Below are 71,508 nucleotides of genomic sequence, written 5' to 3' on the forward strand. Positions count from 1 at the left end.
CAGTTGCTTCTATGACTTTTTAATGCTGAAAGTTCCTACAAAAAGCTGCTTTATGTTAAGTGAAGACAGAAAGTGGCAGGGAAGGTGACTACAGGTATCTTGAAGCCGTCTTGTGTGGGGCTTAGCCTTGGAGTTCCTTGCTGGCCTTGAGAGGCAGGATGTTTTCACAGCATCTTCTGGCTGTACCCACTGGGTCAAGAGTCTAGGGCTCTGGCACAGAAACTGCTCCCATGTTTCTTCTTATTTCATGGCCATATCTCCCTGACAGGATATCAGAACTAGGAAGTAAGAAAAATCTGAGCCCTGGAACTTGGCCGGGCACTTGAAGTATTCTGTGTTGCATTTAACCAGCATTTTTTAAAGCAGACTGGATATGATTATAAAGTCCAGGAAAAGGCCAAAAAGCTAATTGTGAGTAGATGTAACTGTGAGACTATTTATATTATTCTGTTCTGTTAGACAGAACACAGTTCTGTTCTATCAGAAGATAGTTATGCCTACAGTTCCACCAGCTGCTTATGGGAGCCTGTGGCAAATTCTAGCCTTTTGTGTGAAGTGCAGAGATGAAACTAATCTTACATTTTACACTCCTGTCACAAAGTCTGCCTTACCTCAAGGAGTGTTGTGATGAGATAGGTGAAGCTCTCCAGAAGCACTTGAAGGCGATTGTGTGGTAATGACTGCTTCAGAAAAATGTTCTTGCACAAATTTGCTTTAACTCTCTAGTCCCATAACATATAGTTGCTTCTTGACCTCTGAGAATGCAACAGTCACTAGAATAAATTAGGATTTTCTCATGTAAAAGATGTTTCCTTGATGTCTTGTAGCTGCTCTTCTGGCACCATCCACTCTACAGTCACTTGAATTAGATTGCTGTGAGACTACTGGATGAGAAGAAAGTAAATGTTTGAAGTACAAGCTGTAATGTTGCTTGGCTATGTGGACTTGCTCAAGACATCACCAGAGACTGCAAGGTTAAGGATGTTGATATCACCTACAGTCACATCTTTCTCTTGAGAAATTCTGGGCTTGATGTGCACAGTGCAACAAATGTCTGTTCAGTTACACAAGTTGGTGCAAGCTGTGCATACCTCAGTTCCTAGAGTAATTTAGCAACAGTGCCACATGTGCTGGAGAAAATGTGAACATATTATTATTCTCCTCCTTATGAGAACCCATGAGTTCATCTGCTTTGCTTGCAACATCTTCAGGATTCAGTAGTCAGTGTTTTACAGTTACATTTCCCTTTTTTGCTGTACAGTAGCTGAGGATTGCGGCGTTTCGTTATTTTTCCTGGTCCCGGGCAGCTCTGGAGAGCCCGGCTCAGGCGCTGTTTCTCGGCGGGATTGCTGCGGTTCCCGGGCGCTTCTGCTGCCGTGCACCGGGGCGGGCTGGCCGCGTTCTGCCGTCGGCACGAGGGGCGAGACAAAGAGGGAAGGAATTGTCCACTCTGTCCGCATGGTTGGCTGGAAAGCTTTAATTGCTGCAGGGAGCTGCGGTGGAGAAGCCGCTGCTCGCTCTCGGCGCCACATGGACAAAATGGCGCTGGGACCAGAGAGGCGCGGGATTTTATAGGGGGCGGGACAAGGAGAGCAGAAGCCCTCCTGCCCAATGGGAACAGGCGCCGTGGCAGTGACGTGGACCACGGCGACCAACGGGAACATGACAGGGGTGGACACGGGGCTCTGGGGCGTCCGCGGACGCGGGGATGGGGTAACTGACAGGGAAGTTTCAGGAATGAACAGGGGGTGGTTACTGGAGTGACGTGGAGAAGCTCCAATGGCAGGCAGCCTGGAGCGAACCATCGCAGGGGGAATGGGGGCGTACAAAGGGGTACACAGAACCGGCTAACTTACACATATCAGAGCCCCTAATCTGAACGCAACCCGGGATGCAACAGAGGATGAAGCCTCAGAATGAATGTAGCCCTTGAACTCTGGGTGTTGAATCTATCCTCTTGGAAACTTCTTCCTGCCTTGGCTTTGTGAACTGTTTCAGACCTGACTTGAACAAGTAGTGATCCTCAGATGTACCTGAACACCAGCCACAGGGGCCTGGCTACAGTCAATGGAAGATGTGAAGGATATCATCCAGTCAGAGTTCCTCCTCTCCTTCCTCCTCTCTCTTCTGTTTCACCTATCCCCTACCTCCCCAGCTTTTCCTTTCCCTTTCTTCTCCTTAACTGCAAGACCTGTTTTATCTTTATGTTCAGCTTCTCTCACTTCTGTGTAGAAAGAAATGAGAACTTATAAAATAACAAGTGAAATAAAGGCTCATGAAAGCTACTACACACCTTTGTAATTAAAGTTTGATTATTTTTTCAGTTGCACCCTCATTAACAGGTATGTAAACACAGATGGATGTGAAGACAAGCAGACACAGAGCTCCCATTATTGAAGATAAATATAAATAACAGGAATCCAGAGAGAGGCCTTGCTCTCTGGATCAGGTATCTCTGTGTAGGTTAGACTTCTTAGAAGTTGGAGTTACCCAAACAGACACAAAGGAAGCACTGAAACAAAAGAAGCACAAATTTCTTCATAATTGATATAAAGCTGTTGCTCAGCACAGCAGCCATCCCCAGAGAGTATTTCTGTCTTTCCATGCATTAGACATCACAAATGTGAACTAGTGAAGGGTAACAAGGCAGCTGTGCTCTTTATGAGGTTGAGGCAGAGCCTATTCAAAACCAGAGCAGCTACACGGTGTTTACATCTCTCAAAAGCTCAACAAACAGTGTTTGTTTGTGATTTGTATCTGCTTTTTGCTGGCAGCGCTCCTCCATTAACAAGGGCGTCCCTCCCTGGAGCAGGGGAGGACTGAGCTAGGGGATGCTGTGGAGAGCTGGGAGTATGCCTGCCCTTCAGCCAGGGGTGTGTTGGTAGCCTGTGTAGACATTCCCAGCTGAACTTTCAGCCAGCTAGATGAAGGTGTGGATAGCAGTTTAGCCACCGCAGCCTGGGGCACAGCAGAGGCACCCGGTGGGATTTTCCCTCTTCCCTGGCCGGTTTTGCATCCTGCTGTGAGCTCCAGGTTTGCTGCAGCAAGCAGACAATTAAATGATCTAATTTAAGGGCAACTAAAGAATAACCTGAGGGGATGAAGCAGTGCTGGGGCTGGTGGGGGGGAGAGCTCTGGATCTGGCTCTGTGGTGCTGTCCCCATCACTCCGCTAGCCTACCTTTGGCAGAGTCTTCTTGTGCTCTGAATCTGAGATTCTGTGCATGGGATTTTTCTTTTTTTTTCCCTAAATTCTATCAATCCAGATCAGCATTAGTGTGATGTTTCAAGAATTCTGCTATTTCACCGAAATTTCTGATGCCAGTAGCCATTTTAATCAAGGTTGCTTTATTTCAAAAAATGTTTTTAATTTAATAATTACTTGATAATTAGTTTAATAATGTGCACTAAGTGACCGGATTGCCACATAACGCGCATGTCATGAGTGTTTATTAAAACTGAGTTAGATCCTTGTTTGCAAGATTTTATAAACTCTCAGTTTTTCTTTTTCTATGTATTTTTCAAGAAGACAAGTTCCTCTGTGTATGGATTAGTTAGAGGGAATGTTCAGATCTACTTATAGAATCATCTTGAAAATACGTAATGACCTTCATTGGGAATTATGTTATTCTGAACATTGTGCCATACTGAAACCTCTAATGGTGTGGAGTTTTCAAGTCTGAAGTAGCTGGTGAAACAATACTTTGTTTGAAGTAAAGGCTATGAACTTCCTTTATTTATCTCCAATTTCAACTTTGGAAACTGATCAATTTAATTGGAGTTTATTTAGGGCATATCCTCACAAACCTTCCCTGATCTAAGTAGTCCTATTGATTTATGGCTTACTCTTGTGTTAAGAGCCTGAAATATCTTCCTTTATTGTTTTGTTACATTTTTCCAAATGAAGATGTTTTTGTTTGTTTGAGGTGTTCCCTTTTAATTTTTTTCAGGCTAATAATGACACTAGTACTTTCTGCAGGTCTAAGTTCTTTTCAGATTACTGAAGGAATTTACTCTCTCACCTGAAAAGATTTCAGCTTGAAGAACATGAGTTGCTCAGCACTGTTAGGAAATTCTTCTGTTCCTTGGCTGTGCACACATGCAAGAAATGCATGAGTTAAATATGGTGCTGTTTTTTTAGCTTTAGTCATCTGTACTGGCCTTATTCCTCTTTATGTGCAGCAAAGTCCAAATATAGAACCCCCAATGCATCATGGTGAGGAGTTCTAGTAAATATACTGCACATGGTCTGCCTATCCTATCATAAAAGTACCAAGAAATTATGATTAATCCATTCATTTACCAAATTCTGGGTCATTTATATGTTCTCTTCCATCACAAAACCAGACAATAGGAATCAGTGATTCCAGGTTATTGTGCAATGTGAGACTATTACTTTGGAAGAAAGACTCATAATTCAACTGTTATTAAAAAAATCATACATAATGCCTGTAGATAAATGGTTTTAAAGTTTTAATCTGTATTGTTCATCCATTTCAGACATCAGTGTTGATCAACATTAGAAACAGATTTAACTAAACAAAATTTTAAGCTCTTCTTGTGAAGAGCTGACTCATTGCCACAATATTAATGTATTAGCTGTTTACCCAAAGGTGGCATAAATGTTTGAAATTTCAGTTCGTTGTGCAGTATTTAGCATTGCTGATGTCTGTGGAGCTGATTCTTCAGTTACAAAAGTAATTTAAATAGTCATATAAATTTCATTTAAGCCTCTTTTTAGACAGTGCTGAATTTCAAAAGCACAAACCCCAAACCCTGCACAAATCTGAGCAGGTGGTTCTACAACAGCTAACTGACATAAAAGAAGAAACTGGAGTGTGTGTATTGTTAACGTATGTTCATAAATTAAATGAAAACAGAGGTATCTGGCTAGACAGCAAGTCTGTTCACTGCTGTTGCAGGCAGTCTGCAATATAATCTCATCATACTTCTGAGATTTGAGCTCCAACACAAAAGTATTTAAACTGTTCTCAAACACTAGGCAGGAAAAATCATAAGAAAGCTGTGTAAGGAGCAGAGCTGAGGTGGTACTGAAGGGAGAACTGATTCTTATCTGGAACTGAGGAGAGAGGCAAGAACTATAGGGAATGGGATGAGCACTGTGATACAGATGGTGAAAACAGTTTCCTAGAAATTCATTATCAGAGTTTCTCTGTTGTCCCATCAGCTGGTTTTTCTTTCTTTGCCTTTGTTTTCACTAACAGCTTTGAGCCAGCTTTAGAGTCCTCTGCAGTTAACAAAAGGGTTTTTTCCTTTATTTGCTAGTCTTTGTGTCTGAGTGCTAAGGGAGAGACTAGGTACATTTTGTGTTCTGCCTGCAGCATCTAACTTGCTCTTGTATAAACGAGTTTGATTCAGTGCCTGAGGGTCAGTTCAGTCTTCCTGCCAAAAAGCCCCCTGAAGCCAGAGGTGGGTGACCTTTTCTGATGAATGGGTTGCTTTGAGAAAGATACAGGCCTGGTCTTTCCAAAAGTATTTGTAATTCAGAGCTGAATTCAGTAAATAACAGCGATGAACTACAACATAAAGAAAATACTACAGAGGTGTTTCTCTCCAACATTTCCAAACCAAACAGCCTTAATTTTCTAATGCTAGATTGCTTAGAGTCCCTTAAGGGCAGTTTGTGGGCATTTGGCACCAGCCCTACCAGGGAACAGAGCAGCTCATCCCTGAACAGTGCTGCAGACAGGCTGTGTAAGGATCCCACTCACCAGGCTTTAAGGTGTGGGGGCACATATTGCTTCTTGACTCTCCCGTGGTTCCAGGTCTGTGCTCCAGATGATCCCATAAATGAGAGGTGACTATGGCCAGACATTCCCTCCAGTTAACTGCAGGTCAACAGAAAGTTATTTTCATGTAGTCCTGAGCCCGCAGAGGTTATTTTTGGTTTGATCCCTTACTCGGAAGCTGTGCATCCGAGGCTGAGGCATAGCCATTCCTTTTAGCAGGCTTTCAGCTCCTGCAAGGGGATGGATATTAATATCAGAAGCCAACCAGAGACATTAAATGAGGTCAAGGTGACCCTACATAAGCATTAGATAATACAATAATTTAAAATGATGAATGAAATAATTTAAAGAATGTTAATTATAATCTACAGTGCAGACACAGGATGACCCTTGTAGCGTGGGTTGTGCAAAGCTGTGTGAATATCTCTGGCAGCTGGGTGCAGGGGAGGTATGAGGGGGAGCAGCAGGTACACTGACAAAGCAGCTTTGTCACTCTCATTTCAAAGAGGTGAAATTCCTGCTGTCTTTGTACTAACCAGTGTGGGGTGGGTGGGGAAGGAATAAAAAAAAAAAAAAAAAGAGAAATAGATTGCTTTCACAAATCAAGTGGGAAAAGACAAAGCTAAAAAATAATAGAGTTACATATATTTTTTTAAAACCTAATGACAATTAACAGACAACAACTGGAAAGACTGGATTAAAATAATTTTCTTGAAAAGGTCCATTTGTGGTCAATACTTAAGAAGAAATTATTCAACCTAAAGGTAGAACCTATTCAACCTATAAAGGTAGAGAAGAGTAACTTGTATTTAAGACAGCACTTGTTTGGACATCAGAGGTAGGAAACCAGGACTCTGAAGTATTATGTGCTTGACTGTTTTTAACAGCTGTGAAGTCTGATTCTGCAAACACTAAAACCTGTGAGAGTGGAACTATTCTCCTGAACACAATATATATGAGTACAGCAATATAGATTTAACATATGTAATTATTGGAGTCTTTGTCTCTGCTATAATTTTAAATGATTGATCTCTGTTTTTAAATCTCTGTTTTAAACTGCAGGAATATATCAAGAAAATACATACTTATCTTGGAGCAGAAATGCTGATTGTGTTTTGTTGCAATAAAAAGTTATTTTGTCCTTTTATACTGCAGCTTCATGAACTTTCTTTTAAAAAATCAAAATCTTGTTTGTCAGAGATAGTTCTTAACTTTGCTTTTTAAAATTTATTCAGAAACCCCTATGACACATGAGATAGAACACATGAAAGAAAGTCTTTCTCTTTTCTTTTCCCTCCCTCTTTTTTTTTTTCTTTCAGAGAAGTAACATAAAATATGTGTGTGGTGTAAGAACGTGTGCTAAAGTTTCATGTTTCAGGTAATCTCCTTTAAAATAATGGGAGTCTTGATTGCATCAGTTAGTTTAAAAACTGCTATGCTATTGGTAGGAAGAAAATGGGATTTGAGCCAAAATTTGCCTGTATTACTGCCAAAGTCTGTATCAGATTTAAGACACATGCTTCTGCAAGCTTCCATGAAGGTTGTGAAAAAAGTTTTCATACAGAGTTGGATTACAGCTCTCGGCTCAAAACACTGGCCATTACACTACCATCTTAAAAGCCTGCTGTAACACCGAGCACAGAATCAAGCAGATTTCTTACATTTTCTGGACCACAGATGGATTTTGAATGTCTCCTTGTGTCTTGATGGAAGATATATTAACTTCATTAACTGGAATCCATACCCGATTGCTTGTGAGTGTGTATGTGTACACATACAGATATATATCTATTTAAAACCTTATCATGATTTTATTTCAAGTGTATCTAAGATCTGCTCTAAGAAATTACATTCTCTAGAGGAACTTACAATTGTTTTGAGTAGCAAAGAGACAGATATTTACTCTCAGATGTTGGAATCCTTTGTGAGTTTATGAGAGAAATTCTGGAAGCATTTCTGTGTTGGTGGTAGAGAAATGCCTTTTGAAACAGACACTTCCAGCTGTACAACAACGACTGCGTAGTAACCTGTGGATTTTAAACATCAGAATGTACAAACCGTGGGCAACTGTGAATATTTTTGTAATTTCTTTTCTACATCTGCTGCAAGGATCTGACTATGAGAATGGTTCTGTGAAGGTAAGTGAACTTTATTTACTATGATTCCTTATAATACAAATTTCCAGAATTAGCTACATTTAATGTGCAAGGTAGTAGGTTTCTTGCTGTTTTGGTAATGAATTGTTATTTTTTTTGTTTGGTGATGGTTTAGTTGCAGAGATGTTCAGCAGCCATAGAGGAAAATGAATCTATAAGGAATTTAAATCCATGTTCTCTGTTTAATATTTTATTACTTCTTTTAGTAGTTATTAAGTACTTATTGTATACTTTGTTCTTGAGTTAAAATTTTAGTTTCAGTCATGGAAAATAAAATAAAAATCTGAAAAAGAAGCACGAATCAGAGTATTTAGAATATTTGGTAAATGCACTTTTTTATTTCAGGTATTTATAATTGCAGGAATTAGTATGCTGGCATTGAAATTTTCCCTGTAAAAACACGTGTTCATCAGTTGTTCACTTGTTTGGCAGATATCAGAGAAACATTTTTCTTTTCCTTCCTTAGAAAAAGTTATACAGGATTTTAAAATAAACAGCAACTAGTAATAATAGAGCATATTGCCTAGAAATTAACTTTTCTTCTGAATATGGTACATGAAACAAAATTTAATCCTCACCATGAGAGTAGGATTTTTCAGATTTGGCTTTGAGACAATGTGAGAACATCCAAGGCAATCATTTAGAAAAATCAGAACAAAAACTGGAACAAGTCTCTACACATGCAGTCTGTCCAAAAATGATTAATTCAGTGTGTGGTCCAGAACAAATTATTTGTTTTTTGCTAGCAGAGCAAAACAAGCTAATATTTTTTTTCCCACTTCAGAAAACCTCCTGCTTGCAAGCAATGACCACACACTAGTCTGTGAGCCTGCTGCATGCTGACCTGTGCTTTAGGAAATAAATGCTAAGTTGTGTGCCTAACTGCAGACTGCTGTTGCCAGCCCAGTAAGTCAGCAGTGGGGAGCAGTGTGTGCCTCAGGAAGACTGATGCCTGCTGACTGTTCACAAGCTTTTAATTTACAACCTCAGCAATCAATTCTTTGAAGGCATTAGGACCAGAGTAATAAGCCTTGTTTAATACATTAACTTTGTGCACTGCATGACAAATCACTGGTTTTGTACTTGTAGGAATCACTTCATTTAAACCAGAACGTGCTTTATAATACAGAATAGTAACCATTTCATAATTGGCAGGGGTGATAATTCTGGCCACATGTGGGATGCAAGTTTAATTCAGCACAAAAGTAAAACCACTAGAAAGCCCTTTAATTGTAAACTTTGAATCCATATCCACTTTGCCTAGAGTAAATGCAAGAGCTCTTCTTGCTAGCTTATACTAGCTTATAGTTCATTCACTGTGGTAGGACTGTCCATCCAATATAAGGTGGTTATTTTCACTGGAACTTGGTTACCACTGTCAAGCAGCCAGCTTAGCCACAGGCTACTGTTCTTGAAACAACTCACAGAGAGTTTCCAAGACTATTTTAAAGGAATCTTATAGGTCACACTCAAAAGGTGTCACACTCAAAAGGTATCACACTCAAATGCTGTATTTCACTTGCATTGGCTGCTGATTGCCAAAAGGAAAAGACTGCTTGTTCTGGCTCTTTTGGTATAGACAGAGGTTTTTGGCTAAACTGTTTGGTTTTCTTTTAATGTTTTACACAGAGTGTTAGTTTTCTGGGTTGTTTTCTTCTGTATGACCTGTGGGCTTCTGTGTGTGTACACATGTGGAAATACACCACAAAATGTGCTTCATTTTACAGTGTTGGATGGCACACAAGGTTATGATTATTTTTACCATTTGCACCTCAAATTGAATTTGCAGTACACAGAAATGATGCATTGCATTCACTTACCTTATCTTGTTTTTTTAGAGTCCTTTAAGATCAACAGCAGCACTGTGTGGATAAAACCCACAAGGTCAGGATGCAGCTAATACACAACTGATAAGACCTAGGAAGGGTTAAGCACCAGCAACCTGCTCTGCCCGTGTTATATAAATCCAAATTAGGTGAGCTCTGCCCAGGACACCTGAAATTTTAAAACTGTTTATGCTTCAAACCATCAGGTGGTGTCAGTGTGGTATCATGCAAGAGTTTCAGGGGGCTAAGAGTTTAAATTTTCTCTTTTCCCCCTTCAAATATCCTGATTAAAGGCATGAATGTTAAAAAGCTTATTTACAAGCTGCTGTGATCCAGCATCTCCATGGCAGTTGGCTTTTCCTAACCCTTCAAAAACTCCATTGTCTTCTGAGCACATGAATCCCTTTTCCCCACCATGTACATGTATTCCTCTCCTGTCAGAGCTCTTCCTTCCTCTCGCCATTCCCTGTTCTACTTCCAGCATTTAACCTGTGTTCCCTCACCTCCAGGTCTCAGGAACTCAATTTTCCAATTGGTCTCTTTTTTGTGCTATCCAAATGTCACCCTCCTTCCCACTTGCTTCCTCCTGGATGGGAACATCCTTCTTCTGTCATAGACCCTCAGGAGTTTTGTCCAAGTTCCTCAGAGACAGCCCTAATGGACACTTTTGTTTTCCAGTGATCTCTGACCATGGTTTCCCCTTCCCTTCTCCATTCATAGCTTCCTTCTTTGTCCCTGTGGTTTTAACTGCCCCAGTTTTCCTTTTCCTGACCCATTTCTTGTTCTGATCTCCAAAGATGATCTCAGCCTCCTTGGCCAGGCCTTGCCCTCTTCCATGAGTACTCATTTCCTTCCCCTCCCACAGGCAAATCCAGCAGCTTCCTGGCCCTGGATGCCAGACCCCTGTGGCCTGAGGGGGAAGAAGGGCAGGTCCTGTGCTCTCAGCCCCATAGGCTGGACCTGCATCTATGGGTGTCCTGCACCCAGGTCCTGCTCTGCTCCCGAATGGACTGCAACCAGCACAGGGCCTGACTGCTGCAAAGCCCTGGGAGGGCTATGTGGACTTTTTTCAAAGATAGCAGTGTACACATCTGAGGCAAAGAAAAGGTTCCTCAGGTGTCAAAAATTCACATCTGTGATTCACAGTAGGGAAACAGAAAATTTTTTTGCACAGATAAAGGAGGAGCTTCATCCTCTACTGCGGTCAAACCATTTTGACAGAGAAAGCAGAAAAATTATTAAAATAATTTTGAGGCAGACATCTGGTATGGAAAGTTTCAGCCTGAACATCGAATGTCTGCCAGTCAGAAGCACAACTGGAGCACAGGCTCGTGGTGGGAAGCAGTGGGCAGCCTCAGCCTCAGCCACACAGGTGTCCAATGGGACTTGGCTCCAGAGCTGAACTGATGTCAAGGGTGGCCCTTGCCTTCCAGTGGCTTGGTTCAGGATGCCAACCTAATATATAAAGTCCTCATGGAAGAATTAGATTTCCACATGGGTTTTCTGAAGACAGAGAATTATTTTTAAAGGCTTCTTTTCATCAGGAAATGCTTTAAAAATTCCTTATTGAAGTTCTTATTCCGACAGTCTCTTACGTTTTGGAACCTCTCAGCTAGAAAACCGCAAATTTCACTGTCTCTCTTTCTGTCTCTCCCCCTCAAATTTTTCCTCTCCTAGAGCAGCAACAGACATAAACTACTATTTCCAGAATTTTAAAATTAGATATGAAGAGCTATGTCCTATATTCATCAGAGCTGAGGCAAATTTTTTGCCAAGAAAAGCCAATGATCCATCAGAGCTGCTTCTGCCTTCCAACACTAAACCTGCCTCTCTAATGAGGCAGCAAGATTTGATCTGGGAGAATTAAAATCTAACTGCTTTCCTCCTCAATTCTGCTGCTTCACATTATTGACAGAGTGTTGGAGGACATGCAAGAGAAAGGAACAACTGGTCACTTCCAAGTTAAACAGACTCAGAGCCTTTTCCTTTTGCAGAGATGTTCTCCCCATGTTGAACCCTCCTTTGGTTTTGTTCGAGAGAAAATGACAGTGGATAGGCCTGAGGAGTGTCCCTGAACTATAAAGCTGCTTTCTGATCAAAAGACCAAGGGTCAGGTGGGCTTAGCTGGGAGGTAAACATGGCTGCTCTCTGTTACATGCACTCCTTTTCCGCAGCTAAATCTTTTCTACTTCTGCACCAAACATTGTTAAAGCCTCCAGTGGTCGCTCTTGCTCAAACAGATCTTCTTAATCTCCTACTGTCCCTGTGAGCTGCACAGAGCGGGAAGCCACTTTCCAAACACAGCTGGTACATGGTCCTTGTCCACTGGTGAGAGTGAAGCAGCACTTCCCCACCCTCCTGAGGCCCTGGACCACCTAAGTGGAAAATGCTTTGCCCTTGGGAAGGCATGGAAATACTGGAGAGCTGTCACACCATGGGTGGAAGAAATCAGGAAGCTCTTTACATCCCCTTTCCGAGAGCCAGCTGCAGTCTGTCTGTCTGTACAACTGAAACAGAGCTCTGTGAGGAAACCTGAGCAGCAGAGCTGGCTGTAAGCTTTTGTCTCTGTAATTATAACTGACACTGTTTTTCAGATAGATCTACACAGCTTTCTAAAATCTGCTTGCAAATGTTATGCAGTTTCTAGAAAAGTTAAATTCTAAAAATCTTCTATGTCATGGGATCTCTTCCTCAAAGGCAACTCCTAAAATTCCAGTAAAGTGCTCAACTGCTAGAAAAAGCAACTTGAAATGTTACTGGGAACAATTTCACTGTTTTAACTAAGCTTTTCATCCTCAAATCCAGCTTCCTTTCAAAGTTAGGAAACACTTCTAAACAAATATTATGAGATTGTGGTTTTCAGAAGTATTTCATTCTCCCAGTTTTGTCTACTGCTTTTGATTCTCTGTGATTACCATCTCTGATAGGCTCGATGAGCCAAAAATGTGTGAAAATATACTTACAGCGTTCCTGCAGAAATGATTGTTTGTATTTTTCCTTCAGAAGTCAGAAGCTATCAGGGAAGCTGTGAGGAAAGCCAATTTGTTCTGACTTATCTGCTACTGTCTTGACAAGGTGCACTGAAGGCAAACAGAACAATCCTGTTTTGTTGTTATGCCACAGAGCATCCGTCCTTGGCTCTTATCAATTTGGAAAGGCAACTACTAACATGCTGCTACTTTATCAAGAACAGTTCTTGCTCATGAGAAAGAGCAAAAAAATCCCTCCCAGCTACTGATCCAATCCAGTCCATCCCAGCTAGGATTTTAATGTCTGAGGATAGAGCAGAGCTTGGAAAAGTACACCAGGCTGTGTAGATTATTCAGATGCAGCATTTGAGAAATCCACTTATCAGCTGTTTGAAATTAAGCACTAATTAAACTTTGCCATCAGTTGTAGCTCACATCTGAAAGCCTGTGAAACCAAGGGGAGGCAAGAAGGCAGGTTCAGAGGGCAGAGGGCCATCTTTTTTGATAATTAGTGGTCTGAAAGCAACCAAAACAAGCCATCAGCTCAGGCTCAGCAAATGTTGCTTGTTTCTGTTTTCTGCAGCCTACTGGTGCTTTCTCCGCACAGGCATTTGTGTTGTTTATAACCAATGGTGTGGTGGTATCAATGTAGGCTCCCACAGGAGGCAAGAAGAGAAAAGATCTGCCTGAAAACAGGAAAAAAACTGGTGCAAAGTCTGGCTTGTGAGACTTCTGCCCTGGTGTCTGCAGTTTTTGCTCTGATCAAAATTGCCACTATTGCAGACAAGGTTTACTTATGTCTTATCTCCTGGGGACACCATATTGGCATTTGGGAAAAATAAATAAGGTACAGTTGTTGTAGGTGATAACTCATTTATTCTTATTCTCACTAAAAACCCCTTGTACCATACTTTTTATAGTTATCACATAGTGGGATCTGTAATTCTTTTAGGCCTTTCTGTCAAGGCAAGTAAGTCCAGTTACAAAACTGGCTTTTACCCTTTCTTGGACTTGGCTTTGAGACCGTATTGCTGAGGGGGAAAAATGACCTGAGCTATGCTGCTGCAGGGAAATAAATCTGATATGGTAACTTTCCTACCAGAAACACTTATTCCTGAGAAATTTCTTATTCCTCTCACTATGTGCCATTCCCTTATCTACTTCTCCACCTGCTTCCTACCTCCCCAGCATGATTTGCAAATCATCTACATCTCTCTGGGATTTGAGGAATGCAAACAAAATGCTGAGTGCCCCCACTACAGCTGCACAGACCCACTTTGCCCATGGGAAGACCTAACAGAATTTTTTTTTAACATCCTGGCAAAAGAGTGATATATGGGCTTCTGTACCAATGAAACAGCAGAACAACTGCACAGGCTATTTTAGCTTTCTTACATTAATAAAAATTGAGCTTCCTTTCTTTATGAAGGATGGCTGAGTATTTTTTTATATTTTTCACCCAAATGTAATTTAAGGTGTGCTACCACTCAGCTGGTGGTAGGACGCCATCTAGGGTCCTTCTGCTTCCACAAAGTTGTACTGAGCACAAACAACGTGGGGTTGGACTCGTGGGATTTGGCAATCCAGTGTGGGCACCACATGAGTGGGTTTGGAAAGGGGTGACCACCTTCCTCACTCTCGGGATGCCAGGATGGGGTTGCCTGAGCCATGCTTTCAGGGGAAGCAGGCTGTGTTGGGTTTGACAATTCACGGTCACCGACTGCAGTGTGGTCACTGTGTGAGTGCAGCTGGGGAGGGAATTCTATTTGAGTCACGATGAACTGCAAAAAAGTTGCATCATGTTACCATATCATATGTCACTTTACACACAGAGAATGTGCCACAAAGACAGGCAAAACTTTTCACTTTAATTAGCAGCATGACTCAGAAACCATGTTAGGATACTTTTCTGAATTGCTAGGGAAATATTACTCAAGAAAAACTACAATTCCAGGAAAATGTGTGCGTGTGATTGGGGTAACATGAGTTCATTCAGTGTTGGCAATGGCTTTGCTTTGTGAGTGACATTTTGAAACCCAGCTGTCCAATTGGCTAGTCATACCTCCAAAACATTTATTAAAGAGTCTTGGGGAAGACCCAAAAACCATTGAAAGTGCTAACCGAAGAACCCTTCATCACATTAAAAAATATTTTCAAATATTAGAAGAATACATAGTCATCTGATTTCATGCAGGTCTCTCTTACTGAGCCATTCCAAACTCACTCTCCAAACCCCAGTGACTTCCAAAGAATGGACAAATATCAAAAGACAGTGACTACAGCCTGGACACGCTCTTTGTAAACACATTTAATATTCTATTTTTGATGTGTGCATCCTGTCATAGAGTTGGGCCAGCACCTAACCTGGTGTACAGTGAAGTGATAACGTTCTAGCTGAGCTCTGTCTTGAGCAGCACATCTGCCTCAACACATTGCAGCAATACAAGACCATATGAACAAGCTTATAAGCAGAAGCTCAGAAAATGTACTGTAAGACTCCCAAAGTTGTCAGTAGAATTTAGGATATAGCAGTGAGTTACCACACTGGACATTTATGACAAATCACCTGTGTTTTTTCACTTACCAAATGAATGTTCTTTGCATGATCACTGTAGGAGGGACCTAAAGGTAAACTCTCAATGTAGTTGACTAGGCCTGAACAGAAAGAAAATCCATACCTTAGCAGACCAGCTCTTTTCTTTCATATACCACTCCAGCTTTTCCATTACTACCAGCAAACTGATGCACAGTGGATGTTGTTACCTTCAAAATCACAATTGGAGGATGCTTCCGATGAGAGCCAAAAGACCTGGCTGTGGGAAGAAGCATTTGTTTCAAGAGAGTTGTAGCTGATACTCAAAATGTTTTCTGGCTGAAAAAAGTGCCTCATTTTGGTGTAAAGACCTAACTGGCTAGAAGTATATAGTTCTGAGAGGTATTTTGATAAAATATTATCGGTCTCTGCTTTGGACATAAAAAATTATATGAAATATTCTGACCAAACCATGTCCAATTCTGATATTTTCAGTTATTTGCTTTCAATATTTTGGTTTATTCAAGAGAAAATACAGCAACCAAAGTATCTAATCTCCAAGGATTTTTATAATGTAAGCATGCTACTAAAGTGCAAGAAGTCTGATTTGTTTGCTGTAGCACCACAAAAGATCTATTCTAGTTCAAAAGGCCATTCAAAATATAAAACAGCTGTTCTCTTGAAGCCCCAGAGAAGTTAATATAATTTACTTGTGAAAACACATCATCTTCAGCTAAAGTAGAAGCTGTTTTATCACCACCTTGACCACCAAGTTTAGAAAACGCGTAATTAGGAATCCTTCAGTGGAAAAAAGAGGAGACTAGAGACCAAGAAGACAGACTCTCAAGAAGGAGTGTCTGGAGGAAGCTTTTTACCACATTGAGCATGAGGTGGAGGCATCTAGAGCTTCCTCCTCCTCTGGTTTTATGAATCAGTCAGACGATGTACTGACACGGTTTTAGCAGAAGAGGCCTTCAAACATCACAAATGTATCAGTGAGAAATGTGACAGCCTCAGGTCAGTGTCCCCCTGTCAGCCCTCTGCCACCTCATACAACACCTGGCCAGACTATAAGTTTGACCATTTTTTGTTCCTTCCAAACCCACAAGTGACATATCTGTCAGTCCTTCTTTGTGTGCTCTGGCACAGTGTAGAGCTCTACACTGCTCTTCTTACAGGCCAGGGCTCTGTGCAGTTTCTCTTCCAGCAGCCATGGCACACAGGACTTCAGGATGGAGTGCTGGGATCACAGTCATCCTTTCCTGAGTGGCACAGCCAAGGCCAACACTCTCTAATTCTCAAGGCAGAGTGCAGAGAGGATTTGCACAGATTGTGGGTGAGGGAAGAAAATTTTTCCTGTGCCTGTTCTTCAGTGCTTGAGCTATTTCAGGGAAGAAGTTCCATCCCTTTGTGTATTTTTTTGCTATATATTTGGACAATATAGCTGTATGTTTTCAATACAACTCTCACTGGAGAAAAAACCCTTTTTTAAAAAGTGACAGCTGGAAATTTGTCTCACAGGGCCCAAACTTGTCCCCACTATAAACAGAATGCTCCTTCAGGTTATTAATGTTGTAACTGTGATGATCAAATGAATGTTCAGTCTGGACAAGACAGTGCACTGAGAGAGATGAAACATTTTTAGAAGAGATTTGAGTATGTTTACAATATTTTGAAGGTGAAGTACTGCATGCTCCTGAAATTTCATCCATGCTTCTGAGATGACAAAGATTGTAATAGGCACTTAAAAATCCCATGACAAGCCCATCATGTTTCAGAGAATAATTTTAGTAGGAAGTCAAAATATCTAATTGTTTTGTCTCTCTACGGTCATGTTCGCTATAATTAAAAATAGCTTATTTGTGCACTAATAATGTACAATGATGCTTCCAGAGGGAATATAGTCAGGGATGCAACTTCATATATTAGAAGTTCATAGCTGACAGAGAATCAAAAGTATGATTTTTCTGGAGCTGTTGAAAAGCAAACACTCTTTCTCTCCTCGGAAATGAAATACAAAGTGATGACAAAATTACTGTATGCTAATATGCGTCAGACATGTGGCAGAGTTAGATGCCTCATGATAGATATTTATGGGGTGCTGCAGTTGCTTGTTGATAGGGTAGTGCAGTAAGTCACTGCTCCAAGCCTCATGTTTGCAAACTGCAGAAGATTCTCTCACTGTTTTATTACCTGTTATGCAACATCCCAGGGATATAAGATGCTGTATTACAGACAATATTTGTTATAATAAAATTTGGCAATGGTTGAGCCCATGCTACCTAAAAATCATGGCTCATCACTCTGAGCAGTATCTTCTGTGTTTCCTTGGTACTCCCTTTGGATGAATGCTGCCTTCTCTTTCTCATATATTTTGCTTTGGCTATAGACACCAGGTTAGGGATCATCTCTTCATTTCACGTTTTAACATGACTCCAAACTGATAGAAAACACAATAATGCCAAAAATACTATGAATAATGATGAGAACCCTCAAAAGAGTTCTTCTTACTTCAAAAACTCCACACAAGCTTGTTATTTTTACCAGGAAAATGCAGTTCTTTGTGTTGCCGTCATAATGGCAGGAGCTGCTTCATTTTCTTGCCAAGAGAGAACCAAACTTTTCCACAGGAGCTCCCTTGTGGTTCCTTGGCCACATCAGCTCACAATCTGTGTGCTGGGAGCCACAGCATGGCTGGGCAACTGCACCGTGGCCTTGAGGCAGGGAATGGAGTGCTTTTTTCTGCCAGTGCTGGCCTTCAGCCAGTCCCAAGTCCTTCTGACCCTGGTGCAGTTGCACTTCCTGGATGGCTATATTTGTGTACCTCATAAATTGCTTGTGCTTTAGATTAGGAGAGGTTATTTAATCTCATTTGAATACTCTCAGCTGAGTGGGATTCAGGTCTCCTCACTACAGCTAAGCTGCTGATCTGCCAATTCATCCTTCAGCATCAGCGGAGAGGAAGAGGCATTTTGGAGGCACAGTTAGTTCAACAGGCCTTAGAATGGGATGAATGTTCACCCAGTGGCCCTATTTTTCTCCATTATCTATGAGAGGAGTCTCAGATAAATAGTTCATATTCATTTGGGCAAATAGAATCATAGAATCAGATTAATTTTTATTTTTTATAATTGTGGGGTGGCAGGGAGCTGTAAGCACTCTATCTCCACAAGATGAGCCTGCAACTGTAATCAGTTTATACACTATGGTAAAATCACCTTGGGGAATGCATTGTGGAAGAGAAAAGGAGGTTGTATTCAGATGTAGCATACATAGGAGCAAAATTCCTTTGTATTTTCTTGTGGTGATGAATTATCTGCCTAGTATTTAAGCTGGTTTGAATCTAGTTCTGAGATTAGCCTTCAGGCAGCACTGGAACAGGAGGAATTCACCTTCTAGTTGCATATAGTCTTTGTCTTCTACATAACGTCTCTTGAACTGAATGCAGTTGCAGCAGCTGCGTAAAGCACACGATGCTGGCATAAAGGTTCAAAATGTCCTCACATGCTGCCAGTATTCTTTGTGTTCAGGTGCCCTCATTTAGAGACAAAACTTCCACCCTGCAGATTGGTTAATTTTGAAAGCTTTAGTCTGACCTTATCTAAAGCCTGTTTGGCCAAGTTTGAGATACAATGGCATTAAGAGAATCATCACTGTGCTATGCAGCTACAATCTGCTTTCACTGGCAAGATAAATCTGTTACCTTCTTTCTATTGCTTAGCTGCTGAGAGGATGGATCACAAAATAGTGCAAGGTTATCGAGAGGTCCCTTATCATTTGTCCTGGCCCCAGGCACAGTGGTAATGCTGAAAATTTCCATTGGTATTTATGCAGCACTTGCCATGACAGTGTCTGTGACCCTAACTCAGAAAAACATTCCTTATCAGAAGAATTCTTACACATGTCTAGCTTTAAGCAGAGGTTTATGTCCTACTGTGGAGAAAGACTGTGAGGCTGGAGCTTAAGGAATATAATCATGTGTAAAGCTTTCAGGATGTATTTCCTAAGTCTGTGAGCATGCTTGAGTACAGAGTGAAATGCAGGCAGATTGAGCAAGATATAGATTTCTATCAATTTTTATTTTTGCCTTCCCATGCACACAAAGTATTATTCATCTGCATCAATGCAGATCATTCATGCATCTGTTTTCTTAAATACAACCTCATATGTTTTTATGCTATAGGTCCTCAAATAAATTTAGGACCTTATCAGGCCTTTTTTTTTACTGTTGTACTCCACATCTTTCTTCTGTTGTTCAAAATACCTCCAGGAGGTCTTGAAACACATCATTAATACTGCTGAAAAGAGCAGCACATGCCAAGAAAAAAAAAAAAAAGGAGTTCTGCAAAGGTGGGCTCTGCTGGCTTTCTTAGACATAATTTTGATTTATTTTTCCTAAGCAGGAAATCTAGGAGCTTGTCAAAGGTGGAGAAGAGGTGCAAACTGCAGAGCTGCAGCCCCTGATAGGATATGGTCAATACTCAAGAAAGAGCACAGTTTGAACAGTGCAGGCTGGCTGTGGGATTGTGCATCTGTATGACATAAGCCAAATATTAGACTAGCATAAATCAGTGGGAAAATGAACTCAGTGGCTGATTTTAGTTATTGTCCAAGGTGGGAAAGGCCACTGAATGTATCACTGCTTTTTCTCTTGTTCCTTTCCAATGCTGACTACTTTTAGGGTTTTCCTGGCATCTGAGATTACTAGGAAGAAGACAGATAGCCCATTATGGTTTCTTTTGGAAGGACAAGAGTTGTAATTATCCAAAAATCACAATGCTAACTCGTGTTATCATTTCCTGACGATTGTTCATAGCCAAAATAGAGGAAAACAGATATTCCTCTTTGAATTGAAGAATAATTTTGGAACATATGAGAGGTCAGTGTTTTGAAAAACATGTGACTTCAGTTAATTATGAATCTGGTTTTTATCTCGGGGTATGGGATCTGTTTTTAGATAAGGTCCTTAGAAAAATTACATTAATAGCAGCAGCAAGCTGAGGAGATAAGAATGAACTACTTAAACCTGCTACTTTGATATTTGTTATCAATAAATTCTACTCAAACATTTCTCACAGGGAATAGCATTATGTCTTTGGTGGACTATGGGATGTACATTGATGAGTAATGGAAATTTAGGACATTTGGAGCTTTCCAGTGATATGGCTCCACAGGTAATTTTTTAATATTGTGAGCGTGGAAATGACATTGCCATGGTCCTTTCCCAAATACCCCTTGTCTAATTTGTTTTTCTATTAACTCTTAATGCATATTCTAAGGTTGCTGGGGCCGGAGTTCATGATTTTGCTCCCTATGTGTACCATGCCAAGTGCAGTTTTAAGTTCTGTTCCACATCTTGGTTGCAACCATTACAACCAACAACTTCCACAATGGTGACAGCTCACTTCAGATGACTACTAAAATCTGTGTCAGTGGGAAGGAAAGTTGGATGAGGGCATGGAATGGAAAAAAAATTGATGTTTTTCTGGACTAGGAGGCTGAGCAGCTCAGACTGAGATAGGTTTCACTAGACTCCCACCTAGCAGAATATGGGGAAAGCAGTGAAAATAAACAACATAAAAACACAGTGGGATCCAAGCAGTTCAAGATGTTGAGAGCAGAGTGGAGAATGGGAAGGGAACATGGAAGGAAGGAATGTAGTCATCAGAGAAAGACTGAAAAAGGGAGGTAGGTATATCTGAAAAGTGAGGAACAGCATGTGCAGATGGCTACAGTCAGGGAAAGCAGTCAGTGGTTCTGTTCCTCTTTTGCTTTTTGTGAGGAGCTGGATCTCCCAGAAATGTCAGTGAAATGTCAGTCTGACATCTATGCATCTTTCCTCTGCTCTGTGGCTGGGTGAAGAGCTCCCCTCCTGTTCAAATGCTAGTTTTAAGAGCTTTCCACTTGCTATCAAGGTGAGAGGCCATAAAGTCCTAAATCAAATGACAGGAAAATTTGGGACTATTGAATCTAACACCCTCCTCCAGTTTCACATTTTGAAAGATTTATTCACATTTCTGTCCAAAGCTTCATTCTTCTAAGTAGGTCTTTTCAGTCAGCCAGAGTATGTCTCTATCTAAACAGAGCTTGAATTTAAACAGCAGTATATGAAAGAAGTCTCCAGACCTGTGTGGTGCCCTATGGCACTTCATCCATGGTATTATCTGAGATTGTAAGAGGTTCTGTGTTTTTATTTGGTGCTGTTCTTTCAAAATAGTATGACCAGAAATGAATGCTTTGGAAATATTTCATGACAATGATCTATTTGGTGCAGCTGTGCTGTAGGAAGAGGGTGGCCAGCAGAAGCAGTTCAGGCTGTAGGGCTTTGTCCTGCTTATGGAGCTGATGCACCTTCTAGACTTTGCATTTTTTAAGCTTTTACTTTTGAATGCTTTTAAGTTGTGGGCAGCCACCTCTGTGGTCAAAGTGAGGATGAGGATGTCCTTCTGGTGGCTCAACTGTCTGCTGTGTGCTCTAGCAAGCATTTAGAACAAGGTTTTAGATAAGAGCATTGTGGTAGTCTCAAATAAATCAAGGGGCTTTTCACTGTTCCTGTTTTGACACTTAGCAAGATTGGAACAAAATTCAGTCCTTCTCTTCAGATGTTTTATACCCCAGATAGCTGTGTTGAGATATGTTTGACCAAAGATCTACCATACCTCTTGTGATCTGGTGAGCCTGGCCCTTCTGGTCACTCAGAAAAAAGACTTTCAGTGTGATTTCAAATGAATCATGCTCTGAAAGTGTCTATATTTCTCTGTCTTTGCTACAGAAGGAGCTCAGGGCAACCAGCTCACAAACAAAATAGATGTCCCCACTGTAAAATCCTATAACTACTTGAGATTCAGACCTCCCTTGGACACCAGCAGTGCCTTCAGCTCACCATCTTGCCTAGTGTCAGCAACGCTCAGAGGCAAAGACCATACTTTACCTCAGTGCTGTTGTTATGGGAAAGGGCACCAGGAAATTCTGTACTGGATAGGGAATCCTGTGAAGAAGTTAAAAAGTCAGCTGTGAAATGTGTTCCCTCTGGGAAGAAGTCAAATATAAGAAGCAGGAATACAATTATCCTTGTGTTATCATGGTAGGCAACAGGCAATCCCATCAAGCTGCAGAGCTTGGATAGGTGTTAGGACACATGATGAGAGAAGGGGCTGAAGTGAATCAGATTCACTTCAGGGCAATGTTGAGCCGAGTTGGATCTGACAGAGAAGTGCTAACTCTGTGTGAGTTTTGGACAATCATGGTTAGGTTTATTAGGATACATTTCTGATGACAAATCTACAATGAGCACTGCTCCTTCCATTTCCTTTGACCATGCACTCCAATTTCCAAAATATGAAAAGCAGTAAGAGAAGAAACAACCTGAATACATAGGCAGGTTTTGTTACTACCACTATTATGCATCAATATCAGAGGTGTTTTTTTTTTTTTTTTTAATTGCCAGAATTCAAATCCTATTGGAGGTGCTTTTTTGGTATAGAAATGACCTCAACTAAAGACCCTTCTACACATTAGTACTTGTGATGGCATAGTTTGTTAATTTCAGTGTATTGTGTTCACATTATGGAATTTGTATATCTTTAAAAACTAAAAAGTCCTTAAAACAGTAAAAAATCTTGCTTTAGATAAAATCAGTGATCTTTGCTTACCATGAGGAGGCATTACTACTTTTTTTGTACTCTTTCATCTTAGGTTTAAACATTATTTTGCTCATATAATAATCAGGGCTTGTTTTAGTGGTAAACACAGTGATGGTGTTTGGTTGATGGTTGGACTTGATGATTTTAGAGGTCTTTTCCAACCTTAACAATTCTATGATTCCATGATTAAGAAAACCTCTTGATATAGGAGTAAGAGAAATTGAGAAACTAGTCATCCCAAACTGCTGACTCTTACAAGAAGTGCAGGGATATATCTTCCAAGTTCCAGAATGCTATAATCTCATTTTACAGGTTCTCTGTAAATTAAGTCTAGTTTAGAAGTCTTGGATGCTGATTCAGCTCGAACATTCTTTTGTACCACAAAGAGAGAGGAAAGAAGTTAGCAGAGTTCAGTTTTGATGTCTTTGGTCCCATTACCATGCCAAGTCTGGTCCTACACTCACATGTTTTGCAAGACCAAGGAGACAGTTTGTGAATGGGAGTGAATATAAGCTGTGGTTATTAGAACAAGTAAGTCTTGACGCATTGACCTCAAGCTGAATTTCAGCTTTCCTGGATCAGCAAAATTCTGGGTATCTTGTTTGTAAAACTGTCTAGAAATTCAGTTACTGGTGCTAAGTATTCACATTCCTTCTGAGCTATTTGTCCATAAGTATTGAGATGGGGTTTCTAGTTTTTACCACATGTGAAATGCATGAGAAATCATTCACCTATGAAGCAGACATCTCTATAATGAAATATGGCAACTTGCTAGAGCACAATATAATGTTCTGAAGGCATAAAAGGAGAGCAAACAACTTTTTCTGAGTTAACTACTTAAGGAATTTTAGGTCAATGGAAGGTAATTACCCAAAAATTAACTTGGCCCATGTGTACAGGCTAACATCTGAATTGTTGCACAGTAAATGCCACAGATGTCTTATAAAAAGTAACAGATGCACTCAGTGCTTGGATTTCAGATCTCACCTAAAAATCTTCCTGTTATAGGTGGTCCTTTCCCTCACACCTTCCCCAGCCCTACACAGAGCACTCACTTGCTACTGGTTCAGAGTGCTGTCTGCTACACAGCTCATTGACAGCCTCTTGTACTACAGCTTTGCTTGAAGGAGCTGGAGTTTAATTTATGACAGCTGGCACTGCAGCCTTTTGTTTGCAAGTCAAAAAATACAGTTCACTGTACAACCAAAGAGTACAACTGAGAGAGACCAGCCCAGTGCAACACAGACATTTACAAAGATAACCTCTTACTTGTGCTGGAGACAATGTTTTCAGCAGATCTGGTGAGTCAGTGGAAATAAATACTCAGTGCCTTGATAAAGGCACAAACACAGATGTCAGAAAGCAGCAGCCAAAGAAAGCAGTATTGTTATGGGATGCTGTACAATATTAAGTGTTAAATGGCTATTTTTAAAGTGAATATTAACTTCAAAGTGATGGTAGAGGTCTTTCTAGGGAGCTTTCTCCAATGGAAGCAGAGTGGTCATAAGCATCACACAGGTGGAAAATGCAATGACTGTGCCAATGCTGCTGCACAGCCACAGCTCTGAGGCTGGCCTTGGGCAGGACCCAAGTGTAGTCACAATGGGAGATGGCAGACACATCCTGCACTTTGCAGCATGTTGAATGTTGTGCATGCAGGCTATATGGATGGGCCCTTGTATTTAGTGCAGCTTCCAGCTGTATCACCCAACCCTGCAGCGCTGTCTCTTGGCTCGAACCAGAGTTTTGACACCCGAGGTGGCTGGTGGCTGGGCACACGAGCTGAACTGATTCAAGTTACCTGTAGGGTGACCTGGGATTCACTCTGGCACAACTGGCCAGCTCGGGCACAGCAGTGATGTGACCAGTGAGGTCTACCAGGCTCCCTGGAGACCAGGGACACAGTAAAGTCTGCATTTGTCAAGTAGTTCTGAGGGCTGTGAAGAAGAGGGTGGAGAAGTGGGCATCTTTCCTTCCAAATCTATGTGGGCACAAATCCTGCAGATAAGTCTGGTGCTGGGCAGTCTCAAAGCCTGGGACAGCTCTGTGTGCTTCTGTTTTCCCAGGCACACTCAGATGTCCTCAGTAAGGTGCTGCCCTTTGGTACAAGTGCTCCATGTGCTGCACTGGGGACAGGCTGCAAAGCACTGCCTTTCTGACTTCCCCCTTTCCTTCCAGAGGACATCTCTGTCGGCATTGGAGCGGTCAGAACAGCAGATTAGGAGAGCATCCAGCCTGGAGGAGCTGCTTCACATCACTCACTCTGAGGACTGGAAGCTGTGGAAATGCAGGCTAAAACTCAAGAGCCTGGCCAACATAGACTCCCGCTCTGCTTCACATCGCTCCACCAGATTTGCTGCTGCTTTCTATGACATTGACACACTGAAAGGTAGGTGCAGGTTTGTGGCCAAGTCTGATCTCAGCTTCAAGGCCCCTCCCTGATTCTCGTGCAGTAAACTGTGAAGTAAGGGGTTTCCTAGAATATACCCATGCTAGAAACAACAGGGCATTTCTGGAAAATTACTTTGTATGAAAAGGTGTCAGACAACACCCTGAGTACACCTCCCTATTTTGTGGCAAAATCAGGCTTATTTTCTCTGCATACTCTCCAAAGGGAAGATGTACTGTTCAGGGATTTGTCAGTGCCCAAAAGAAAGAGAACTCAGTGTACAAAAACCAGGTCAGAATGACTGGATGAGGGGCTGGAGAGCAGCATTGTGCTACATCTCAGAACGTGCTTGCAGGCAGAAATGAATAAACTTTACTGCAGGCATAGAAATCCCTTTTTTATTAGGTGTGCTCTGATCCAAGGCACTGCACCAGCAGCAGTGTCTGTGTGGGAATTGAGAGAAAAAAGGTGTTGCCCTAACCTCAATCTGTTTGAGGAAGTTTCTCCAGAGAAAAGAAGACCTTGAGGCAACCAACCAGCAACTAAAAGTGGAGAATCACAACCTACTCCTTCCATCTGGAGCAAGTATGAATATTGTTCCTTGTTGCTGTGATGCTCAAGAGGTATTACATATTCATGGATGTAAAACAAAGGATCAGTTACTATATTTTGGTCCAGCAAATGGACATCCTACAGCAAAGCTAAACTGTAGCCTAATGAAGGACAGGCTGAGATAATCTTTGTTGTCTTTATCCTGCTGTGATATTATCATATCACTTTCCTTTTGGGAAATCAGATATTACTGATCCTGTTCCAATACCACTTTTACAACAACCCTAGCCTCATTCACACACATATTACTCAGCTAAATTATGTCTGAACAAAGGCCTTAAATTGCTTCTCTGAGCCACAACACAGAAATGTGTATACAAGTGCCTGTCTGAAGGGGATTTTCATATCACAGGCATGGCTTTATGCTTTTCACAGAAATTTTGTAAGAAAAAAAGTTAAAACAAATACACACATGAGCAATTAAGAAAGCTTTTTAAACATTTTGCTTATATAGCCTTGTAATTCTACTCAAAAACATAAAAAATCCATAGAGTTATTAGGAGTACCCAGAGTCAAGTGGTATAATCCTCTACTCACTGTTGCTTATTTATGAACACCAACATTTCTGCAAAACTAAAACAACCCTTTTGTCAAAACAGCATGACAAAAGGGGATGTTATTAAATGTTACTGAGGCAGAGAACATTGAAATGGGCATTTTTCAATGGCAGAATAATGTAACTCAATATTTATAACATAAATAATGCTCAGATAATAAGGTCACTATGACATTTAGTGTGCTGTGAATTATTTGAGATGGTCACAAGGCTGGAGCACCTCTCCTATGAAGTCAGGCTAAGAGAGTTGGGGCTGTTCAGCCTGGAGAAGAGAAGGCTCCATGGAGATCTAATTGCAGCCTTCCAGTACCTAAGAGGGAGCTGCAGGAGAGCTGGAGAGGGACTTTTCCCAAGGGCATGTAGTGAAGCTAAAAGAGGATGAGTTTAGACTAGATATTAGGAAGACACTGGAACAGGCTGCCCAGAGAAGCTGTGGATGACACATCCCTGGAAGTGTTCAGGGCCTGGCTGGGTTGAATATTAAGCATCCTTGTCTAGAGGAAGGTGTTCCTGCCCACAACAGAGGGGTTGGAATTAGATGATCTTTAAGGTCCCTTCCCAGCTAAACTGTTCTGTGGTTCTATTTTACTATGGTCATATTGATAAAGTTTTCTGCTTGGAACAGCTATTAAGTTGCTTCCTATTTTCCCTTTGAAAGTCTAAATTTAGACACAGAGATGTCAGCTTTCTCATTAAAAGTCAAGGTGCTGAAATTGAAGTTTAAAAAAGCCCATTGGGGCTGGCCATTCTTCCATTCAAAGTGGAATTATCCCAGGACAGAAAGTACTTTTGTTCTAATATATTAATATGTTCAAGGTACTAAAGCTCCTTTAAAAAAAACACAAGCCCATAAACATGTATTTCTTTCCCACACCCTTTCCAGTCATTAAACAGTGACCTTTCTGCCAAGTGCATCTGTTTTGTTTTAACAAAATGTTTTGATGAGAAGGCTGGGTCAAGACTTATCATTGTTTCACTAGAGTATCTTCCACAGCACTCCAAACTCCATCGAGGAAAATTCAGGACTTTGTTCCTCCTTTCTAAAGTTTTAACAATGAATTCACTGAAAGTTTGCGTCACTTCATCTAACCACAGTCTCCCCTGCTGCTCAGTCACTCAGGACTGCAGCCCTGTCAAGCTGGACACTGTATCACAGCCGAATTTCTCATAAACTGCTCTGTGCTTGGTGTCAGAAATGACCAGGGTGAGAACAGGGCTTCTGAACAAGATGTGACACTCAGTTGCTTGGCAGCCAGTTCCTGTAACAGCCCTTCTGCTAAAGAAGTGGTTTATAAAGTGAGGATGTGTGTAGCTGGAAAGGTCATCGCTGCTTATGCTCATTGAAGTGACGTTTGAAGTGATTAATGAGTTTGGCAAACACTTTATTTTCTATTTTAATGTTAGGATGAGATTGCTGTTTTGATAGAACTAACATTACTCTAGAAAAGTATATTGATTGTAATGATTATTCTTCTCTTAATTTATGCCTCTTCTTCACAATTCGGACATCAAACTCTTATTTCTTGTACTCTCTGCATGACTGAAAAATGGAGCAAATCAACCATGTTGAAGGACTTTGCAGGAGTAAACAAAATTATTTAAATATACAAAGTCAGTTGAAAAAAAAAAAGGTAAAAATAACAAAAGGAAAGTCAGGAATGAGAAAAATAGATCTTCACCTGAAGGTGAGGTATAGCATATAGGTTAAAAGTATTCCAAGATTTCTTTTTTCTCAGAACTTCACTGTAAATGTAGGCATTGCTTTTACAATAGTAGGGAGCTGGACTGTGCTTGAAGATAGAGCATTTTTTGAATAGTATAAAAGTTGCTTTTCATCTTTCACAAGTCTGATGTAAGGGGTAAAGAAGAAAAACATTTTTCATCATTTTAAGAAGAACTTAAAGGATAAGCACTGATGTCTCCTGAGCAATTCCATAATTTGAATCAAGTAAGCAAAAGGCAAAAAATGGAGAGCCACCTCTTGAGAAAACTCCATACTGTATTATGTTTATTAGGTAAATGTCACTATTTTCTCTGTCTGGTTCAGGCAGTTAATACATTATTCCTTCTCACAGTCAGAATTTGACAAATCAGTCAAGCCTAGTCTACTGGTCTACAGCAATTCAGAATTTGAAAGATGCCATGGTGCTTTGAATAGACGACTCACGCTTGAGTTCATATTCCTGTTATTCAGCCTTGAACCCCCTGGTGGTACTGAGGTGTGAGACTGTTTGTCTTGGATTTCACTGGGCATTTTGGAAACCGTGCTCTCTGGCTGACATCCACCAGGAGTACTCAAACCCTCTGACCAGAATCTGGTAATCATTAATGTGCTTTTGCACTAAGGCCCAGGCCCTGCTGGGTCCGTGGCGGGGTACACTCAGAGAGAGGATAAAGTGACAATAAGGAAGGCTACCCTGGAGCAAAGGGGAACAGGGTGTGGGGCAGCTTGGTCAGATAGACACTGTGGAGCTGGGGACTCTCAGCTAAGGGAAATCAATGCAGCTCTACCTCATCTGCTGGAATTAACAGAGATTTTGGTCATTTGCATTGAAAGCTAAAGGCAGATAAATGCAACAACTCTCTGCCAGGCAGCTGGTGTAAGTTACTGGGATAATTTTGCACTCAGACTCCCTCTGGTCCTTAGATTGATCCAAATAAGTGCAAATTGATCCAAGTAAGTGCAAATGGCCTGCCAGCACTTCATTTTTATTTATATAATGCTTCTGCTTCACTAATCAAGAGGTTTAACTTTGCCATGATTGTTCATAAAAATGCTGTTTGCTCCAGTCATAGATGAAGAATGGCAAAAGACTCAGTGTGTGCCAAGGGAAACCTGTGTGGAAGTTGCCAAAGAGTTGGGTACAACAACCAACAAATTTTTCAAGCCTCCTTGTGTGAACGTGTTCAGATGTGGAGGCTGCTGCAATGAGGAAAGTCTCAGCTGCATGAATACAAGTACAACTTACGTGTCGAAAACGGTAAATGAGGTTATTCATCTGTTTTCTTTTTACCCAGGCTCACCAAAAAGGGAGGGGAAGAAGGATGTTTGGTTTCTGAGATCCTGTTATGAAAGAGCTGTCTCTACTATCATAACAAACAGAAGAATTAATTTTTTATCCACGTGGAGTGAATGCAGGAGTGTGCAATAGCATTTTACATTCATGTTGCATTATTAAAAATTGTTTATATATGTGTAGAGATGGAAAATTAGGTCCTGAGAAAGTGACTGCAGGCTCATAATGATCGGAAGTTAGATCCTTCTTTAAAATATTGTTACATGGACTGGGGACCCCTTGAAAGCATTGTCTCCTAGGAATCCTCTATATCCAAGTTTAACCCCAGGAAATTTTGTTGTGTTGGGCTGCTGCATTTCAACATTATCATCCGTGCCAAGAGGGCTGGCTAATAATTTTGGATGTGCAATTTTGTAAGCCAAAAAAAGAGACATATTCATCAGGAGAGACCAGATGCTCTTAATTAGCATGCCTCAGGTTCTCAATGTCCCAAATCACACACCTCTTAGGGAGAGAAAGGCATAAACCAGTAGTCAATTACTAAATAGGTGCAACAGGCGATACCCAAGTTTTAATGACCAGTCCCAAAAACTGAGCATAGCGTAGCCAGACAGCTTGTTGTTTAGACTCCCACTAGAGGCTATGAACAGAGATATCTTGCTCCAGTGGGTGACTGAGCAGAGCTCCAGGTTTAGTACTTTCAATCCACTCTGTGGCTGAAACCATCCATTGTTCATCAGCAGTCTGGTCTAGTGGGTGGCACCCCTGCCCATGGGAGGGGGTAGGGGTTGGAACGGATTTTTAAGGTCCCTTCCAACCAGCCTTTCTATGATTCTATGATTCTATGATTCATACCCACAGATGAAGCACAGGACACTGGTCCTCTTCATCTTGTGCATTTCTATTTCACTTGGCATAATAAATGATATTCTACTTATAAAAAAGACTTTTCTTTAAATCATAATAAAGATCAAGGGCAATTGTTTCAAAAAGAAAATTGAAGCCCTTATGGGGAACAGGTCCAATTCACTTCTGTATTTATTTTGTGTTTGTTGGAATGTAATTCCACTGTGTCTGGTTGTAGTGGAATATAGCTGGAGTAAAATAAATCAGGGCCTGTCCTTCTTGCGTCAATGCTCATTAGTTGCTTTCATTCCACACCAGAAGGAGAAAGCTGTTATGAGCTGTTGGCCACACACAAAAGACATCTGATCGGCTCAGGGAGCTAGGTCAGGCTAAGAAGTATTTATTTATTTATGTGTTTTTTGAGCAGCAGTTCATAAGTTTGTTGAAAAACTGCAATTTTGCAGAGTGTAACATTCCTTTAGCATCCTTCAAAATAAGCATTCCCTCAAAAGTCCCCAGCTAAGTTCCATTTCTGGATACACCACCATTAGTTCAGATTTATTCATCTAATGGAATTATTTCCACATTCCCATATTCCCATATTAGTGAGAGGATTTTTTCCCTTGGTATAAAATATTGACTGGAGGATATTCCCATATTAGTGAGAGGATTTTTTCCCTTGGTATAAAATATTGACTGGAGGATATTGATGCCACCTGAAGTTAGACACTGCAACATGTAAGTTTTAATGCCTAAGCAGTCTACTTTGGAATACTCAGTCCCCGCAGGTGGATGCAGCTTTAAGCCAAGACATGCTGGCACACCAAGACGTGCCCAATGCTTTGGTTTCCATGGGAAGGAAGCTGGTTTGAGAGGCAGAGGGAGTGTGGATGCCTTCAACAGCTCCTACACATAGCTGCCCAAGGAACCAGAGCCTCCTCAGGCCTACTCAGAGATCGCTCAACAATCTGGATGCACTGAAAGCAGGCTGCTTTTCTCCTCAAGCTCCTGCTGTAGTCAACAGAGAGACACTTCCAGGATAATTCCCTGCAGAAACCCAGCTGAAGCAGAATGAACTTTTCTCTATTTACTCCTGTTTCTTCCTTCTCTGAGGAGGCTGTGGGGGTTAAGTCAGGTCCCTAAAGATGCATGCTGTGATTACACTCAAGGACAGTTAAGTAGCTGTCTCTGTAAGTAGTAGAGACTCAACTGATGGTACAACCAAAAAGAAAGTTCTCAACACCTACCTCTTTCTCATTTGTCCCTAGCATCCAAAAGAGTTTTTTGTGTTTGCTTGCAAATAATTTTGAGTAGTCTTGGGTGCTTAATAGCTGTAATACAACACTAGGATGCCCATTTTGGCAAGTTCCTACCTTGATGGGTATTGCTTACTCTTCCAAACCCTCAGTGCACTTCTGCTCATTTATATTTATGGTAACTATCTCTAGATAAGAGCAAGGGTGGGAAAAATGGTGGAAAGGAATACAAGATTTTTCTTTAAAACTGTAATTATTAATAACTATTAACTGTAGAATGAAAACTGAAAAAATAAATGTTATTTGTGCCATCTAGCTCTTTGAGATCTCGGTTCCCTTGACAAGTGTTCCTGAGCCTGTGCCCATCAAAATTGCCAATCACACAGCCTGTAAGTGTACATCAAACACCCAGCGCCACCAGTACACCATCATACGAAGATCTGTCCAGTACCCAGAAGAAGATGGGTAAGTTCCCTCATTTGCAAACTTCTACACATGTTGAATTTTTTTTGTCCTGATTTGCATGTTATAATGGTCCTTTCTCTTTCAGTTATCCCAACAGTTTTTCTGAATAACTTGGTTATCACTCAGGGTTAGAAAGTTCACCCAAACCATGTGAATTTTAAGTGAATGGTCATCAGAATCCAACAAACTGTAGGCTAGTTTAACAGCATCTGGAGTCACTAAGATATTTAGGTTCTTTAGCAGGGACTCAAAGTGCTCATATTGGCACTATGCTCCACTGCAGCTATTTGAGAATGTATGCATAGATGTTTTCAGCCTGACACAGCAACTCTGCTTGTGCATTATTTAGCCAGGGCACACTGAGTTCTGTGCTCAAGCTAAAGCCCTCTGTCATACTTTATGCCACCTTGAGTCAGGATCAATGTGAATCTTGGCTTTTCACTTTTTGATCCAGTCTTGGTTTGCATCTGTTGGGCTCACGGACGGGAGAAAAGTCACCTCACATCTCACTCCAAAATGTGGCATAAAATACTATTACTCCTGGTGAGAAAAGGTTACATAAATTAAACAAAGGCTCTAGAAACTGAAATAGCTTGAATGACTCACTGGAAGTCAGCTCAAAAAACTCTGTCAAGACCTGCATTCAGCTTATCCCCATCACTGCCCTTCAGTTGGACATTGGGGTGGTGAGAGGTGTCATTTCAGCAAAGCTACTCCAGCCCTCCCTCAGCCTGCTGGCCACTCTGAATCCTCTTTCTTGACAAATACAGAAGAACCTTAGTCTTTTTTCAGTTTGCGAGTTTCCATCCCAGAGCAAAGCGCCTGAAAGTCAATCTGTTCCTCTGACATTGGAATAGTCCCCTGTGCATCCATGAGCATGGGCAAATTAAATTGGAACTGAACCTTCTGGCAGCAAGGCAAAATTCAGTAAAGTTACACAACATGAATACTGCAGGACAAAGACCACCCTGCCTGGGGTAAAGCTGTTTTATAGGGAAAAGTGGAGCTGCAAAACTGTAGCTTTTTCCTAGGGCTGTAATCTGAAATAGGTGCTAAACTTCCTTCCTGTGTCACTGGGAGCCAGAGAGCTCCCCCCTATCATCAGAACCAGCCAGACCCTGTTCCTTCTGTTTGCAGCAGTAATGCACACAGGTGCCAGCCCTTCATGTGGGACAGGGTGGCAGACCCAGCACACCAGCAGCTCATTTTGCCAAATGGCTACTGCGATGCCCCTAATTATATTTTTTAATTCCTATCTTAATTTCTTTTTCTTCTAGATGCCCCTTTACCAACAAATTTTGCCATAATGGATGGATCTGGGATAGTGACAAATGTGAATGTGTTATAGACACACAGCACTCCAACAGACGAGAAGGTAAAGATGGAATGACAAAGAGACACTTTTGCATACTATCTCCAAGCTCTTTGTCTCTCTTTCTGGTCTTCTTCTCACTTTTTTTTACATTGAGAGAGTTAAAGTTTTTATTCCACATCCCTAGATAAACTTGGATTATGGTTTGGAAACTCACCTGAAAATAAACACACATATGTTCTTCCCCCATCTCATGTTTTTATTCTTGGATGTTTTAGTCTCTCTGTATCAGCAATCTGAGTAGGACATAGGAAAGTATTTATAAGATTTGGTGAAGTAGGCACCCTGTACAAATTTTTATTTCACATGCACCTTAAATTGTATGATGGGCATTAGGGAAACTTCTTAACTGTAGAAAAAAAATGCCCTAGAATACATTGCATGGGGCAGGTACTAATTTTTTTTTTTAATTTTATTTTTAGTTCTTAAGAAAATAATTAATAAGCAATAAGATAGACAAAACCAGTCCTGCACATTAGTTGTAATCAGTGCAAAAAATTATATAACCTTTCAAAATATTTGAGTACTTTTAATGATAATCTTAAGTTATTTGGAATCTTTCAAACTGATATACCCTACATACTCAGGAGCATGTATGTATATGTCTTCAGGCCTGTGGAAGGAAATGGAAAAGGATAAAAATTGTAGAAGAATAGTAACTGCCTTTCTTCCTCTGCTTCCCCTGTAAAATTTTAATTTCTCAAAGAAATTGCAGGAAATATTCTGGGTGGTGATTGTGCAAGTCTAAACATACTAGCAATAAATATTAAGAGAAATAAAATTTTCTCCAAGTCCTGTGTAAGGTTTTTAAGAATTGTTTTTCTCAGGAGATTGTATTGGTCAAAACAACATGATCATAGCACTAGAGGAAACAGAGAAGGAAACCTTGCCTTTGTGCTTTAAGCTACATTCAGCAAGAGAAAGAATAAACCATTCAAGGCAACAATACATCAATCTGGCGAGCAATTCCTAGATTAGCAAACTAAAATAAAGCTAAATAACCTCATAAACTGGTCTACTGATTTCAATCTCCTAATGTTAATAAGCAAGAAATAATTTGCATAGTGGTTTCACTCTGACCATCGGGTTAGGCAGTCAAACACAAGTTAGGATTTTCAGTCCAAAAAGATTAGTACTCTATTTTAGACTGAGTCTGAAGGACTGAGAATAGCCAGAGCCCTCCTATCTCAGAGTCTTTTGAAAAGTCAGCTTGGAGCATTAAAATCTGTGGCTTGTGTAATTATGGCCTTTGTTGACATAGACTCAATACATCCTCAGAAGAAATATCATTCTCTGAAGTACATTGTGTTTGGCAAGTGGCTGGGACAAAATAACTTAAAATCTGTCTTTGATGTTGAAACAAAGTGAGATCGAAACATTCAACACCACTTCACACATGCCAAGCTTTATCACCCCAAGGAAAGGGTTTGTCTTCCAAGAATTTTGGGCAGACTCCTTCCTTACTTTCAATAGGCCTTAGGTTTTATTCTGCTGAGATACTGGTTTTTCATCATTGAGTAAATAATAATGAAAGTTTCTTTCAAGTAAGGTGCAAGCCTTTTCTGCCCACTGAGATCAGGGATCAGATGGCAGAGGTGCAATTACGTTTCACATGCCATAGGTTATATCCAAGAGCTAATTGTAAAGCCACAGGAAATTACCTTCCCAATGGCACCTTATATGCCATGACCTTTAACCAGGGATGTGCATCTTGCATTTTAATAAAGCTTTCACAAAATGTGTTCCCTTTTTGCTAGGATTAGCTTCATATTGTACTCCAGATGTGCATTTTCAGTGAAGATATTAGACAGTGAGTTCCCTTGGCTGTTTTGGCTTTTTTTCTGAAACAAAGTATTTTCTTTCATCTTTGACAAATATGAATGTGCTTCTTGTTGAAGTGCTAGGCCAGCTTGCCCCTAGTAGACATAGTATTACTGCTTAAAAATTTCTGCAGTGACTGTGTAGTGAAGTACACATGTGGTGGGTGTGGTACTTTGCATGGATGTGCCTTTTTTTCACAGGTATAGACTAAATACTTTTTGAGATTATCTTTTTAAAACTTGCTGTCTAGTAAACATTTGTGCATTCCAAAACATAAAAGTAGGCTCTTGCAATATACATCCCCCAAAATTTTTTTGTGCTAAGTTCAACCCACAAGAAACAGCTGTATTAGAATAAAGTGAAATGATCAGTGCAATCCTCTCAAGTCCTTTTCTGCACAGGAAGTTGCAACAGAAATTATGAAGTCTAGAATCTATCAGAAAGTACATGTGTGAGTCCTAATGAATATAGAACATATAGAGTCTCTTCAAAAGCAGAATTTAGTCATGTAAAGCTTACTGCTAAACTATGTATGTGCTATTGCAGGACTCCCTCCTCTTGCTGAGCTGGCTATGTGTGGACAACATATGGAATTTGATGAAGAAAACTGCGAATGCATCTGTAGACATAAGTGTCCCACAGATTTCTTTCAAAGTAAAGAGAACTGCAGCTGCTATTTGTGTAGGGAGAGCCAGGAGACCTGTGCTCTAAAACACAAGATATTTCATGCTGAAACCTGCAGGTAAGTGATCCTCGCCATTCAGTGTCTACATTGCAAGAGCTGAATTAGAGGTGCAAGTGCTTAATTGGCTGGGAGGTACACTTGGGATAAAATACCTTGCTGAAGCTAGGGAGAAATAATAATAATAATAATAATAATAATAATAATAATAATAATAATAATAATAATTGCTGTATAAAAGAAACCTAACGTTTGTTTATACTTTTAAGAAATCTGGACAAGGCCACTATTCAAGTGTCAATACTTACTACCTTTTTTTTTTTGCTAATCTTTAGGGAATGATGATAAAAACTGTACTACAACTGGTATTAGTTTTTGCAATGAGATACCGAGTCTTGTAGGTAGGCAGAGCCCATCCTGTGACAGCTGTTCTCTGCGCCAACTGAAGGCAATCTCATGGATGGTTAGGGACAAAGGTTCCCTAAATTTGCACACAGAGCACACAGCACATCCTTATCCAGACTGTACTCAGAACAAGTAATTTTCTAAACCTAATGCAATTTTGTACACATATAAATCTACCCAACCAGCTCTGACTCCACTGAGAAGCAGGAAATTTGTTCTGGGGCTACTATATTCCATGAATTTCTCTAATCTGTTTGTATTATTTGTTTTGAGGTTTCTGTGTCAAATCTCAGATAGAAAATGCCCTCATGGATTAGTTAATTTTTTTAATTTTTCAGAAAGCTTTGTTCCCATGTAGAGACCCAGGAGCATGCAGTAGCTTAGTCTTGAAGCTTATATAAGGATAGTCAGCATCCAGTTTCCCTGGGCACCTTGGCAGAGCTGTAGCTCACTGAGTGGTCACCCACAGGGTCCACTCCCAGTGGCTTCATAGGTTCATTCACAGGGAAGATGCTGTGGAAGAATTAACATCTGCATCTTCAGGTTCAGCTTTGAAAACAAGAACAAACACAAAATAGTTGGCAAGTATAAAAATAGCTAAAACAGTTGGCAGAGCTAAAAATGAGCATGAAAGAATTGGTTATTTATATATTTCAGACAGGTGGGAGGGGAGCAGTGTAATCATTTGTTTACATGAATTTGGCTTCTAGAAATTCCTGTAATCTGGATGCAGGACCTCAATGCCATTTCCATGCAGTATTTCTGGAGGAGCAAAGCTGAATCATGAAGTGAGATCAGCTACTTTGCAGAGTCCAAGGGCAGCAGTATCCAGTGCTAACCCTCAGGACTTCACTGGTCTCAAGAAAGGAAAGTATCACTTAAGTTGTGAATCTGGACAAATGGACCACTGCAAGACATGTTGCTGTAGACAGAAATTGTGAGGCAGTTAATTCTTGTCTCCCTGTGTTGTAGGATGTCAACACTTTTCCAAAGAGTGTGTAGGGAGCATTCCAGTGTTCAATGGTGAAAAAGTTGAGGAATGTGACAGTGAAGAATTTTCATATTAAAATGCTTTTCTCTTTTGTGTTCTTTCTCCTTTATCAAACAGTTGTGAAGACAGATGTCCATCCCAACCCAGAACATGCCCAACTGCCAAACCAGTGTGTTCCAGGCATTGTCGTTGTCCAAAAGAGAAGAGAGGTTCTCATGGGTCCCAAAGCAGAGAAACTCCTTGACTGAGCTTCCCCTATTCTTTGAAAATCCACTGCTTTGCAAAGTAGCTGTCACTGACTTTCAAACAATAGTAAACATGAACATCTTCCACATTAATAGCAGAAGAATTAATCCAGTCTGCATTTATTTATTAGAGTAATCACTAACTGCAAGTGAATCCTCTGGGACACTGGTAATTGTTCTCTAAGAGGTAACAACAGCTGATGAATTTCTGGCTACATGGAAGAAAGATTGGAAAGTACCAGTTCAATGTTACATTATGGAAGATGAAACTGTGTATTGGAAATAGAGTCACAGTCTCCAGCCAGTCATTCAGAAATTGAGACTTGATAATCTTAGCCTCTGAATCCTTAGCTAATGCAACTCCTGGGTAAAACTTTCTTCAGAAATTCAGTGTACAGGATTTGGCTTCTAATAGGTTCAGCACTGAGTTATTTGATCTACTGTTCAGCTTTGATTATCATTTTGTGTTTATTGTACAACTACTGTCAGATGTGCCATATTTAAGTGTATATAAGAAAATAAATACATCAGTTATTCGAGTGGATTTGATTTTTCTCTGTTATTTTGAAACTCTGCCCAACAAAAAGAAAGAAAAATCCCAAAGCCATTTCAAGTACAGCTTTCTTACATTTGTTCCACAGGGACTGGCTCCTGCCCAAACCCAGGTCGAAACAAGGTCACTTGACCCAACCGTTTCAGTAAAAAAAAAGCATTTTTTCCTATGTCTGCCTGACAGCATGTGTGATTTATTTATTTGTTCCTGGTGTAGTGTGTTAATATTTCTAAGGGGATAACAACACACTAGTACTAACTCTTCAGTGATTTTTTGGAAAAGCACTGTTCACTAGAAGATGGTTTTCCTCTTAATCTACCACACAATGAAAATATCTCCTTTGCACTGAAATTCCTCTTCCCAGTGTGAGGCCTGAGTAACAGTGCTTTAACCAGATCAGAAAAGGGCAGTATTATTTTCTGAGCCATTGAAGTCTGGTGTGAGCTAGTCCAGAGAAAATATTATGAGCAATAATCCTGAACTGGAAGTGATAGTCTTGACATCTGTATGATTTTTTCCCAGTTGCTGAATTCTCCAATTCTACACTGCACTGTGAACAAAGGGAATAGAGTATATGAAACAAATGCTACAGAGATGAAATGTTTGACACAACACAGGGAACAGGAAATGGATTTCTGATGTGCAACTAAGATTTTTTTTTTTATTCATATAGGAAAACCAGATTGCTTTATAATAAAATTAGAGCCAAATCCTGTAAGATTGACTGAATGGCTGGACAAAACACCAAACAATTAACCATGCCTTTAGTCTCAGTAAGGCATTTAGGATTTGATCCTGAGTGTTGAGAGTGTTTCCTAAGCCAGCTGGGACCTAGGTCTGTGCAAACATACCTGCAGGCTGTTCGTGCTACCTGTTCTGTGAGCTGGCCTGAGATCCTCTGACCGAGCAGCACAGCCTGACCTGTGAGCATCGGTGGAGCCCCTGCAGCACGGTTACCCCTGGCTGCACTGGGCTCCTGCTTGTGTGTGCTCCTCCAGAGAGAAGGACACATGCCACCAGCATGAACAAGAAGGGAAAGGTGATCCCAGTGCAAGACCAGGTGAAGCAGCCTGGCAGCACAAGCACACCCTTACATCTCCCCTGCTCCTCCAAGAGGCTCTAAATTCAAACACCTGTGTGATTGTGAGGTCCCTGAGCTCCACAGGGGAGTGAAAGGAATAAGTGAACTTCCCCATCACTTCTCCTCTATCTCATCTGGGGACACCCTGACCAAAAGGCTGTGTTGCCAATAAGTTGCACCTGTAGCACACTCCTCAGAAAGCCAGGGAACTGCAGTGGCAAACCTGACACTTAACTGGTAGCACCAGAGGTATATGGAGTGAAAATACACCTTTATGTAAAACCACACAAAAGTATTTGTAAAGCTAAATTCTGTGTAAAGAAATCAAGCTTTTACATTTCCTAGCTTATCCTGGAGTTTAGCAACTGGACTGCTGTATTAATTACACCTGTGTCTTGTCAGTGTTGATCTGTAGAGGCTTCCTTGGTTTCCTGTCCTGACCAGTGAATATATTAACTTCATTTTTCAAAATGGAACGCTCTTGCCAGAGAGACAAGTAAGTCTGCTTCAACCCCAGAGGCTCTTAGATAAAGCAGTCACTGAGGTGCTAAAAACCATGTTCCAAAGCTTTTCTTATGGATTTGAACATGAACCACCTAACCTCCAGGAGATTACAATGGCTATTAGAATACCTAGGCTGGAAAGATGCCATCACTGACCACCACTGTGAACCCTGCTCTGAGTTTTTCACATTTCCCCATTCCACTGAAAAAGAGACCAGTGCCTGGATGTCCAGTGCAGGACTGAAGATCCCAGTGGGATGGAGTGAGATGAGATCTTGCTATATTCCATAGGCTTCTTTCAGTCCAAGCCTTTGGGTGAGTTTAATCTTTAACCTCAAAATTTTGCTCTTAAATCTTGTGGATGACTTTGTTAAACACTTAGGCAAATATTTTTGATAGTGTTGTGGTTTAACCCCAGCTGGTAACTAAGTACCCCACAACTCACTTGCCCTACCACCACCCTAGTGGGGACATGTGGAAAGAAAAAGTAAATCTCATGGGTTGAGGTAAGAATAATTTGATAATTGAAACAAAATTAAATATAACAGCTTCAACAACAATAATAATGCTACTACTAGTAATTGTAATGGAAAGGGGAGAGAGAGGAATAAAACCCAAGAAACACAAAACATATATATATACATATATAGATATACAACAGAATTGCTCAGCACCCACTCACCAATGCCCAGTCCATCCCAGTGGTGATGGGACTCCCCTTCCCTAACTCCCCCAGGTTATATACTGGGCATGATGTTCTGTGGAATGGGATATCACTTTGGCCTGTTGAGGCCAGCCATCCTGGCTGTGCTTCCTCACAGCTTCTTGTGCATCTGCTCTCTGTCAGAGCACAGGAAATTGAAAAGTACTACTTAGCAATAGCCAAAACATCAGTGTCTTATCAATATTATTCTCATACTAAAAACAAGGCACAGCATTGTACCAGCTACTCAGAAGAAAGTTAACTCTATCCCAGCCCAAACCAGGATAGATACAGACATGCTCAAGCAACAGAGAATGTGTGATCATCAAAAACACACCTGGAGGTCAATGTAAAATTCAGTGTTATTTTCACTGAATTTACCCCCCTACAGATTCTTCTACCTGTGAGGGATTTCTGTTTTGCAGAAGCAATGTGCCTGAAAGCTTGTGGATTAAGAATGGTTCTTAAGCTTACTGTGAAGATGGAAAAGGAAACTGCTTGTGGTGGCATTCACTAGCAAGCATGACCTAAGCAGCCAACATTGAGGTTTTTATCTAGTTTATAACATGGATTCTCCTTAGGGGTTCTCAGCCCTAGTGTCTAGAAGCCTTATGAATGTACTTCTGCATGCTTCAAGCAGGATTGTCAGCTCTGGTGCAACCTACAGGCATCTTGCAGCCCATTTCTTTTACAATAAATTCTTACCCCAGAGGATCATCTGCTCCTAGGGCTCTGTGCAACTGTCTATTGTAGGGTGCTGCTCTTTGCTACCCTGCTCTCCTAATCATTAGAAAATTACCAAAGCTAGAGCATGTAGTGCATATCTGTAACATTCACTGAAACACTATGTGGAAAAGCTCAAGAATTTAAGCACAGTGCTGTGAATGACAGTGCTGTGTGATGGTCTTCACTGCCACAGCTCCAAGAATATCTGGATGTCACTAACTCTAAGGTGTAGCCATAAATCCTCTATGTGGAAGACCAGGACTAAAAGGAGGCTCTGGGTGAAGATGCAGATAATTAGATTTTGGTGAGTATCTATAAAAGTTCAATGCTTTTTTTTGGTGAAATTCTGGATTTTTTCATTTAAGAATATCCAACAAACTTTAAAAAAGAAATGCTTTATGTTATTTTTGATATTTATACATCAGACTGACTTTTAATTAGGATATTTAATATAACAATTCAGAAGAATTAAATGAGGTATGTAAAATTCATAGCAGACCTGTTTTTTGACTGATATCATTAGCTCTTAAACTATGACTAAATGACCCTCAGAGAGAGAAGGTTATTGAGCAGTGGAATGTTCTCTTTGAAGTTTGAAAGGCCTTTTATTACTGTGTTCAGCATGACTTGCTATTTAGGCATATGGACATGATTTACAGATTTCATAGGCAGAATAATAGTGCTAAAAATTCCTTTTGCAGTGTGTCTTAATTTTTATATAGTGAGGGATGTCTTTAATGTGATATTTGTGTTATGTATGTTATAGGAATGACAGTACTTAAATAATAATTTTTAATTCAAAATAAACCTACATGAAATTTCTCAAACCATCAATTTTTATGAGTAGTTAGCTTCTACTTATATGTACTTTCTTCAGGAAGGGGACAAGGAAGAATATGAATCAGGAAAATAGCTAAATATGCACACTGCTTGAAAGAGTCAGGAATTATTTATCTACTTGCAAAAACCATACTTGACTTGCAGAAGGACAGAGGTATGTGTGATCTTACCAAATGCTGGTGACATGGAAGAAATTCAAGCACGTCCTGAAAGTACTGCTCTCATTTACTTCAAAAGCTGCCACAGGTCATATGCTGTGACATTGCTTACAGCAAGAATTATTCACCAGAGGGTTGACAGAGCACATATAAATCCTGGCATACTCATATACACTGCAAACATATAAATCTGTACGAATCCTTTGGGCATCAACTGCAGCTGACTCATAAGGTCCCTTCCTGTATTCCAGCGAAAACAAATGTGAATCTGCTTAGGTTTATTTTTTGTTTTCTTGTACCACTGAAAGTCAGGATTTATGCAATCAAAGTTTTTTTGCTTTACAGTAGTGTAAAAAAAAGGAAAGGAAAATCTTGAGAACCCAGAACTGAATTTGAGGAAGCTCCTTCAGCTGCCTGTTTCCTTTGTATTTTCTAAATAACTGGTAAATGCATTTCAACTTTAAAATACCAAAGAGGTTGTCATCTTCTAATTCTGGACTTGTGGAGTGAATTGTTCTTTCTGCAAGGAACTACAAGGTGGATACCAGGCCAAGTAAATCTATGTTCTCATTTATTAAAGTCTACATTAAAAGAAACAAACAAGCAGGGGCTATAAGTGATGTACTGCCATTCATTTTATTTATCAAACTCCTACATCATCAGTTACTTAAAAACCTCACAAAAAACTTTTAACTCAGGGATAAAAAATCTGTTTTAAATTAAGATAAAAGGAAAGTGCTCCTTAGGCCAATAAAACAAAATGAGTACACAAAATTATGTGTCAGGGCTTGGTCTGCATTTTGACTTCAAGGCCATTAACACTCTTCTTTGTTTCCACTTTTATCATAATTTACAATACTACTCAATGTGAAAGGTCATTCCAGGCTGACAGCAGTCAGTGGAGGATCCATAATTTAATGTGAACTGTCTTCTCTCTTAAATATCTAAAGGTACTTTTAAAATGTTTATGGTTGAATAATCAACGGTTTAATTCTAGTCTGCATTGGAATACACTATAGATTTAAAAATACAACAGTAGTTTTACAAAAAATATCTAGCTATGGAGTGTGATTACAAATTAAGTGCCAAAAAAATAAGGTGACAAAGTAGGAAGCATTTCACTTAGCCTTTTTGCTGCACTTTCTTATAATAAGTGGTATTTTTAATTGGTGAAGACTATCTCTCATGTGTGGCTTAGGATCATAGGTCCAGCTGAAAAGGCAATGCAAGATACCCAGACTAACCCACCAGTTTCTGTTAGGTGACTCATTGGCACCTATCCAAAACTTTCCCCTGACCCCAGCTGCGCACACTCATGTGTGTCCTTTGATCTTTTTCTTGGGAAAGTGTATCTTGATCCCTACTAATGGACTAACTTTTCAGAATTATGCTTAAACATTCAAATACAGTCGCACAGTGGTTATTTTGATTCAGTCCTCTGAATAAAATCACCAACTCAAGTGATGAAACACAAGGAAGAGCTTAACACATCCACAAGAACTATGCAATGCTTCTTATCAAATTGTCTTTGCAATAAACATCAATATTTTCCTGTAGCTGAGTTATGAAGGCATATCATGAAAATCCCTTTAAAGTCATGCAGTCTCTTTTTTCCTCCATTTCCCTGTGCATCCCACTTTAAATCTATCCACAGCTCACTCCTAAAACTTTTCAGAGCTAAGAATGCCTACACTTCTCTACCTGTCCCCTCAAGTACATTCACCTTTCACCTTGCCCTGCTCCACATCAATTACATTTAACTCAGAGCAGCACCTTCCAGCCCCAAACCCTGTGGCTTCTGCTTCACACCTCAAGAATGGTTTTCATGCCTCTCTGAGTCTTCTCAATTCTAACAATCAAATAAAAATTATTTCTTCCTCCATAGACCTTACCTTGTATTTATCTGTAGATATTCAAGGCTACAGTAATAGTATCAATTTAAAGAAACCCTTATTTCATCTAATGGATTTTAAAGTATAATTGAAGTTAATTATTCTTGTCTTACAGTTTAAATCTGGTTTCAAACTATCAATATAGAGTTAATTACAGTATCAATGTATAGAACTATAGATAGTTCATGCTTTTTTTTTATAAGAAACTCATTTTCCTTTAAATTCAAACTGTAGAGACAGTAGTACTCGATTTGGTATAATGACTACAGAGAACAATGCTAAAAATGTTCTGGAGCATTTGTGGGTATGGGCATTACTAGTAAGAAATAAAACATACCAAGTTAAGGTTCTTCAGCTTTGCACAGAGATATTTTGCAGCACCACAAGGATGAACACATTTTAAGTTTCCAATAGCTCCATCTACTGTTGTCACTGCACCTTTTTTTCTCTTTCAGCAACACACTCAACTTTCAGTTAAACCCATTTTAAAGCTGAAACCCACCCGACAGTTCTGCCACTCCAGTTTGTGCCAACTCATAGAACTCTACATAAATTGCCAGGAGATTTTAAGACTGTCTTAAAATCAATTTTAAAGATACAAACAAAAGACCTCTAGAACAGGCCTTCTCTTCTAGCACAGCTGATGCATCAGGATTAAAGTACTCTGGTGTGGCCCCAAGGTTGCAAAAGCAGAAACAGATCTGCAACTAAATAGACAGTAAAATCTAGTAAAGCTGACAAAAAAAAAAAAAAAAGGAAAGAAGAACCAAGTCTAGTGTGGTCAATATGCTGTGGCTTCATAACTGACACCAGACCTGTGTGTTACTGTAAATCATTTGATCTAAATCAGACTGATTTAGAACTGTAGAAGGCAGAAGGCAGAACTGTATTTCTGTCAAATTAGTCAGATGGCTTGTTAGAGAGTTGATAGTAGTGGTATGCTGGCTGAAGGACAGAATCCCCTGGGTCTGCCACTACAAAACCAACTTCTGACAGATTTAAAATGTCAGGATAAGCACAGACACCACTTTGCATTGTGGGCTCAGGAATCTTTTTCTGCCCTATTTGAGGAGTACTTAAACAGGAACTTCTGGGAAGGCAGAAGACAGGCACCATCCAGGCTTTGTTTGCCATGACTGCTCCTGCTAGGGACCAGGAAGGAGCAGAGACCAAGTGTGCAGGTACTGGAATGGATCCTGCATGGCAGTGGTGAATGACTCACTGGCAGGTGGTGTAAAAGAGGATTCTTCTCAGAGATTCTTCTCAGGATTACTGAGAATACTGCAAATACAGCTGTCCTGTCCTGTGTCCTGCTAAGAGATGTAACTTGTTTGTTAGCCCAGAGGACTGGAAGCTACTCCTGGTGTATATCCTTTGACTGTTCCCAAGCCCTCATGCTCTTCTTCACCTTCACTGACCTGATTTGACAGGGAAGGGAATACTCTGGGCTCTGGGGTGGAAGAGCATTGTAACATGCAGAGGATGACCAAGTGATTGAGACCTCAGGGCATGCATGAGAGGCACAGATCACACACATGTGAGAGCTAACACGCGCAGCCTTCAGCCTTGCCAATCAACTTCTCCTTTCTGCTAGCAAATTCATATCCCACTGATCAATTCCAAACTGCTTAGAAGGGAGAAGTGTCTGTAAAATGGAAAACCAACTTATTTTCCGGCATTTGAGAGAGAAATCTGGCTTCAAGAAAAGAAGCCCTTTCTCCAGTTTGCGTTTAGTGGTAATTTCCTTCACAGACAGCACTGTGGTTTGTTAAGCCTTCAACTTGAAACCTGTATTTTAGAAGTACATTAACATGTAATTTCAGCAAGCTTCTGTGGGATTCCGTGAATAGTAAAACCCAGGTGCTTGAATGAGAAAACCATGATTTTTCCTGGCTGCTTAATGGGAGATATTCCAGCCAGGTAATAAGATTGGCTGTATGTGGTAGAAACCAGGCAAAACCAACCTTTCTATGGTATTACAGAAATCTAATAGATCCTGTTGCTATTTCCTAGCAGCAAAAAACAGCTGCTGAGGGAGACTGTTGGACACTCACTCCCTCTGTGCAGGAATCTTAGAAGTGACTGGCTCTTCAGCTCTACCCTGTAAAAGTAAACTAAATGGAAGGACAATTAGTCCTCTTTCTTCAGAGGAACAATTCCAAATACTGCTTTCCTCTTTGTTCTGGAGCCTACTTAATTCCAGCAGGATCAAAAACTGCAAACGCTGTCATTATTCAAACAAGGTGTTGGGCTGTCTCTGGCTGTCCTATTTGGTTTCACCAACCAGTCTCTGTTTATGATACATCTACAGGCCACAGTTCCCCATTCAGCAGTACTATTTTTCACTCATGTACTTAATTTGTGGTTTCCAACAGTTTCTGCTTTCCTGGAGCATGAAAAGGAAATGTCCTTCACTTCAAGCCAGTTGTGCAGTCTCACACCACTATTCCATGTCATAAGATTTCCAGGAGAACTGTGACTCCCTTGTCACAGCATCAGGCCCCAGAGCAGCACTGCTTCACAGCTCTTTTGTGAATAACTGATAGCTTGTTTTTGTCAGTTACTATTGTTTTTAATAATAAATGTGCATGCTTTAGGCTTATTGAGTGTAAATAAATGCATTAATTTAATACACCAGCTTAGCCACTTCACCAAACAGTGACAGTCTTTGCTCCATACCAACATGGAATAAGAGCAATGTCACCCAACAGGCTGGGGGATAGAGTGGCAAATTCAGCCTGAGAGGAGGCTGAGTGGGAGTTGAAAGCGCAGAGTACTTGGCAGAAAGTTTTCCTGTATTTTCAAGAACACTGAAGAGGTCTCCTTGAGGCCCAATGACATCTGCTACCTGAACAAAGACACAGGAATCTTGGAGTGTCCTCCATCTTCTCTCTCCATTAATTCAATTTATGAGATGTTTTAGAGAGCATTCAAGGACCAGGCTTGGAAGTGGCAATTATTCTGCTGTCACAGGTTTTACATCTTTACTCTCTACTCTATTTATCCTACAGTCTCACTCTGACCTTGTATGTGCTCTAAGTGAGGGAGTGAATATACTGAGTGCAGGATTTAGAAAGTAAGAAAATTTGATTCTTTCTTCAGCTGTTGGTCTCTTCAGTATGGGCTTCACCTCAGATCAGGCCAAGATAGACTCTGGATATGACCAGGATCTGTGACCATTATATGAATACACAACACAACACCAAAGTCAGTGTAAAGTGAATGTTATCCCATCCTTGTGAACCAGCTGTGGAGACAAAATTTAGCAGCACCTTTTTCAACTTGGTAGTGGCAAAGATTCCTTTCCTTTCCATTAAGGTTTGTCCTAGGCTCCTTGGATGACAAATTTTTCAAGTTCCCTTGAACATGTCAACAGGAGAAGGCTGCTAATACAGGGGGATTTACTGGACCTCTGACAAGAATGACATTAAGCTCAACCAGACACATTTAATGAAGAACACAGATGTCAGACCACCAAAGCCAACGTGCCAGGCCAAAGGCATGAAGGTTGGCCACAATCCCTGACTTCCTTCAGAAAGACATCCAGAGCCAATGACCAGCTGCCAGGAAAGAAAGTGGCTGCTATGTCATGTACCACTTACGATTTCTCTTTGGATTTTTTGAGTTTGCATACCAAGAATTACAGCTTCTCTAGAGAATACACACAAAGAACTAATCTAAAAAATATATATATTTCAAAATAGTTAAAACCATAAGCATTGTTTTCCTGACAGCTAAAACTGGAGTGACTTGACAGCTTGATTCTTCAGGGCAGTGTAACAGCAAGGGAGGTCACCACTACAATTTACCAGAGCTCACATGAGGTGCTGCACTGGAGAACCACCAAGTGAATTCCTCCGTCTCCTGGCACTACTTTGGTGCCTTTTTCCTAGAAGTAATTGAAGGCCACAGCTTTAAACTCAGGCTACAGTTCCTTCTGAGAACTAGAATCCCTACAAACTCCAGCTTCTCCAACTCTTCTTCTTTCACACCCTGCTGTTGCTGGTGAGAAGTTTCCCCTCTTCTGGCCTCACACTCAGCTTCTCATCCTGAAATTCACTCCAGAGAACCACCTGATGATGAAATCATATTTGCCAGTGCTGGTCCCATCTTCCTGAACACATGAGAAAAAATTCAATCAATGAGCAATGCTTTTCTTAGTCAACATAGTAGAGGTTTTCAGATCTTTCAGTCCCCAGAATGATGTGCCTTATTTCCTCCTTAGTCCTTCCTGGGATCAGTGTCTCCAAACCACATCTGTCCAAGCTTCAATCTAACAGGAATCCAGCCAGAACTCCAGCCTAGGTCAGCTTGTACTGTCACTCACAACAAGCATATTTGCATAGGAGCCATGACAGACTCAAATCTGACAAAATTCGTATCAGAAATCTTGGCAAGAAGAAGGAACTGCCAAACATAATTTTAGGAACATACAGGAAAGGCATGAACACCCTTCTTGGCAGCCAGCAGCAGTCAGGACAGTGTTTGAGCTGTAAAAAAGGCTGATGGTAAGGCTCCTTAAGGAGACCAGGAATACACAGCCAAGTGACGTCAACCCGGCTCCTTTCCCAGTGTTCAAGTTCCCGGACTGTCTATAAAAATCATGGTTTTGAAATTACTTTTTATTTAGAGACAGCAAGCTTTCAGCACTTGTGGCAGAAGATCTAGAACATTTCGGGAGCTCCAGCTCCACACACCAGAAGAACTTCTCCACTGGGGGCAGAGCAAAGCCTTTGGAATTTTGAGGCAATCCCATCCCTATACGGCATTTATGTCACTTCTTTCAGTAGCTCCGTACTACACTTTTTTGACAACAACCGTACGGGACTTCCCACTACAGCAAGGACATCGCTGCTGCATTAGCGCCGTGCCCTCGGTGTCCGGCGCCGGGAGCGGGGCGGGACAGCGGGATGCGGGGGGCCAGGAGCGGGACGGAGCGGGGCCGGGATCCCAGGGCGGGATCCCGGGATAGGGAGCTGGGGCGGGATCCCGGGATAGGGAGCGGGGCTGGTTCCCGGGACAGGGAGCTGGGGCGGGATCCGAGGATAGGGAGCGGGGCGGGATCCCGGGACAGGGAGCTGGGGCGGGATCCCGGGACAGTGAGCTGGGGCGGGATAGGGAGCTGGGGCGGGATCCCGGGACAGAGAGCTGGGGCGGGCCGGGAGCGGGGCGGGATCCGAGGATACGGGAGCGGGGCTGGATCCCGGGACAGGGAGCTGGGGCGGGATCCCGGCGGGGAGGCAGGCGCAGCGCCGCAGCCAATCCCCGTCCTGCGCGGCGATTGGCGCTGGTTTTCCCGCGTGACGCCGCGCCGGGCGGTGATTGGCCGTGGCGCCGCCCCGCGCGGGCGTGGCCGCGGCGGTGACCGGGAAATGGGGCCATGGCGCCGGGCAGCGCGCAGGGAGCGCCGGCCGCCGGCAGGTACGTGCACGCTTCCCCGCCCTCAGCGCCGCCCGCGCTCCCCCGGGGCGGCCGTCGCGGGGACTGGGCTCTTCAGGGGGCCGCGGCGCCTCCCCTCCCTGCGTGCGGCCTGCGCGGGACGCACGGTGGGCCCGGCGGCGCCGCCGACACTGAGGGGGCCGGGGGTCGTCGCGGGCGGCCGCCGGCGAGTGATGGCGCCTTGTGGTTCCTTCCCCCGGCAGGAACGGGCCCGGGATGGAGGGCGGAGGCCCGGCGGCGCACAGCGTGTGCATGGTGTCGGACTTCTTCTACCCCAACATGGGGGGCGTGGAGAGCCACGTGTACCAGCTGTCACAGTGCCTCATCGAGCGCGGCCACAAGGTCCTGGTGGTCACCCACGCCTACGGCCACCGCAAGGGCGTCCGCTACCTCACCAGCGGGCTGAAAGTCTACTACCTGCCCCTGAAGGTGATGTACAACCAGTCCACGGCCACGACGCTCTTCCACAGCCTGCCCTTGCTCAGGTACATCTTCGTGCGGGAGCGGGTGACCATCGTGCACGCCCACAGCTCCTTCTCGGCCATGGCCCACGACGCCCTGTTCCACGCCAAGACCATGGGGCTGCGGACCGTGTTCACTGACCACTCCCTCTTCGGGTTCGCGGATGTCAGCTCGGTGCTGACCAACAAGCTGCTGACGGTGTCCCTGTGTGACACCAACCACATCATCTGCGTCTCCTACACCAGTAAGGAGAACACGGTGTTGCGAGCAGCCTTGGACCCTCGGATAGTCTCTGTCATCCCCAACGCTGTCGATCCCACCGACTTCACTCCAGACCCCTCGAGGAGGGATGACAGTACAATAACAATTGTTGTTGTCAGCAGACTTGTTTACAGAAAAGGTAATAGGGGAATCAAATGTAAGCTTGTTTTGGTTTTCTTACTTTGGAGAGGTCTTGGTCAGGTATCACTTAGGCTGTATCTGTGGCATGGATGGAATTTTCACTGGGAGTGGTGAGGTGGCTGTTCCAAGCTTTGTGTTAGTGAGCTCAAGAAGAAGAAATGTACATTTGTTTTTGTACATGTTGGGTTCAGAGGTGTGTTTCCTTTGTAATACTGAAGAGACCAAAAACTGCAGTTTGTAAAATGGAAGGTTTGGATCGTATTGGACATAAGATTTAGAGCCTAATCTATATATTCTGTTAGAAATGTTTTAATTGTTTTTTATTTAATCAAGTGACAGCAGGTTAAGTGATTTTTTTTTCTATTTTTTTCTTCTATGAGGTCCAAACTCTGGGGTTTTTTTCATATTTCTGTGTACTGCAGTTTAACTGTCTTCAGGAGACTTTTTTCACTCCTTCTGCTCCTGAATATAGTTGCAGATGTGGGCTACATCATGAGAAGTTCTGAAATCAAATGCAATAATGGCTTGTCCTACGTTTTCTACTCTTAGGTATTGATTTGCTTAGTGGTATAATTCCTGAGCTCTGTCAGAAATATCCAGAGTTACATTTCTTAGTTGGGGGAGAAGGACCAAAACGAATCATACTGGAAGAAGTCCGAGAGAGATACCAGCTACATGACAGGTTTGTTCTGTGGGTGTCTGTGACCCTTCAAGGTACTTCAGGGGTGGGGACCTGCCTGCCTCCTTCCCCCAGATAAGCCCCAAAGCTTGAGACTGGAGGCCTAAGGCAAGGCAGATAAACCAGACACTGAAGACTTTGAGAGCTGGACTATGGTCCAGGAAGTTAATTCATATTTCTATGAATAGGCCCTCAATGAGCCATCACTCAGGTCATAGAAAGGTGACTTAGATATAAGTTGATCATGCCCCTCTCTGTGACCGTGATGTTGGATCTCATATGGCATCAGGTGTTAACAGCTTGTTTGTACCATTGCATGTGATGATGACTACTAGTAATTTATCATTTCAGTATGAAACTCTTCAGCATAGTGCTTGTCTCTTATGCTTTCTTGTCATACTACAAACACTTTCCCTGGTGCTACCATGTTACCAGAATGTTGCCATTTATGTATTTCTCTTGGGTTTTCTGGATCAAGAACAGTTTCATAGTCTCAATTTGTTTGTTTTCTTTTCTAGGTTTTTTGTTGCCTGTTTTGTGCTTTAGTCAGTGATTTCCCCAATTAAAATTGTCAGTATCATTCTCATTTTACCCTTTATTGTTTTCCAATATCTCTTAAAGATGATGGGTCCTGATCATTGTATCTTAAAAACTTTTTCCCTTGACTCGATTGGTCAGACCTCACATTGAAAAGTCAGATAATGCATTTGACAAATCTTAGTTATTAACTGAAGGAAGCAATTTTTTCTTGCAGAACTAGAAGGCTCAGTACCAGTGTTCTGGAGGCAAATGTCATTAAAACAGCAACTTCTCCCACCAACTTTCAGAATTTTCTTTTAGTGTGACAATAAAAAAGTAGGGTCTTCTATTTCTCCATTGCTGGAAAAATTTAGAGAAAACTAAACCGAGGTGCCCATCTTTGTTCTCCCACTATATAAGTATGAACCATTGATACCTTTTTCAGAATATGTGGCATTATTATGGTGCAAATCTGGTGTTTATCTCTGAGGGTTTTTTTGGATTTTTCGTCTTGTATGCAGGGTGCGTCTTCTAGGAGGCTTGGAACACCAGGATGTCAGAAATGTCCTGGTCCAGGGGCACATTTTTCTCAACACTTCCCTCACTGAGGCCTTTTGTATGGCTATTGTGGAGGCAGCAAGCTGTGGTTTACAGGTAAAAAAAAAATCTCAGTATCTAGAAAGCATGTATCCATTTTAAACAAATTTCACAATGAAACAATATGTGCCTATCACATTTGATTTCATCTGAGATTCTGTTTTGACAGAGGTAAGCAAATGTTATGCCCATTTACAGATCTCCTGGAAGCTGAGACAGAAGGGTTAACTCCAAGAAGAATTTTGTGCAGAATTGGGAATAACATGTAGATCTGCTCTCAGTTCTCTGAACTAGCCAGACTGCCTCTCCAAAATACTATTTTGTATGTACTCTTGTACAGAGTTTTGGGGTAGTTGATGTTCACAAAGGTTTACTTTGAAAGGAGCTGCAAAAAAATTGTCTTCCTATGTAGGAATTCAAGATAAGTTGGAGAGAGAGAGAACAGTAAAAGCTCTAACTAATTTATAACTCAGATTGACAACTCAAAAATAAGTTGAGTCACTAGCCATAAAGAGTTAGAGTTTCACAATAAAATATAAAGAAACCTTATTAAGAAAACTGATAAGAGTACCTAATTTACAGTAAGTATAGAAAATGTGAGCAACTTTAGTTTTTTCTTGAGTATCCTTTGACAGCAATTACTACCTAGTTGTAGTTATTCTCTTGCCATCTCTTCTCTAGAGGTGAGGAGGTTCTGCAGTTTCTTATTGCCCAATGTTTAGAGATGATTGCACAATCTAAGTCTTAGTAATTTCTGATTTTCCTTTAAAAATAATAATTCAAATTAATATGAATAAATTTTTGCAAGTGTTCAGTAACCTAGGAAACTGAAATTTTAAGTATGTGGTAAAATTATCCTCTGCAAATAGAAGTAGCAGTTTTTTTGAGATACTGTGGAGGAAATGTCCGAAATTGGATTACACAGGTTTAGTTGAGTACGGGGGCAGACACCTTCAGGAAAGGTGTCTCATAATCACTCATTAGACCAAGTCTTCTGTTTTATCATGGCACCAAAGAATCATTCTGGACAGTGTTGAAGGTAATCTGCTATGCTTTGTCTTCTCTGGGGTTTACCCCTTTATTTCACATACACATCAAGTTCCCAAACCATGATATTTTCCTATTCTTTTAAACAATGTAATAGCATTGCCATCACACAGGTTCATTTTTTAGGTTGCATGTATGCCATTTCTTCTGTTTGTTTCAAAGGTGGTGAGTACAAGAGTTGGTGGGATTCCAGAGGTACTTCCAGAAAATCTCATCATTTTGTGTGAGCCCTCTGTGAAATCTTTGTGTGATGGACTAGAAAAAGCTATTGCCCAGCTCAGATCAGGAACTCTGCCATCTCCAGAAACTGTTCATAAAGAAGTGAAGACATTTTATACGTGGAGGAACGTAGCAGAGAGAACTGAGAAAGTATGTATAATCACTTCTTTTAAATTCTCTGAAAGTAAATTTCTGAAACAATTCTTGTTTTAAATATTACTATGCACATTCACTGTGTAATATTCCAGTGTAATTTTTCAGCATATTTTCTGTCAAACATACATGGTTTTAAAAGGTTCAGAAAATGCGCTTTTTTTTTTTTTTTTTTTCCCCAAATACATTCCTGGATAGGTTTTTTTTTCTATTTGTATTTTCTAACATGCCATAAACTGTTGGTAAATATTTTGAAGAAAAGCCTAGATTATTAGCTAGATTTCTACTCTTTGTTTGTTCAAGTCTTCACATGAAGTAACTTTTCTGGCATAACTGGAAAATGTGCTGCATAAGCTGTATGACAAGGTAAGAACAATTCATGACAAAGCTTTGCCATGTGCTAACAAATAGTTTAAAATTATGAGAGGTATTTCAGTGCTGGAAGGCTGAATGCAGCTGAGTTTACATAAGCTGTGGTTGTAATGAATATTTCTTTTCATAGTTCTGAAATCGTATTTCAGAATTAGAACTGCACTACAGTAGAAAAACTCTGCCTTTAGTGAAGAATGTTGGCTGCAGCAATGTTACAAACACCTGTGGAACTGTGTCACTTCTGACTTCACCTTCTGTGTTTTAGGAAGGAGAGAGTAGCTGAACCCCATGCCTCTTAGATTGTACTGCACTCAACTGCGTATCTCTCACAAGCCTCCTTGAAGTGCCATGTACAGCCAATTTATTTTATTATTTTCAAGTGGCATCAGTATCATTCATTTTATGATTTTGTAACTGCAAGCAACATCTTAAAAACCCACCAATACTTCATGAAGGAAAATGGTCATAGAATTGGTAGAAGTATGCATAGATCTTAAATTGTACAGAAGACAGCTTTTGGTTAGCAAATTAAGTTACCTGTAGAATGGAGTCTAACATTCTTAAGGAAAAAACGGTGTCCTTCAAGCCTTTTTGGAGTGCTTTGTAATGGGTTTGTAGTTGGCTGTGGTTGACATGTATAATAAATCACTAGTAGCATGTATTTGCTTTGTGCAGTAATTGAACTACTGTTTCTTTAAACAAAGATCAGGAGCCTATTAGGATTTGGTTCATTGTTCAAATACAGAGATTTGGAATAGGGCCAAACTCACCTATGAGTTCATCCAGCTTTGTGTTTAAAATCTAGTAATTGCATGTTCAAGCTCTTCCTGGGACTGATGGGACTTTGAGTTTAGAACCCATGCAATCAATTAAAACCCTCAACCCTTTCTGTATAATACTACATGAGAGACAAATTATGCAGACTTCCTAGTCAATGAAATACTTTTGACTCTTCAAAAGTAAAATAAGAGAATGTTTCATATTTCTCCTTAAATAAATGAATGAACTATTTAGAACAAGACTCATAAATCAGCACTTAGGATCTGCAGAGCTTATTTGGGGGGTAATATTTGTCCCATCTGGTAGATAAGAATGGATCATTTATTTTGTGCAGTGATGACAAAGCACTGCCCGATTTTTGAGGTAGAATCAATGTGTTTCTAAGATGTTACTTTCTGTCTCCTCTCTGTTTAGGTGTATGACAGAGTTGCAGATGAAGTGGTTTTACCAATGAAGGAGCGACTTGACAGACTAATGACTCACTGTGGTCCAGTGACTGGGTGTATTTTTGCTTTTTTTGCTGTTCTGAACTTCCTTCTCTTGGCATTTCTGAGGTGGATGACTCCAGATTCCATTATTGATGTTGCAATAGATGCTACAGGACCTAAGGGTGCCTGGACTAAACAGTATTTTCTTGGGAAAAAAAGAAGAGTTAAAGAAGAACTTCCAAATTCCTAAATTGTTCAAGTGGAGAGGGAAGAATGTGTCGGTCACTAAAGGTTTTAATGCTTGCTGACAGAGACATTACTCTTAAAACTCTTTAGTTTCTTTCTGAAGTTCTTGGAAAGAAACTTAGATCAATGTGCTACCTCAATTTAGGATGATGTTCTTAGTTCAGTTTTGGATTCATACAAATTTATGGGCATCTCTTTTGCACTGAAAGCTGGGAGGAGAACATGTGTTTTTATATATGTCAGAAGCCTTGGAAACAAAAATACAAGATTTTTTCTTGATAAATTGAACATTGCAGAAAGGGGCTTATGGTGTTTGGGAAAGCAAAACACAACAATTATTAGCTTACTGTAGTTCCTTCTAATCCCTGATATTTACTGTGATTTTTATTTTAAGACCTCTTTCAAAATAATTAAAAGCTCAACAAAATACACCTTTTTTTCTCCTAAGATGAAAATGGCACTTGAAATTATTCATAAAGTCCATTACCATGTAAATTTCAGAGACTTAGTTCTAGCAGTTGTGTCTCAGTGACAGTGCTTTGCCTGTGTAGCATTATTATTTTGAAGTTGTTCCCTAGTCAGAGTTGCACATCCTTTTGCTAAATCAACATTCCATAATGATTTTCTGATATTTTCAGAGGTGCTAAATTTGTCCTGTTCTCTTACATGTGTGAAAGTGATGTAAAGCTTATAGTGGTTTTGGGTTTTGTTTTTGTTTTTCGGTACACAGGCAAAGAAATAATATTAATTAGAGATAATACAGCCTTTAGAAACATCTCAGGCCTGAAAACTTCCAGCAGTCTGTGCCAAAGTGAGAAGTAACACGTGTGAGAGAGCAAAAACTGTGAAGGGCTTAACAGGCACACTTGTGCTTACTTGCTCTCTCCCACCTCCCACCCACCCATCCCTTTTTCCCCCACTTCTCTTTCTCCTTCCCCTTACTTATGACCAAAGTGGCATTTCAGTCCATCCCGGGGAGGGATAGCGTTCAGGGTGAATGATTTCACCTCATCACATCAGAGACGCTGGCAGGTGCCGCATGTGAAATCTTGGCAAGGTATCCCTTAAACAGAAATAACAATGGCTGTGCTTTTCATGGAGAGAGAGAGAAGGAGCAGCTGTGAGGAGTCTGGCTGGTGTGTACGTGGGGCAGGAGGCAGCACAGCATTGTGCCAACGTGTGTGAGGAGTTTATTTCATTTGTGTCAACCATCTCTAAGATTGCCACTTGTCTGATGCACTGGGTTAGTTTCTTTTTCAAGCATTACTAATGATGATAAGCTTACTATTTTATGACTCTGGAGTGTGTGCTGTTGGACGTTATATTAATATTAAAACTGTGCAATATTAAAACACTGTTTCCAAACCCTTGAAGGGTAGTATTTAACACACTACTTCTGCCAAATTCATGTTGTTTGGGTAGAGATGTAATTACAAAAGCATTTTATAATTTCATTGAACATATTTTCATGAAACACAAAGATAATGTAAATAATTGCCATATATAAAGTCTATTTTCTTTTACTAGAATTTTTAGCCTTTGATATTTAACATATAGCGTGTAATATTACAAATCAAATTTTTCAAACTCTGCATTAAAAGTGGAAGCCATCTAAAATAGTGCCACAAGGTTTAAGGATAAATGGGTAGAATTAAGCTAATATTCTACTTTTCTAAGTTATTCTTTTTTTTTTTTTTATATTGCTCAAGCATTCAAATTTCTATTAGCCTTCTGAAAATACTGATTGCCACTCCAGGGAAATGCTATATAAATACATGTGTGTGTATTTTTAGTAATATTTTGTTTTTTCTCTTTTAGTTCTGTTTGGTTTCCTGCAACATCTGCAAACACGAATCAAAAGGATTGTGTGTATCTATTCAAAATAAGTTTTCTTTTGTGGAACATTGTGTACTTGTGAATAACATAATAAAACCTTGCTGTAGTCTTGTTTACAAGACCAATGTAAAGTTTATCTAGAGGTTTATTTACCTTTCCATAAAGAATGGATGCATTTCATTAATATGTGGGAGTATATAATTAGAAAATACAGAACTACAAACCATAATGCTGCTTTTCACCACTGATTGTTGGAGTTCTTATGGGAATGGTTTTTTAATATTCATCTTTCTGTACAAGCTGCCATACAAACTTAACTCATAACTGGTTTTTCAAATAACACCACTTGTATTATGCAGAACTCTGTGGGAATTATTTGCTCACTGGCCTTGTGCAGTGGAGTAAAGGGTGATGCCACAGAAACATTTACAGTTTTACAAAATAACAGTGGGTAACATGAAAAAGGTTAAATAAAATAAGCAGAATACTAAAAAAAACCGAGTGTGGTTAGAAATTAATAAAATAACTTGTTAAAAAATTAAAATGTTTCAATTGTGCTTGTAGGTAAGATTATTGTTTTGACATACCAGGGCAATGTTAGGAGAGTGACACTAATTAAACAATGTCTTGCACAAAGCAGAGCCTCTGGTGTGTAGGAGGAGCAGGAAGACCTGTATAGAATGTCCCCCTCCCAAACTGCAATGAAATTCCATCCCCAGGCACAAGGAGAAATGTTATTTCCAATACATTATGTGCAGATGCTGTGAATTAAGGTATTGAAAATTGTAGGTTAAACCATACAATATACCACACAAGCATCAAGTATGGATATAAGATTAGTCCTTCAGACTGTGTTTTAGTGGGTGTGGATGTATCTGTAAGAAGGTAACTACTGTAATTTACTTGTTTTGTACTCATGTTTTTCTGCATCTGTTTATATTTTTTCCCTTTTTGATATTTATTTCTCTTTACCAGTCCCTTTTTTTCATATATGCTTAGACTTTTAAAAAATTATTTGTAATAGTCTTTCTGGTGCTTTCTGCTTCAGTACAATACAAACTTTATGTAAATAGATAAAAGAATAATCAATCTCAAAATGGTTTAATAATTTAAAATTTAATTTTTTAAAAATTAAAAGTATTTCAATATTTTTAGTGTTTGCTATCATTAAACTACTGTCATGATATTTGCTGTGCATCATGACATTCAGTAGTATGTTGACTTCCAGAGTTTTCCCTAATGCCTTGAACATTGGCAGAGATAAAAGGTGGATATTTTTTAAGGCAATAAAGACAGGATGTGGTTATGTGTCTGAATTTATTATTTTATTAAAATTATATATTTTTCTTGTAAACCTAGCAGGTAGATTAGGTTGTTTTCAGATCCTGACATGCTTGAATACTGTCATAACTCTAGAGATGCTACCTGTGCAGGATTCATTGAACTTTAACTGTGCATGGCAGGTTGTCTTGTACATGCAGGTTCTTCAAGCTGTTTGTTTAAGCAGGAGGGACTGGTGCATTCCCTGGGAACACAGGCACTGGGAACTGGGAACACAGACTGCTGCTGGAATTTGCTGTCTTCCTGCCCAGGCAGCAGCAGGAGTTTCAATAACCAGACTCTACCCGGTGTGATGGGTGGCAGATAGGTGAGATGAATCCCGCATTGGCTTGAGAGCAACCAGTGAGTCACTCTGCACATCTCTTTAAAAGGAGTGTTGTAAGTGTGCTGACCTAAGGATGCAAATAAGGCAAGGTTTGTGTGGGAAGTAGTGTCATTTATTAGATCAAACTGATAGAAAAGAAGTAGCCATGCTCTGTATGGGTGTCTTTGTTCTCATCTCTTCTGTTTGAGTGTTTCTGACTCCTTTTTTTCCCCAGTTGCCTTACTTTGATTGACTACACTGGATACTCTAATCCCAGCTACATACATTAGAAATACACTGCTGTAATTCAAAGAGTGTGTGTAGCATAAGAATAGACCAATACCTCTTTGAAGCTCTTTGAGATGAGGATTCCTCATCCCTTTATTTCCTTGCCAAATTCTTCAGGTCACATCTGATATTTCTCCCTAGAAGTTGGATAAAGTTAAGGTGAACCTTACTGAAAATGAGTTGTTTTTCTAAAGTGGTTTGCCCTTTTTTACTGCTTATTTCTTGCATGTGTGTCAATTAGCATATATAAACTTACTTTTTGAGTTCTTTGGAGGATCTGACTAAACTACTTCTTTTTACCGTCTCATGACAATTTTTTGAACGATTAATATATTTTTTGGATATTTTGATTTAACAATTTAATAATTATCCTAGAGTTAAGAAAGAGTGATTCATGGAGTAGTTTGGGCATCTTGCAGAAGTTGTCAGTGAGCTGTGTTTTTTTCTACAGGGGATTGACTTGTTCACTCAAGTCTATCAATGGAGTTGCGTAATCCACCTCATTCAGCTCACAGCAATGATGCTCAAAAGAGCAAGGGAGGAACGATGACAATCCTGTGTCTGCACTGTCATTGCTCTTGTGTTCTGCCTGTTCTCACACCTACACCATGTTGCTCATCTCTCTAGTTTCAAAAATACCAGAGATTTCTGAGTGATCACACCCGACCTTGCTGTTGTTTCCCTAACTAGCACCCTCACCAGTATTCATACTTTCCACCATGCTGTTCAGCTGTCTTCCCAATGATAATTTTCTTTTACATCCACTGCATTAATTTTCCTAGTGCTCTTGTACACTAAGAGCAGATTAGGAGATTACACAAGCTTTTCTCAAATGACTCACTGAATAATTTAACTGAAAATCTTTATTTGTCTTGTTCTGAAGCCAGGAGGGTGATTTTGCTGCTACACAAGTAGAGTCAGTCCTTCTGGGAGAGTCATGTTCCAGTGACTGCTCCCAAGCAGTCAAAATTTCTCATGATTTTCTAGAGCACTTGGAGAGCTCTTTGATATTATTCCATTAGGGATAAGAGAATTTCAGTGGAAATCACCTGATTTTCAGTTTCTTGTATTTTTCTCAGTTTTATAGGCATTTACAATTCTACATACCATCTATTAGGCTGATTGGGAAAGAAATCAATGAATTTCCTTTGTAACTAAAAGCCCAGTTTTCTGGTTTTTTTTTTCTCAAAAGGTGCCCTTCCTTCTTGCTTGTCTCCTGTTGAGAGCCAGCTTTTATAAATCCTTTTGTAAAGATTTCTCCGTTATTCAGGCTAACTTTACTTTGTTATGGTCTTAATATTTTTTATGTGTTCTTTTTCTCTGCATCCAACATTTTGTTCTTTACAGCTTTTACTATTCCTCTGGCTCCAGGAGGAATGTTTTCTTTGTCTCAGATTTTTCTGGGCTGACCATTCTGATTTTTAGTCCACCTTTTTTTGCTAATTTCTCCTCTGTTTCTCAGCTGAGCAGAATTAACTGCCAATAAATCAATATGCTTTTCTGTGATTCTTTAACTGAACTTCTCTTGTCCTGTAATCCATATCTTCAGCTGTCTGTGGCAAACTGTATTAAAGTGATTAAAAAGAAGAATTTTTCCTCTTTTGGATTCCTAAGTATTATAGTTTCTGCAGGTATTTAATATTACTGTGTAAGGAAAGGTAGATGTAATACTTTTGTAAGGAATTAAGTTATGTAAGAATATAATAACTTGGTTTAATTCAGAATTTTAGAAAAATTGTTTCACTTGAGAAAATTGCTTGGGGTGTTTTGTCTCTGCACATATTTTATATAGCATTTTAGTGCACCTGGGAGGGCTGAGCACCAAAGACAGCAAGGTACTAAACCAGCTGTATTGCTATAAACCAAAAGAAATTACATCTACAATGCCTAGAGAAATAATTTGCTGTATAATTTCCGTGTGCATATCCACCATCTCATTGGGATCTCTAAGAGAGGAATTATCCTGCTCTTTTCCTTGACAGATGTTGGAATGAAAGGCTAGGAGAACCTGAGCAAAGAGGGGAATCAGTAAGAATTAAATCCTCCTCCAGTGGTACATATAGGAAAACAGGAATAAATAAAAGTTCAAAATAAAACGGGATGGGGTGTTCTACATAGCTTTCCACAGAGAACAAAGGGATTTTTCTGCATGTATTTATTTGAATCTATGTGCCTTCAAAATGAAAAAAAGGGCAGTTAAATAAAGGGTGCATCTTGTTCAATTTCAAATATTACACCTTTGAATCAATGGAGGATAGTGTAAAAATATTTCTGAAACAGACAATGCTGTTTGCAAGAGATATCAATGGACACCATTCTTTATCCCTGAGTAATGGAAAAAATGATATGTGAAAATGCAAATCGAGGAGCGTCAGATATATGTTCCTTTTTGTGCAATTTCAAAGTATTTTTCTCCTCCTAGAATAACTTTGACTTCTTAGCCCTGGCTTTGGCCATGTGGATTTATTTCAAATTTTTTCATGATAATGGTTTTCTTTGACATGTTTGCCTTTGTTCTGTATCTGAGTACCAGCAAGGCCTGTTCTCAAGATGGAAAAGACAGAAAAGTATTCTTTTTGCAGCATCTCTGAACAATTTCTGCAACTTTATCTATGCAGTCTTTGTAAATGGAACTGCTACCTCTAAGAATAAATGTAATGTGGATGTAGCCTTTCAGGTGGTATGGAGAGCATCTGTCTGAAAATTTATTCCCATTTATGTAGGTTTGGAAAGGACTTTCTCATTTGTTTCCTGTATGCAGAGATGTTCAAAATATCTTATCCTTGATATTGTTATTTAGCATCAAACACCTCATACCAAATAAAACCAGGATGTATTTTTGGTAACTGAGGAACAGCAGGTCCTGAAGGATTTAAATAGATGACATATGATACCAAGAATAGCCCAGTGCAACTTAGCCAACCTGAGAAACTATTCAAAGAGCAAACCAAAATGGAGGGCGGCTCTATACTCCATTCTTTCACTAACATTTATTTTGCCATTTTTGCTTTGTTCTGCTTCAAGCTTTTAATTAAGATTTCCTTGGCTTTGCTGACACATTTCTATATTGTTAAAGGCAACAGAAAAGAAGCTGCCAGGATAGCAGAAGAGATCTATGGAATAGTCCCAGGTAAAGTAAAAATATGGACTCTAACATTTAAATGTTTATTTGCCACATTTTTGTAACTTGAGGATTTAAATCAGCGAGTCACCATGAAAAGAGGGATTTTTTGCTAAATGTAGGGGTAAATGTGTTAACCTGAAGTGCCTCCCATTTCTGGGGTCTTTGCAGTGTCAGTATGTGTTGGCATGGTTTAGGTGTGCAAAATACGAGACTCCAACAATTATCCAGCTAGAATGAGGATGACATTTGGTCAGTGCACTATGGTAAATAAAAATACTGTTCTCAGATACAAGGTGTTCTTTATCAGTGGTTACAGATGGTTTTACTAAACATCCAGTTTTACTGCCAGAGAATATTTAGGGAAAGATTTTAGCACGTTGATTTTCTGAAAGGTGATGCTAGGAGGATATAACTAATGACTTTATGAATCCAAGCCAAGAACCCTTGGTTTGTTAAATCAGATTATAAAAATGAATGCAGCTAAAATTGTTCTGAAAAATACACAGCTCAAGAATATGTTGTATTTCATAGGTTACTTAGCAGGTCATGGTTTTGTTTTTTTTTTCAAGTGATTTTAGTCCTTCACATCACTGGCATAATAATGAATAGGCATGTGTTTGCATTCCTGTTAATTCCACTAATTAAAATGACATGGTATTTTCAATTTACTGCTAATGAGGGCTTATTTTCCTTGCTGAAGATTCTGATCAGCATTGTGACATCACACATTTCTATGTGACTCATTTGCTGGGCACTTGCTTCATGATTGTGCCATCATGAACAGGCACAGGAATGGCATCAGAACACAGATGGTGTGGGATGGCCACCCAAAGCAGGGAGATTAAGATCTGGCCGAGAGAAATACTGCAGCCAAACATTTTTGACAAAGCCTTTATGAAGCCTGTATATATACAGGCATGTCTTGGTTATTAATTTATCTTTTATTCTCTAGAATATAATTCCAGTCATTTGATACTGTCATTTTTTTCCAAGCACTTTTATGCAATCATAGTCTGACACGTGGTGAACAGCAGTTTTTCCTTCAAGAGGTTCTTATTGAGGTGCCTTGAAATTCAGCAGGCCATAACATATTTTTATCTGCAAGTTGCCATTTGCAGAAAGCCATTAAGGATAATCTTACAAAATGTAAGATCATGTGATGTTATTGCTGGGGCACTATATCATATTACAGCCAGAGCTTCACAACCTTTTTTCTTTGCAGTGAAGTAGCGCAGCAGCAGCAGGGCTGCATAATTTATCTGTAGGCATTTAAAAAGAGCACTTTCAGCCATGTCACTCCCAGCTGAGCAGGGGAGATGTGCTCCGTATGGAAACTATATTTGCCACACGTTTCAGGGAGGTAGGTTGTGGTGGCTGGCGTGGGAGTGTGCAGCAGTGTGTGTTGTCCTGAGGCTGTGTGTGCATCCACATGCATTGGAAATGCCCTGGAAATGCATGTGAGAACACGCACTCGCACGAGTTATACTCTGCATAAAAGGTTAAATAAGGCCCTGTAGCTCTGTTGTCTGAGTAACTCCCGAATCTTCCTACTGTATAAGGGCTCTGGGCTTTGTCACTTGCAGCGTCTTCTGACTTTCTGAACTGAGCTTGCCTGTTTCAGTCACCAGCATGATGAGAGGTGTGGGGTATTTGGGAGGTTTTCAGGAAGATGTTTCTTGGTCCCTACATGGTTCCTGTTTCCGTCATTTTGACTGATGTGTCATTCAGAGCCTTGCTATATATTGTGCCAGCTGGTCTTTCCATGCCAGTTTCCTACCTTAGGAGTCCAAGAAGTGCTTTGTAAATGAATGGAAACAAAGGTAATCACTATATTTAAAACTGTAACTCCAATAGCTGAAGTGCATCCTAGTCCTTGGGTAACAAAAGGAGATTCCTTTGGCCAAGGGTAAAACCTCTGCTGTGTCCTTGGCCTCAAGTCCCCATGGATGTGTTCATGCCTCTCATTGATTTCTCCCTGCCTTGGGTAGCATGTGAAATGGAGATAAATCACCCTTTCTATTCTCTCTGGTGTGCAGCATAGCTGAAAAAATTAAACAGGACAAGAGTTTCAAATACAGTGCCCATGGGTTTGCTGTACAACAGAGCATGAATGCAAACACTGGTATTGCTTCTGTCCTGTGGTACTGGAAATGCAGCTGGCCTTTGGAGAAATACTTACTACACAGTGTCACAGGATGGTTATAAATTTTAATATAGGACAAGTAAATTTGCTCTCTATTTGAATGGCAGGGATTTAACCTGAGCTGAATGTCTATGCTTGCAGGTAGTAGCTAGCCTAAAGAATTATTTTTCTTGGCACATAAATAGATTAGGATAAGAAAAAGGGCAAGCAAGCCTACGTGAAGGAGTCTGAACAGTTCAGCATCTCAGAATTATTAAAGAAGAAAAGTAAAGCCTTCAGGCAGAATTTGTTTTTCCATGTATTTTCTAAAATATTTCAGTGAAGAGAATGGTTATACCTGTTACATGCTAGTCTGAGAGGGAGGATGTTATTTATGAAATTGTCAGTGCAGGAAATAAAACTGCCAAGGACATGCCAGAATTCATTTGATAGACAAGTCAACCCTGCTATGAGGGTCTTAACAAAGTGTCAGAGAAGCTGGGATGCAATTTGTGACAAGAGCTCCCGAGGAAAAGTGGTTTTGAGTAGGAGAATTGCAGGGTTCTGAAGTCTCCATGTGAGACCCAGCAGCACTGAACTAGTGATCTTTGCTGAAACATGTTTTTAGCTGTTCTTTTAAAAGTTCTGCCAAGAAGCTTTTGGTTAGGTCCCTTAGTGAGCAGCCAGCTTTCTCAGGATTGCTGATTCCTCAGCTGCTCTGCTGAAATTTATTCATCAAACAGTTTCACTGCTAAGCCCACATTGATTTCAGTCCTGATCTGCATTTACACGTGGCTTTGCTTCCCCTGTCCTCCCAAGATCTGCTTTTGCTGCATCCCTGAATTAGCTTCCATGCATTTGCTGTTTCAGGCAGCTGGGCAGACCGATCCCCTCTTCATGATGCTGCCTTCCAGGGACGCCTTCTCTCTCTGAAAACCTTGATTGCACAGGTAAAAGCCCACAGGGAAAGAAAAGGCTGGGAAGCAAGGTGATTTCACATGAATTGCATTTATGGGCTGGTGAGCTGGTAATAGACTGCAACAGGGCATAAGAAATATGGCTGTATGAATAATGTATCAGCACAAACACCTCTGGGCATGTATTAGTCTGCTCAGTTAAGAAGCTAGGGACAAGCCTGGGACAAAGAATATCACACCCTGCAGCTTGCTATATAATAAACAGTGATCCTTGTGCTCTTTCTCAATGATGAACCATGCAACTAGGCTTGAGAATAGGGACAATAAATAGGTATATGTACATTAAAAGAAACCCTCAAAACAGTAAAAAGCTGTAAAAGTGCATCTTGCCTTTTATGAAGTCCGCCTGAAACCCTCTGCTCCAAAAGGAACTGAGAGTTCAGCCAAAAGGAAGAGAGGAGGAGAGAATACATGAGAAGGAAAAGAAGCTGGATATGAAAAGAGGTTATGGTTCTTTGTGCTCTGCCAATCATCTTCCTTACCACCTTTGCTTAAACTCAGTGTCCTCATCTAGCATGAATAGGTAACTGTCCCCCTCTCCCTCCTGCCTCCAAGGCAACTGCAAGGAAATTAATTCCCTGACTGTAAAGCTTTTGACTTGGCTATCAGACTTTTTATAGTCAAGGTAAATAATTATTACCAGAGGCCACAGCTCTAATGGACAACATCCTCAAGTAGTGGAGTTGCCAGTGTGAAAGCCTCCTCTCCAGACATCTTTTGAGGCATAGCTGCAGCTAAAAAAGAATGCTGTTTACAGACAGTATTCACCCTCCCATTTTCTGATCCCTCTTTCCTTCACTTGCTGACATAAAGTGATTTTTATGGAAAAGGAAGTAATGGAGGTTAGAGATAAAAAGAAAAAGGCTTTATTCATTTAGGGATTTGATGGTTTTCTGACTCCTCTATCTCCATTTATGCTGACCTTACACCATTTGCTTCATGGAGCACCCAGTGTTGTGGTTGTTTGCCAGATGCCCTGGTTATGCACTGCTCAGGGTTGTACACTGAGGAAGCACCCAGCAGTGTGGTTATATCATTTAGTTAATCCACCATTTCTCCTTTTCCTGAAGAAATTTAATTTTGGAAGTAAAAAATGAAGGTCCTTGCTGATGAAAAGAGATCAGGGCAGCAATGTCTGTAGAGCCTGAATTGGAGCTGAGTCACCACAGATTGATAAATGCAGGGATGAAATTGTTTATGGAGCAGCATAATCATTGCTCATTGCTTCCGATATAGTTATACTACTAGCCTGAAATGAAGGATGGAACTGTACTTGAGTATCTGTGGGACACTCGAAGTCTCTACTGCAACACCATAGGTTTCAAGAAAGCCACTGAGGCTCTGGCTGCACAGGCAATGCCTGGACATAGGGAGGTGATGTAGTGCTGGAGTTTTCAAATGGCTCAAGAACTCACCAACGCCTGTTTCAATGCTTGAAAAAAGAGTTTGATTTTTCATGTGCATAGAACACAAGGTTTATCATGAGTGATGTTTGGCAAACAGCCATTGTAAGATCTACAACTTATTCTTCATTTTGTAATGGAAGGAATTGTTGTTTTTCCCAAGATATCAGTGCTTATTCTTTCTTTGATATGACTGAGTTTTATTAGTTAAAAATATATATACATGTATCTATGAGTAATAATTGAGAATAGGTCTCCTTATTAGGAGTATCTAGAAGGAATTCATCTTCAAGGAATATGCTGATAAAACAAAATATGAACCAACCATACAATTAGAAAATGGAATAATCTCTATTTTTTCAAGGTTTTGTCTATTCCTCTAGCACCGTTGTAATGCATGAGAAATTTTAGCAACAACTTCTACATTAATAATACTTTCACATGACTGAAAAAGATTGTTTTTCTATCATGTAATGCTTGGCCTGAAGTGTTTATAGTGCTTTTAATACTCACGGAGTCAGGACTGCTGCCTTTTTTGCTGTGTGAGGTTGCTCCCAGGTACTTCTTTCTGCCCATTGCATTGGGTACTGTGTACCACAAAGTGCGTTGCTGCCATCTCGTGAGCTGCCCTGTCTATAGCACGTCAGGCAGACACCAACTGTACTTCAAAATACGGCATCAAGCAGAAGATAGAGCTGCTTCCAGGCCTGTTCTCACGCATGGCTGTGAAATTCTAATTACCAGGAGATGTAGTTGCATTCAGAGGAAAACACATATGACAACTGCTTTCCCCTTTGTGAATATATCTGGCTTGTCTTTCTGCAGGAATAGATATGGCAACTGTCAATTAGGGAAATACCTGAAATAAGGCATTTGTATATCACTGTTCTTTCTTCCAGTGTAAAACATTTCCTGGATGGTCAGTTGAGAGGAACTGACTTGTGGGTGGGATTTGATTCATCTCTCTTATAGGTTTACCAGGCACTTAGTACCTCTGAGTGAAACACACTTGGGTACCCTACGCAGTGAATGAAAGAACTTTTAGGATACAATTTGTCTGCTTTACTGAAAACAGCTGCTTTAGCATGGGATGAAGCATATCCTAGGGAATCCTGTTTCTCCCCACTGAAGGAGCTGCCAGCTCCAGCTGAGCTACAGATATCTGCAGATGCCAGAAGCATCCTCATTCAGGGACGTGAGGTGAATCCCTCCAGCTGTAGCTCCTGGTGCAGGACTTAATAGGGAAGGGAATGCCACCCTTATAAGTTAAAGAAATGTGATGCCTTTCCTGCAATTGACAGTGCATCATAAAGATCTAGAAATAGAAGGCATAGCTTGTAATTGCTCCCTCTTCAACCCCATCATGAGCTGTGGTTTGTGGGGACAAGAAATCACTGAACAGCACCAATCCAACCTGAGCCCTTTCCCTGGACACGCAGCTCTGCCATGGCTCTCCCTGCCATGGGCACCCCACCAGCCCTGCAGGAGCTGTGCTTCAGGCAGGGCTTTCCCCTCACACCCTGGTCCTGGTTGCAGGGTTTCAACGTGAACCTGGTGACCACGGACCGTGTGTCAGCTCTCCACGAGGCCTGCCTGGGTGGCCACGTGGCCTGTGCCAAGGTGCTGCTGGAAAACGGTGCCCAGGTAAGTCCTGGGGATGCCACTGGGGACATGGGCACCTGGGAACAGATGCTCTCCGCATCAGTGGGATGTTGGATGTGCTGTCCATGTGTCAGGGCCAAGATGCAGTGGACATCTCAGACAGAAATGTGGAAAAACTTAACAGTGTTCTGTTTCCCCGGGTGATAGATTTGTCTCCCCCTTGTGTCATCCCTTTATTCTCTTTTGTTTTCCCTTTGTGTGTGAAACATAGTCACGATTGATGGAAAATGAATGAAAGCTGCTAAGTGAAATAACATCGAAGAAAGTAACTCACACCTTTACCCTCCCCCTCCCCCCATCACCAGTGATCACTGGAATTACATCTGGTTTTCTATGGGGAGGTTGGGAGTCTCATGTAAGTAAAAATGGATGTGCTTGAAGCAACAGAACATTTTATCTGCTAATAAAATAACAATTCCCACAGCTGGACCTAAGGCAGAGTACATGTTCACAATAGAGATTAAGGAATGGATGAAATATATAAGAATATTTTTATGTCAGCTGGGTTTTCAAGTAAAATTTATATGGCAAGAAACTAATCACCACCAAAACAGTCAAGAGACCTCCAGTGCCTCCAGGAGCTTCAGCCACACCAGCCTGATGACACTGGGAGGAGGTGAGGGCAGTGGAAATTTTACAAATTGGCATGTGCTTGCATAATCCATTGCTCTTCTCCAGTGTGCCACAGAGTTGTTTATGAAGTCCGCCATGCAGATTTGCTTCATAAATTGGCCTTGAGGGCTTGCTATGTAGTTAAATATAGCATAAACAGGGATATGGTGTGATTCTTGGGGTGCCCTGCCCAAGGCCAGGAGTTGGACTCCATGATACTGATGGGTCCCTTCCAACTCAGCATGCTCTGTGATTCTGTGATCTACAGCTCTGCTGTCCCAATGGAGAATAGCAACAGTGGTTCTTGCCAGGTCTTTACACCAGAAGTTGGGGAAGAAAATTTCTGTCTTGCACAGACACACATGCATACCAGCTTCTTCAAGCTCCTTTTCTGTTTGGGATTATGTTTCTATGAAAATTTCTTTTCCTGGAAATGTGTGTTCAGATAAAAGTATTAAACAGAAAGTAAATGTTTTCATTTAAAAAGCAAATCCATTTTCATTTGAGGGTGTTCCACCTCGAGGCTGGTGCAAACTAAACAATCTTGAAAATACTCAGCTGCTTCACATTAAAAAAAAAAAAAAAGAAAGAATAAAAAAATTGCATTTCTTAGCAGCTCCAGCAGGAGCATTCAGAGCAGGCAGGGTTTCTGCCTTGTGGCACTAACTATCTGGGAAAGAGGGCAGACATCAAAGGAGAATGTTCTGTATGTTATGTCACAACATATAACTCAGAAAGTTGTAAGTAAATTAATTCCTGAAATTACACAAGGCAAGAGTCTCATTCTGGTGCACTTCTGGTGTGCACAGGAGGTGTGTTGCAAGGGCGTTCCTGTCAAACTGGATTATCCTGAGTGTCTTCCATTGCAGGTCAATGCGGCCACCATCGATGGCATCACTCCTCTGTTCAACGCCTGCTGCAGTGGCAGTGCAGCCTGTGTCAACATGCTGCTGGAATTTGGAGCCAAGGCGCAGTTGGGGAGCCACCTGCCCTCGCCCATCCACGAAGCAGTCAAGAGATGATGTTCTGGGTGTGAGGGGTGTGAGCGAAGCCAACAATAACTACATGACAAATGTGTCTTTTGTCACTTACAAAGCATTAAAAAAATTATTTCCATATCAGTACAGATAAACAGGCTTGGCTTTTTCACAGCTCTTGTGCCTCACAGTTGTATCTGGGTGTGTTCTCCTCTGCAGCAATTCAGTGATGGCTCTTCCCTCCACAGGTCACAGGGAGTGCATGGAGACCCTTCTGGCCCATGAGGTTGACATTGACCAAGAAGACCCACAGCATGGGACTCCTCTCTACATGGCCTGCACGTACCAGAGAACAGAATGTGTCAAGAAGCTTTTGGAGCTAGGTACACCTGGAAAAGGGGCCGGGGGAGAGCTATGGTGGTGTGAGCCAACGCCGCTGGTCTCTGACTCTGTCAGACTCATTTGAGGCCATTAAAAATTTCCCCTGTGTTGATAAAGAAATTATGACTTCTAAGTGAAAAGCCTTCTTAATTACAGAGACCTCCCTGAAGCTATCTGAATGTGAAAAAAGAATTTCAGTTTTCTAGCATGATAACAGGATGCACAGAAAATGCTGGCTAATATTACTGACCAAAATCAACTCTTGCTTAACATAGCAGTTTATCGGAACCATTAACTCCATCTCCTCCTCAGTGGATGATGAGGACAGCAGTAAAGACACTTGGAAGAATAAACACTGCAGGTCCAGGCACAGCCTATGAACTAGCATAAATTTTTGCTGTCAGTGTGCAGTAGCTGACTTACACCTGCTCAAAGTGTGGCTCTGCTGTGCCCAGCCAGCCTGGGGCAAACATTTTGCTTGCTGTGCTTCCAGACTTATTACAATGAGATACCAAAAGGTTTCTATTTTTTTCCCCCCGGCAATTAAATTAACATAATCCATATTAGATTTTATGCCATTAACAACTTTAAGAACATATGGTAGGCTTTGAATATGTTTTGAGTTGAAGATCAGGCTGCTCAATTCTGGGCATCGCAGACAGGGTTTGGTGGCCCAGAGCACTCTGCCAGAGCAGGTGTTTGACCTGATGAGCTTTGCACAGCTGCTGCTGAGAGATGGGGGAAGTCCTGTGTGCCATCCATCCCCTTCATCTATTGAGGCTACTGGTGGAAACCGGCCTGTGTGATGCAGGTTCAGACAGTCCCTGCTGCCCACCAGCTCTAACCATGAGCCCTTGTTCACCCAAGGAGCCAATGTGAACGTGGGGAAGCGATTGGACACCCCCCTGCACGCGGCAGCGAGGAAACCCAGTGTGGAGATAGTTGTCTTGCTGACAGACTATGGTGCTAACCCAAAATGCAGAAATGCTGACCTCAAATGTGCCCTGGATCTTGCCATGCCACACAGCAAAGTGGAGCAGGTGCTTCTGCTTCGGGAAGGTAATGGTCTCCTTTCTTCTCCTTTTTAAAGTAAAGCAGTATTTGTATCCTTTACCAAAGTATATTTCTTAACTGCTTTTATAAGTAATG

General features: G+C 40.8%; 3 protein-coding genes across 3 annotated transcripts in view; all 3 read left to right on the forward strand.

The window, feature by feature from the left end:
• The first annotated feature begins 7,323 nt into the window (after window positions 1–7,323).
• On the forward strand, window positions 7,324–38,077 carry VEGFD (vascular endothelial growth factor D). Its single transcript, XM_053970488.1, has 7 exons — window positions 7,324–7,887; window positions 25,055–25,265; window positions 29,224–29,414; window positions 31,869–32,017; window positions 33,295–33,392; window positions 35,757–35,952; window positions 37,406–38,077. Exons 1-7 carry the CDS (start codon window positions 7,798–7,800, stop codon window positions 37,530–37,532), a joined length of 1,062 nt encoding a protein of 353 aa, XP_053826463.1. The 5' UTR covers window positions 7,324–7,797; the 3' UTR covers window positions 37,533–38,077.
• An 11,268-nt stretch (window positions 38,078–49,345) lies between these two features.
• On the forward strand, window positions 49,346–58,474 carry PIGA (phosphatidylinositol glycan anchor biosynthesis class A). The gene is made up of 7 exons (XM_053971519.1): window positions 49,346–49,410; window positions 49,632–50,290; window positions 50,842–50,974; window positions 52,012–52,144; window positions 53,297–53,503; window positions 55,073–55,377; window positions 57,151–58,474. The coding sequence occupies exons 1-6, from the start codon at window positions 49,370–49,372 to the stop codon at window positions 55,334–55,336; spliced, it is 1,437 nt and encodes a 478-aa protein (XP_053827494.1). The 5' UTR covers window positions 49,346–49,369; the 3' UTR covers window positions 55,337–55,377; window positions 57,151–58,474.
• A 4,990-nt stretch (window positions 58,475–63,464) lies between these two features.
• Window positions 63,465–71,508, forward strand: part of ASB11 (ankyrin repeat and SOCS box containing 11) — a 10,397-nt gene continuing 2,353 nt past the window's right edge. The window contains exons 1-6 of the mRNA XM_053970501.1: window positions 63,465–63,585; window positions 65,218–65,297; window positions 68,264–68,371; window positions 69,871–70,019; window positions 70,225–70,361; window positions 71,227–71,418. Coding sequence (XP_053826476.1) covers window positions 63,516–63,585; window positions 65,218–65,297; window positions 68,264–68,371; window positions 69,871–70,019; window positions 70,225–70,361; window positions 71,227–71,418 — 736 coding nt within the window. The 5' untranslated portion in view covers window positions 63,465–63,515. The remainder of the gene's footprint in view (window positions 63,586–65,217; window positions 65,298–68,263; window positions 68,372–69,870; window positions 70,020–70,224; window positions 70,362–71,226; window positions 71,419–71,508) is intronic.

The sequence above is a fragment of the Vidua macroura genome, chromosome 2 (genome assembly GCF_024509145.1).
Source record: "Vidua macroura isolate BioBank_ID:100142 chromosome 2, ASM2450914v1, whole genome shotgun sequence".
Lineage (NCBI taxonomy): Eukaryota > Metazoa > Chordata > Aves > Passeriformes > Viduidae > Vidua > Vidua macroura.

Bases quoted from the DNA above. Each gene is read 5' to 3' on its own strand.
- VEGFD (XM_053970488.1), top strand. From the start codon at position 7,798: ATGTACAAACCGTGGGCAACTGTGAATATTTTTGTAATTTCTTTTCTA. The intron at 25,266-29,223 runs GTAGGTGCAGGT...TGTTTGCTCCAG, and splicing joins TGACATTGACACACTGAAAG to TCATAGATGAAGAATGGCAA. The intron at 29,415-31,868 runs GTAAATGAGGTT...TGTGCCATCTAG, and splicing joins CAACTTACGTGTCGAAAACG to CTCTTTGAGATCTCGGTTCC.
- PIGA (XM_053971519.1), top strand. From the start codon at position 49,370: ATGGCGCCGGGCAGCGCGCAGGGAGCGCCGGCCGCCGGCAG. The intron at 49,411-49,631 runs GTACGTGCACGC...TTCCCCCGGCAG, and splicing joins GGAGCGCCGGCCGCCGGCAG to GAACGGGCCCGGGATGGAGG. The intron at 53,504-55,072 runs GTATGTATAATC...CTCTCTGTTTAG, and splicing joins TAGCAGAGAGAACTGAGAAA to GTGTATGACAGAGTTGCAGA.